The sequence below is a fragment of the Castor canadensis genome, chromosome X, assembly GCF_047511655.1.
Source record: "Castor canadensis chromosome X, mCasCan1.hap1v2, whole genome shotgun sequence".
NCBI lineage: Eukaryota > Metazoa > Chordata > Mammalia > Rodentia > Castoridae > Castor > Castor canadensis.
The window spans coordinates 48,029,669-48,101,757 of NC_133405.1; the positions used below are offsets into that span (position 1 = coordinate 48,029,669).

At 35.8% G+C, this 72,089-nt stretch overlaps 1 protein-coding gene across 5 annotated transcripts; it reads right to left on the reverse strand.

Moving 5' to 3' along the window:
- Positions 1 to 17,076: 17,076 nt before the first annotated feature.
- On the reverse strand, positions 17,077 to 52,062 carry Pwwp3b (PWWP domain containing 3B). 5 transcript variants are annotated; one of them, XM_074064378.1, is made up of 5 exons: positions 51,971 to 52,062; positions 49,185 to 49,361; positions 24,441 to 24,573; positions 22,018 to 22,137; positions 17,077 to 21,015 (listed from the first exon to the last, which is right to left on the reverse strand). In XM_074064378.1, the coding sequence occupies exon 5, from the start codon at positions 20,793 to 20,795 to the stop codon at positions 18,708 to 18,710; it is 2,088 nt and encodes a 695-aa protein (XP_073920479.1). In that variant the 5' UTR covers positions 20,796 to 21,015; positions 22,018 to 22,137; positions 24,441 to 24,573; positions 49,185 to 49,361; positions 51,971 to 52,062; the 3' UTR covers positions 17,077 to 18,707. The 5 variants fall into 5 exon arrangements, with proteins under 5 accessions (XP_073920479.1, XP_073920476.1, XP_073920477.1 ...); XM_074064375.1 differs by having other exon boundaries at positions 22,018 to 22,191; XM_074064376.1 differs by lacking the exon at positions 51,971 to 52,062 and adding an exon at positions 51,829 to 51,959 and having other exon boundaries at positions 22,018 to 22,191.
- Positions 52,063 to 72,089: the final 20,027 nt, after the last annotated feature.

Genomic DNA, 72,089 nt, shown 5'->3' on the forward strand with positions numbered 1-72,089 from the left:
GGTTTACCTTTGTGTGTTACTTGTTTTTTCTCTCTTACAGCCTTTGATATTCTTTCCTTAGTTTCTGAACTTGTTGTTTTAATGATGATATGTTGTGGGGTAGTCTATTTTGATCTGGTCTGTTTGGTGTCCTGGAGGACTCTTCCATCTGTATGGGTATATCTTTCTCTATATTATGCATTCCCTTCCCTTGAACCTCTTCTCCTTCTTCGATGCCCATGATTCTCAAGTTTAGTCTTTTGATGGAGTTGGTGAGTTCTTGCATTTTCTTTTCACAGGTCTTGAGTTGTTTATTTAATAGTTCTTCGGTTTTTCCTTTAATTACCATTTCATCTTCAAGTTCTGAGATTTTGTCTTCTGTTTGTTCTATTCTGCTTGATTGGCTTTCTGTTTTGTTTTGCAGTTCTGTTTCATTCTTTTTTTTTTTTTGAGGTTTTCCATATCCTGGCTGGTTTCCTCTTTAATGTTGTCTATTTTTGTCCTGAGTTCATTTATCTGTTTATTCATCATGTTCTCTCTTTCACTTTGGTGTTTATACAGTGCTGCTATGGTTTCCTTTATTTCTTCTTTTGCTTTTTCCAATTCTCTGTTTTTGTTGTCTTGGAATTTCTTGAATGTCTCCTATACATTTTGGTTGACCCTATCCAGTATCATCTCTATAAAATTCTCCTTGAGTACCTGTAGTATGTCTTCTTTTAAATTATTCTTGTGGGCTTCACTGGGTCCTTTGGCATAGTTTATCTTCATTTTGTTGGAGTCTGGATCTGAGTCCCTGTTTTCTTCATTCCCCTCTGGTTCCTGTACTAATTTTTTGCTGTGGGGAAACTGGTTTCCCTGTTTTTTCTGTCTTTCCGTCATTGTCTTTGGTGTTGTTACTTTCCCTGTACTGTGTGCAATTAAGTATTTTCTAGCTTGTAATAATAACAATGGTAATATTTAGAATGGAAGGGTGAGCTGAGATGGAAAGCAAGAAGTTAAAGAATTGGGAAAAACAAATACACAGACTGGAAGGAGAAAACAGAAGAAGGTATCAGACAAGAAAGTTTCAAAGGTATAAACACGGAGCTTTAGTGTACTAATCGACAGTCAGCTGAACAGACATTAGAGAGACAGAGAGAGGATTGAAAATCAAAAATAAAGAAAATAAAGGTAAGAATAAAAATAAAAAATAAGTAAATGAAAGAAAAACCTATATATAAAAATGCATTAAAATAAAATGAAAAAATAGAAAATTAAAAAAAACCCCAAAACCCAAAAAACCAAAAAATCTCCAAGTTCAAATGCAATGAAGTTTCAGTCTTAATAATTTGGGTGTCCCTCTCAGTCTCCATTCCTGGAAATGGTGCCTCAGATGTTGTTCTGTAGTTGTCTCATCAAAGGGGACACATAAAGTAGAACAAAACTACACACACATGCACAAAATAAAAACCCCACCAAGTTTCCCAAGTTCAAATGCATTACAGTTTCAGTACGTTTTTCAGCTTGCAGGTGTAGTTCAGTTGTTCTCTCATCAAAGGTAGGGACACAAAGAAAAAAAAAGCATCTGGAGACGTTTCTGAGAATGGTATCTGCAGCTGTGGCTTGCCTGCCTGCTGCTGTCAGCCTCCTGTTGCTGGAGGCTTTATTTATGCAGATCTCAGGGGTGAGCTTAGCACTCACCTGGCCCTGCAGACTCAGATTTCTCCTTTGCGTGAGCCTCTGCTACAAGCTTTCCCCTTTCCAAGCACACTGGGAAAAGTGACAGTGCACCCACGTTGTCAGGCCTGCGTGTTTATTTACAGTTCATGTGGGAGGTGGGTCTTCCCCCCTCTCCTGTGCAGTTTTCCTCCCACTGCCACTTTCACAAGCTTTCCCGCTCCTGGTTGCTGGGCATGCGCCCCCACTCTTGCCAGAGGCTGTCCGTCCAGGCCGGCTTCTTTATTTACAGTCCCTGGAAGGGTTCCTTTCACCCAATCTTCGGCACTCAGTGCGCCCCCACCCTCTTTCCCGTGTGTCTTTATTGCTCTTATTGCTTATTGCTTATTACTCAGTTTCTCTTTGTTTCCCTGGGTGGAGGTCAGTCTGTCCAGGGGGCTATGCTGCTCTGGCCCAGGCTTGTCTGTGGGAGTACTGCCTACCGCGAAGCTTACCTGGTCCACGTCTTCCCAAGCCCTTTGGGCGCCGGTGACTGGCGGCCCCGGGCTCTCCTGGTTTCTCCGTTTAACGTGAAGTGGAGATTCTCTGTGCCGGCTGGATGTATATATCATAATGTCTTTCTGAACCTGACTAACTTTCTTAATGTAATGATCTCCAGTTCCATCCATTTACCTTCAAACAGTATAATTTCATTCTGCTTTGTATCTCAGACTATAGACTTTTTGTAACTCAAACTACAGTTCTTATTCCTTACTACTCAACAAAGAACAGAAGTGACAAAAGGATACTGTTTTTGGCAGTAGAGTCACAAATTAACTTTGAAATTTGTTAGACCACCTGGCTTCCATGCTCTCATAAGCAAGATTTCTCACATTGGTGGCAGCCAATTATTCACTTACAAGCATAGCCTTGCAGTCTCTGTAGTCCCAGTCTTCTGCTGTAAATTTATTTTATTCTTATCCTGCAATGTCCATCTATGTTGCTCAATATAGTATCTCAGAGGTTTTAAACTATACCATTGCATTTAGATATGCCAATAATAAAATGGCAACAATACAGCAATGCTCCAGATTTGGGGAAGTAAACCTACTTTTCCTTTATGAATTTCAAATAAGTGAATAAATTCCAAAGAAATTAATAAAATTATTTTGCCCGTGTGTCAAATTAAGTGAAAATCCAAACAGCATGAAGCCCTGCATCATGTTTTTTTCTATGTTTAATTTTGGCCAAAAGTCTTCCCGTTGCCTGGATAATACTGCGCTTAATCCAGCAGCTACATTCTGGGAGGTGTTCTATTAGGTTGGTGTTAGTGCTTTCAAAGCTTCAGAAATTACAGGCATTGAATGTCAACTTTCTCATTAGCCTCACTTTATTATATATACAAGGAAAAAGCAGGACTTAAGAGATTTTATTTCCATGCTACTCCTTCATCCAATTCATTAAACAAATACTGGGCACTTCTTAGGTGCCAGGTATGTTCAAGGCATAGAGATGTACCAGAAATAAGAGAAGCAAAAATCCCTGGGATCTTAAGCTGGTATTATAGGAAGCTTTTCATGATTATGAGTGAAAAATGGGAACAAGTTTGAGACTTAAGACAATCATCCTATGTCAAATTATGTTCCTAGATCCCAGCACACATGATATTGCTAAAGTCCATATCAGTGAATGGACAGTGTTTGATGAAAGAAGGGCACATGGACAAAATCTTGGCTTCACTATTACCAGTGATTTAATACAACTTGTTGAGTTTTTGTTTGTTTTGGTGGGACTGGAGTTTGAACTCAGGGCTTTGAGCAATGTAAAGCAGGTATTCTACTGCTTGCACCACAGGTCCATGCCATTTTGTTCTGGCTATTTTGGAGATGGGGTCTCTTGAACTGTTTGTCCTAGCTGGTGTTTAATTGTGTTCATCCTTATCTCATTCTCCAATTAGCTAGGATTATAGGCATGAGCCATGGGCATCCGGCTATAATGCAACTTGTTTTGATGATAAAGCCTAATGATGAACTCTTGGGGAGAAACCTCCTTTCAAGAGGTCAGTTATGGAACTGTATATTCTGTAAACATCTATGGATTTATTGGGGAGACCCACTCATAAATCCACTAGTTTTTTTCTTTTCTTTTTTTTAATTTTAATTTTTTTTATTATTCATATGTACATACAATGCTTGGGTCATTTTAGTTTTTTTCTTGTCTAATTTCTCTGTCTAGAACTTCCAGTAAAGTATTTGACAGAATTGGCTAAAGCAGGTAATTTTGTCTGTTTGTTAATCTTATGGAAAAGATTTTGGTCTTTCACTAGTGTGCATGATGTTAGTTATGGATTTCCCTTAGATGCTCTTTATTAGAGTGAGGAAGTTCTTTGCTGTTCCAGTTTATTTTTTAAAAGAAACATGAAGCTGGGTGTGGTGACCATTACCTGTAATTTCCAGCTAGTTGGAGGTGAAGACAGGATGGGTATGGTTCATAGCTGGCCCTGGCAAAAGTTACTGAGACTCTATTTCTAAAACAAACCAGTGGTAGTGCACACTTGTGATTCCAGCTACTTTGGAGGTAGAGATAGGAAGATCATGGATGGAGGTTGGCTCTATACAAAATTAGCAAGAGACCCTATTTAAAAAACAAACTAAAAAAGCAAAAGGACTAGGAGCATGGCACCAGTGGTAGAGCACTGGCTTATCAAGCTCAAGGCCCTGAGTTCATTTCCTACTACTGCAAAAAAAAAAAAAAACAAAGCCCCCAGGAGTTTATTCTCTTACAGGTCTATAGTTCTGAAGTCTGATAAGTGTTTCACTGCACTAAATACGTGTTAGCAGGGTTTATTCTTTTCTTAGACTCTACAGAAAATCAGTTTCCCTTCCTTTACTAAGTTTCTTGTATTCTTTATCTTCCCTTTCTCCCATTTCCAAACAAGTAATAATGGTTGGAGTCTTTTTCCATTGCCTCACTTTGACCTCTTCTGCCTCACTCACTTATTCAGTTCCAATTTATTAATATACAGTGGATAAGTAGAAACTGTATAAATTTGCAATGTGCAATGTGATGTCTTTACATGTGTATACAATGTATATTCATTGTTCAAATTATTTCATCTGAACAATGAAATAATTCAAATTCACATATGACATATCGATCACCTCGAACAGTTATTTTTGTGCTAGAACATTTAAGATATAGCCTCTTAGCATTTTTAAAGTTTAAAATGCTAACTATAGCCAACATACTATATACAACAGATCTTCAGAACATACTCATTCTGTATAACTGAAACTTTGTGGCCTTTTACCAGCATCTTTCTTCTTCATGCCCCAACTTCAGCCATTGGCAACCACCATTCTACTCTCTACTTCTATGAATTCAACTTTTTTGAATTATACATATACATATAAATGAGATCATGCAGTATTTGTTTTTCTGTGCCTGTCCCATTACACCTAAAGTCATGGCCTCCAGGTTCATCCATGTTGTCACAAATGACAGGATTTTGTAGGATTTTTTAATTTTTACTTTTTAACTCAGGGCCTACAACTTGAGCCACTCTACCAGCCCTTTATGTGAAGGGTTTTTTTCGAGAGAGGGTCTCAAAGAACTATTTGCCCAGGCTGGCTTCGAACCACGATCCTGAGTAGCTACAATTAGAGGCTTGAGCCACCAGCTCCCGGCAATTCTTTGTTTTTGTTTTGGTCAAGTAGTATTTCATTGTGTATAAAACACACACACATGCATCACATTCACCGCATCTAATTTATGAATGCTTCCATCAAGGAACTCTGATTGTTTCCATTTCTTGCTCATAGAAAACAGTGCTTTAATGAAAATGGGAGTATAGATATCTATTGAAACAGTGGTTTTATTTCCTTTGAATGTATACCCTGAAGTAGGATCGCTAGATCACATGGTAGTTCTACATTTATTTTTCAGGGACTTCCATACTGTTTTCCACAATGGCTATACTAATTTACATTCCCACCAACAATGTGCAAGGCTCCTCCTTTTTTACATCTTCAGCAACTCTTGCTTTTTTTTTTTTTTTGCTCTTGGTAATGGCCATACTGACAGACGTGAGTTGATATTTCATTGTGTTTTCAATTTGCAGTTCCCTAGTTATTAGTGATGTTGAGCATTTTTCATATACCTGTTTGCCATTTGTATGTCCTTTTGAAAAATGTCCATTGAGGTCTTCAACCCATTTTTAATAAAATTCTTTGCTTTCTTGCTTTTGAGTTCTTATGTACTTTGGATATTAACTCTTATCAGATACATGGTTTGCAAATATTTTCTCTCATTCCATGGGTTGTCTCTTCACTTTATTGATTCTTTCTTTTGATGTATATTCCTAGATTACTGAGTATTTCTTTTTAGATCCTGAAATTATGTTGGAAATTGTCAAATGATTTTTCTGCATCCATGAAAATGATTATGCATTTCCCCTCATCTTCTATTAATGCACTTTATTACATTGATTGACTTTTGGCAACCCCCTTATTCAACCCTCTTGAATTCTTATGACAAATCCTTTTTGGTTATTGCATTAGTTAGTTTTCCATTACTAACTATAAAAAATACTTGAGACTATCAACTTATAAAGAGAAAAAGGTTGTTTTGGCTCATAGTTTCAGATGTTTCAGTCCATAACTAACTGGCTCCATTGTTTTGGGCCTCTTATGAAGCAAAACATTACCACAAGGAGGATGTGGTGGAGCAAACCTTAGCACTTCATGGCCAAGATATGAAAAAGGAAGAGGAAGGGTTTTGTCTCATCATGCCCCCAGTGCCCAGTTTTCTTCCAATTCCAATAGCACCAAGCTAGGGACTAAATCTTTACTACACAGGCCTTTTGGAAACATTCTAGATCCAACCTATAGCAGAAACCATGATGTATAATTTAAAAATTTTTCCATGTTATTCAGTTTCCTACTATCTTTTTTTGAGGATTTTCACATCTGTATTGATAAGGGATATTGATATAACTTTTTATCATCTTTAATTTTTTTTGTCCTTACTTAGGATCAGGTTCATCCTGGCCTCATTAAATGCATAAGGAAGAATTCCATCTTATGGAAGAGATGAGAACAATAGATTTTCATTACTTTTAAAAGTTTCTTAGAATTTACCAGGGAAGCCATCTGGTCTTAGGCTTTTCTTTCTTGGGAAGTTTCTGATTACTGATTCAGTCTTCTTACATAGAGTTATTAAGATTTTTTACCTATTCCTGAATTAGCATTGATAATTTGTGTATTTCTACAAAATTTTCTATTTCTTATAAGTGATATAATGTTTGACATGCAATTATTCATAATGTGATATTATTACCCTTTTTATTTCTGAAAGTTCAGTAATAATTGAACCTACTTTAATTGCAGATTTTAGTAATTTTCATCTCTTTTTTCTTAACCATCATAAAGTTTTGTCAATTATTGGTTATCTTTTCAAAGAATTGACTTGTTACTTCTTATTGTTTTTCTATTCTTTTTAAACTATCTGCTATAATCTTTACTTTTTTCTCTTCTGAGAGCTTTATGATTAGTTTGCTTTTTCTACTTCTTTAAGGCATGAATTTGAACATTTGGTTTGATATTCTTTTTGTATCATAGGCAAGTAAAACCTATTTTCCCTGAGCTCTTGCATTCCTTGGCATTCATGTTTTCTATGATTTTGTTTTTATTTATCTGAAGTGATTTTAATTTTTTCCTTATTTTTTATGTGACTGGTTGGTTATGAGTGTGTTGTATAATTTCCGTATATATGGGATTTTTAAAAGTTTTGTGTTTTTGTTTTTCAGTTATATTACATTATGATAAAAAAGCACTTTATACAATTTCAATATTTTATAATTATTTAAAACTTGTTTTACAACCTAAAAATGTTATTCTGAAGAATGTTCCCTGCACACTTGAGATGAATGTGTATTCTGCTGTTTTATGGTAGAGTTTTCTGTGTATATCTATGAGGTCTGGTAGGTTTATAATGTTCAAGGGCTGGTGGAGTGGCTCAAGTGGTGGAGTGCCTGCTTAGCAAGCATAAGGCTGGAGTTCAAGCCCCAGTACCACACAAAAATATAATGTTGTTCAAACCCTTTGTTACCTTGTTGATCTTCTCTACAGTTCTATCCATCATTGAAAGTGGGTAGTAGAAGTCTATAGCTATTATTGTAGAACTGTCTATTTTTCCCTTCAATTCTGTCCATTTTTGCTTCATGTATTTTGGAGCTTTGTTGTTACTTATGTATATGTTTTTAATTTATATAAATATATACATATATGTGTGCATGTATGCATATTTTTACCATAATCAAGTAAGATTTATTTCACATATGCAAAGTTGGTTCAACATTTGAAAATCAATTATACTCTAAATATTGATTGGCAAAGGAAGAAAATCACAAATGCAGAAAAACATTTGACAAAATCTAAACTTTATTCATCACAAAAACTCAGCAAAGTAGGATAGAAGGAAACCTTTTCAACTTCAACTTGATAAATAATACCATAAAACTGTGGCTAATGTCATACTTTTTTGGAAGACAAACTTTATTACTTATAGTTAAGTCATAATATACAAATGTTCCATGACTTAAGATTTTTCAACTTTATGGAAAACTTTCTGTATATAATGATACACATTTAGTATAAACCACACTTAAAATTTTGTATGTTGAGCTTCTCCTGGCCTAGTTATATATAAAGAGTATTCTTTTGCAATGCTGGATACTTGCAGTGAGCCACAGCTCTTATTTAGCTACATGATATGAAGGAAAACAGCTGATACTGTATAGTAGACTATGTTGCTAAGCTATGATGTTCAGTAAGTTAGGGACATTAAATGCTTATTTAATGAACAATATTCTTAACTTATCATGAATTTATCAGGATCATATCCATCATAAATTGAGGAGACTGTACAAATGCATAATAAAATGGTTATTATAGTGGAACAAAGTATCATATCCATCATCTCACATTTCCTTCCCTGTGGCAAGGACAGTTAATCTATTCATTTCACAAAAATGCCAAATATAATATATTATTAACTACAGTTCTCATGCTTTATATTTCATCTCTCCACTGTTCATCTTACATATCAATATTTTGTATTATTTGACCTACATCTGCCCATTTCCTCCTCCCACTGTGACACTTGTGACCAAGTTTATTCTCTATGTTCACATTTTTGACTTTTTGAAAATTGCTAAATATTCTTGATTGCCTGACACTTTTGTCAATATATACTGTCTTTTTGTTCTTGGTAACAATTTTTAAAATTTAATATCAGCACAGACACTACAGCTGTTTTTTTGCTCATCCTTCCCAGGTTTTTTTGTTGTTGATATTGTGTATTATAGTCATTTATTTAAGTGACTGTTGTATTTTTTAAAAAAGACTTTTGTAGAGAGTTATGAGTTACTTTCTTTGTCATGTGTGGTTACTGAAGTCTGTTCCATTATCCTTGTGAGCAACTTGTGATTTGGTAAAGATATCTTTAAATCTCTGAAGCCAGTACAAAGAGAGAAAAAGAGAAAGTAAAGAAAAGGAGGATGAAAAACCTCTCCTGGTCTTAATACATTGGCTTTAAGTTGGTGTGTTCTTGCTACACTTAGCCAAGCCATTAACAACTCAGTCTTATGTCTCACTTCTTGTTTACATGCAGCTTTAAGATCAGCCTGATATGAAGGCTTGGGTCTTTTCAGGTCTTTTATGCGTATGCATCTAAGCTCATGCATGTGGCTGTCTTTCTAGAGCTCCTGGTGCAAATGGGAATATTTTAATGTCTTTATTCCTCCAGTAGCTCCTTCTGCATCTTCTTTTTGCCAGACTTTTTGGTTTATCTGCTGCTTGTCCTGTCTGTTATCTCTTGCCCCAGGTGGTAGCTTGTATATGCTTTTTGACAAACAGCACCATGGTAACCATTGAAGTCTGGAGAAAGTTCTGAGGGTGGGAAAAGAAAGGCAAGTCCCTCAGGGAATCCTTAATGGATCTGCCACACAGGTTGAAATGCCCAACTACATTGAAAAAAACACAAAAAACAAAAAACAAGGTAGCCAGCAGTGCTGTGGCACACCTATAATATCAGCTCCTTGGGGGGCTGAGGTAGGAGGAGTGCAGTCATAAGTCTGCCCCTGCAAAGTTAGCATGAGACCTTACCTAAAAAGTAAACTAAAAAAGCTGGAGAAGGGCTTGAGCATGGCTCAAGTGGTAGAGAACTTGCCTAGCCAGTGTGATGCCCTGAATTTAATCTCCAGTACTGCCAAAACAACAACAAAAACAAGTCCCACACTGTCCTTTTAAGTACTAGCAAGCTCTACCAGGCCTGTGGACTGTCATCTTTTTGGCCAGCTCTGAACTGGAGAATAGTAGGCAGGTAAGTAATAAATGCCTCAACAATCTCTTATCAAAATTTAGCAGCTATTTTCTTCTTTTTCTCTTGGTTGTAATATACGCATATAGATATAGATAACATGCATAGAGAGATGTAGCTATCAGCTATCTGTATCTATAAATTATGGAGAAAAAGCACAAATAAAGTTTACTATTTTAACAACTTTCAATTGTACAGTTCGGTAGTGTTGAGTAACTTCATGTTGTGAAACTGATCTCACAAAATACGAGTCTGTTACCTATTAAAAAGCAACAGCCTCATCCACTCTTCTTTACTTGTAGGAGATCAACTTTTTTAGATTCCATATGTAAGTGAGATCATGCAATCTTTCTGTGCCTGGTTTTATTTCAACTAACATAATGTTCTCAAGTTTCAACCACGTTGTAGTATGTTACAGTATTTTCTTCCTTGCTTGCAATTTTTTTGGCTGTGCTGAGGTTTGAACTCAAGACCTCCAACTTGCTAGGCAAGTGCTGTACCACTTGAGCCACAGGTCTTTTTGCTTTTAGTTATCATTATCTTAGAATTTATTCCTTCTACTTATATAAAAAAATAAGTTAACTGTCAAACAGCTTAAGGGGGGGGGTATCTTTTAGGAGGTAGGCAATGACAGCTTCATGTGTATTATTATCCTTGAGGGTGATCCTGATTCTGTGTAGGCCTAGGCTAATATGTGTTTGGGTCTTACTTTTTATTTAAAAAGTAAAAAATAAAGTAAAACAGGTCGTTGCCCATGGTTCACTCCTGTAATTTTAGCTACTTGGGAGGCTAGAGAACCGTGGTTCCAAAGCCAGAGCAAAGTGGACTGCAGGCGTGGCTCAAGAAGTAGAGTCTGCTTTGCAAAATTGAACAAAAAAAAATTTAAAATAGAAAACAAGTTTATAGAATAAAGGCACAAATAAAGAAAAAAAAATATATAGGTGGTACATATATATTGAACTCAGAGCTCCGTGTTTGTTAGGCAGGTGCTCTACCACTTGAGCCACTCCGCCATCAGTTTTCTGTGTTGGGTAGTTTGGAGATGAGGTCTCGCCGCGAACTATTTGCCCAGGCTGACTTCAAACCGCAATCCCCCGGGATTACAGCTGTGAGCCACTGATGCCCAGCTAAGAAAATATTTCTTTGTATAACTGTGTAATGTGCTTGTGTTTTGACACACAGTTTGGGTATTGGCCACTATATACTGAGACACATTAAAGTCACTTTTGTAATTTATTTTTAATAATCTTGTAGCTTTTTACGACTTAAAATTTTATTTTTTGATCCTTAAATATGCTTTATACCAGGTTTTATTAGTTTAGCTTAATCATAAAGATCGTGGTGGCTGGCATAAAATGTACTAATCCTAATCATGATATTACATAGGCGAACTTTTGTTTGCTGCTTAATTATCATTGCTATTTCCCATGAGGATTTGGTTGAACAAAAGCATTGTGAGTTAGTTGGGTAACGTGCTTGATGCTTGCTCCTTTTGATCTCTGTGATCTGGAGAGTATTCTCACAGTGATGTGGATATTTCCATGTCCAACTCCACTAGGAATAAAAAAGCCAGGAACAAACCTGTACGCTTATGGAGTCATAAAAACTCATGTAGGCATTTTCAGTGCCTTGATTTTATTTATTTAGGTACATTAATTGTGCAGGAAAGTTAAAACACTTTATAAGAATTGCACTTGTTTCTAGTTGAAGTTACAATTAAATTGATATAGAATTATCCTCAATTAATGACACTATAATGCTTCATGTTTGAGTTCAGCAAGAATAAAAGCTTATATAATAGTTCAATACATGAGTTTATTAATGCATAAATTTAGAGATTTAAGGAAATAGGGGTTGTAAGATTAATCATACGTGTAATAATTTTGCGTATGTGAGATGTGTACATGCATGTACATGCATGCAAGTATACTGTGTAATATATATATATATACACATATACTTGTATGTGTACAAGGCATTCATGTAGAGGTGTGTACTGTAAAATTGTATTTTCCATCAAGCATAAATTAATTAGCACCTTATAATTTATATGGGAATAAAGAGTACTGAATTAATGCTCAGCTACAAGGGAACTGGTGGTTATTATAGATCACAGCACCCTCTCCCCAAATTAAAAAAAAATGTGAATGACACCACAGTTATGTGTGATCATGAGCTGATTAGTTATTATTACATTGAGATGTCTTATTTAAGGGAGTTAAATGGCCCTGACATAAGATCTAGATGCCACAAATAGTTTCAATACAGAAATCCCCAAGTGTTATGGGTTCAGAGCAAGAAGAAGCACATCTTCCTAAGTGAGTTGTTAGTTTCATGGATGTTGGTAGATTAAGACAGCCCCATTGGAGGTGATAAGCATGTTGGCAAGAATTGATTTTACTTAATGTTCCATGTGTGATCCATACTATATCCTATGTAAGATTAACAATTAAAGGACTAAATAATATTCATAAGGAAAGTAAGTATATGGGATACAATAACTTAATGAGTTATGTACTTTATATAGATTTATGTATATGTTTATAGGCAAGGGGAGTAAATCAATGTCTGGTTAAACATTAATGTACAATGTACAATTAAAGCATATATAATACTAGCACATTCATGAGGTAAGGCACATAATGAATAATATACATAGGATATTGGAGTTTACATTATAATTTTTTTTTTGTAGATAGTGACATTTCCTCACAAACCAATTTATTCATATAGTTAATGTACACCAGGCAGTGTTGAAGGCATTTGTGATGTCAATGAACAAAACAAATTCTACCCTCGGTGGCATTTAACTCTAATGATAGAACATAGAAGACAAACAAAAGTAAGAAGTATTTCCATATGCAGAAGAATGTTAGTGGACCCCTACATCTCACCAGGTGTGGCTCAAGCAGTAAAGTGCCTGCCTTGCAAGCATAAAGCCCTGAGTTCAAGCCCCAGTACTGCTAAAAACAAAGAAGAAAGAAAGACATTCTGGAATGCTATTTACAGTAGAATGGCTATAGATAAAAATACTGTGTATTTCAAAAAGCTGGGACAAAGGAGTTTGAATGTTTTTGCCATAAATATATGATAAATTTTTGAGAATACAGATATGTTTAACCTAGTCTTAATATTATGCCACATATACATGTATCAAAATATTAAAATTTTTGGTCAGGCGCTGGTGGCTCATCCCTGTAATCCTATCTATTCAGGAGGCAGAGATCAGGAGTATCGAGGTTTGAAGCCTGCCTGGGCAAATAGTTCATGAGAACTATCTCAAAAATACTTAACACAAAAAGGGCTGGTAGAGTGACTCAAGGTGTAGGACTTGAGTTCAAGTCCCGGTACCACAAAAAAATTAAAATTTTCAATAAGTATGTGCAATCTATTTTTAGTTATTTGCAGTACCAGGGATTGAATTTATGGCTTCATACTTGCTAAGGCAGCCACTCTACCACTTGAACCACATCCATTCTTTTTTCTAAATTTATTTTTTATTATCATAGGGATGCATTGTGACATTTACAAAAGTTCTTACAATACAACATAGTTGAATTCACCCCCTCCATCATTCTCCTTTATCCTTCCTCTCCCCATTCCTGGAACAGTTTCAACAGGTCTCATTTTCCATTTTCAGATGTGTACTTATTTCCACCACATTCATCCTCCTACACCCTTTTATTTCCCCACACACTGGTACCAACCCCAGACAGGAACTGTTTTGCCTTCCTTTCCGGTTTTGAAAAAAAAAAAAGATTTTTTTTTTGTTTTGTTTAAGATCACCATCCAGTGTATGTGTATGTATGTATTATAACAAGAACTTATTCATCCCCTCTAATTTTTCCTTTCTATCTCAGTCCTTTTCTTATTTCAAAAGGTTTTAAAATGCTATATTTATTCTTGTATAGAAAGTACATCAATTATATTCACCTTAATTTTTTAATACATCATACTTGGTAACAATTTATGTGCTTCAAGTAGAAGAATCAGGGAATAGTTAAAATAGAATTTGAAATTTGGTTACTGGTGATGAAACTGTAGACTTCTGCTTTGATTATCCTAGGGAGATTTCTCCATTTTTGGTTAATAAGACCAAAGTACAAATGACTGCTAGGATAAGGATTGAGAATATAAGGGCTACCTTATTAGGGATAGACTGTACATTTGCATGAGCAAACAGGAAATATCACCCTGGTTTAATATGGGGAGTGTATTGAGGGGATTTGCAAGTATATAGTTGTGTGAATCCCCCAGAAGATCAGGAGAAAATAAGACTAGCACTAGTAGTGTTAGGAATAGGATTGGGAAGTCAAAATATCTTTAATCGTATGTAGGGGTAAAGTGGAACTTTATCTGCATCTGAAGTTATTTATGATTGTTTGATCCTATTTCAGGAAGGAATAGAAGGTGGAGTAGTCTAGATAATAAATGATAAAATGAAGAAAGGAAAGAATCATGGCTTTATCAACTGAAAATCCTCCTCAGGGTCATTCTACTAGATTGGTACCAATACAATAGTTAAGAGATTAGTAATGACAGTTGCTCCTCAGAAAGATATTCATCCTCATTTGTAGGATATAACCTACAAATGCTGGAATTATAACTGCAAATAATAAAATGATCTTAATATTTCAGGTTCTCAGAAAAGTATAGGAGCCATGAGGCCTCAACTCACGTGTAAAAGTAAGTGGATTAAGAATATGGAGTTTCCAATTATATGAAGATATGGAATGATTCAACCATAATCTTGACAAATATATGACAATGCAGCAATTTTGTCTGACATATAATGTATAGCTACCATGGTAATGATTTGTGGAACTAGGCATACTCCTAATACAATTGTATCATGCTGAGAAATTTGATAGGGCTGGCCATTTGATAAATGAGTTAATAATTTTAATTAGGGTATGGGTTATTTTGATGTTAGCCTTTAAAATGTTTTCTTCTATGGTGGCACTGGGGTTTCAACTCAGGTTCTCACACTTGCTAGGTAAGTTCTATCACTTGAGCCATGTCTCCAGCCCTTTTTTGTTTTAGCAATTTTTTGGATAGGGTTTGGTGATTTTGCCCAGGGCCAGCCTGACTCAGACCATGGCCCTCCTATCTATGCTTCACATGTAGGTGGGATTACAGGCACACATAACTTGCCTTATTTGTTGAGATGGTACCTCATGTTTTCCCTGGGCTGGCCTTGAACCATGATTGACCTTGCCAGTATTTGCCTCTCCCAGTGGCTGGGATTACAAGTGTGCATCACAACACCTGCCTGTCATTAAAGTTTTTTATAGTTGAAAGACAATGACTTCTAATATCCTTAGTTTAATTCCATATAGTAATGATGAGATGTACTGTACTGCTATAAATATTGCTTTAGGTTTTTTCAAAATCTTCATGTGTTTATGGTAGACTGGGATTATTGAGGAATTGGTTGTAGTATTGTACTAAACTTTAGTAGTTCTTTTTGAGTTCTGATGGTGTTTTAAATTTATTTAGGGGTGATATTAGTGGTGTTTGGATATACTATGGCAATAGCTCCTGAGGAGTACACTGAGACTTGGGGATCTACTGTAGTGATTTGGGGTACATTATTTTTTATTCTTTTAATGGAATTGATTATATAATTTTGAGATAGAAAATGTTATGTACGGGGTGGGGGCAGTGGGGAGAAATGAACCAATCCTTGTATGCACATATGAATAATAAAAGAAAAAAGAAAAAAAAATGTTATGTATATATTATCCCAGTCCAGACAAATATGTATTAGCCAGTTCATATAGCTCCTTCTGAATATAAAGTTATTCTCCATTTATTTAGAGACTGTATCTTGCTTCTTGTATTGTGATGATATCCTTGTTGTGAGTTGGAGGCAATGAGAAATACCAATGTTGGATGTTGAGTAAGACAAGCAACATCTTTTGAGGTAGCTGCCTTAGAGGACATTACTATCTCCAGGAAGACAGAGGCTGCTCTACAACAGTACAGGTTTAGGTGCCTGCTAATGCCAGGATGGGGGTTTCAGGTGATTTAAGATATTCAAGATCCTTACATTCATTACTATTCCAGGTCTCAGGGTTCTACTCTTTCCTTGCCAGAATATAGGTATGTAGATATAGAAACCTCTAAATATTATTCATGCAGTCTCCATGCACCTCTGCATACTATAAAAATAGAATCTGTGTCTCACATTAAGCAGTCTGCTTTGTAACTGTAGGAGATGATGGCTTCCTTAACTAAATGGGTTAGGGTGGGTGACAGGTCAGGCTTTCTGCTCAGACACACAAACCTGTGCTAAAGATTCAGCTTGGGAAAATCTTAGAACCTGCCTTAACAAATACTTGGGCCAGCAGGGATATGAGTCCACATTGAGTTGGAAGCCAAGCTCATCCTCTTCCACAACCCAAATGCTATTCAGTGACCAATTCAAGGAGAACAGATACATACCTGAGGCACACTTCTTTCGGTTCAACATATGTCACAAGGTACATGGTATTTTGAGGAACCAGGCAGGTACCCATTCATTATCACACACCAGACACCCAGGAATATATGAGGAAACTTGGGACTTCCATTTTTAAATAAAGTTAGCTAGTCCACAATGGTAATAAACTATTTCTCACTGTGATGAAGTAGTCCATCAGACATTTTACAAATTACCTATCACCTGGGTCACAGGAGTAACATTTCCTTTCTGTGGAACCTGCAATCTATCCTTAGGACAGAACTTTAAACCATATATATTTGATCTCCTGACTCACAATGCTATGAATCAATGAATGAGGTAATAAAATATATTAGACCCAGGAGACAGAGAGAGATCACTGAGAATACTGAGGGGGATAATATATTGGAATAGTACTGTATTATAGCATAAACATGGTGTTTTCCAAGGTATAAAGTCCACTTATTGTGTGGTGATGGTCTGTTGTCAAATACTTCTCAGGGCCATAATAGGAGGTATGTAGACTGATAGAGGTTTTACACTTGAGGAGCACTGTTACTTTTCAGACAGGATCCTGAGAAGGTTTTGTGGGATTTGTAGCTTATAAAATTGGGAAAGCTTTCTTTGAGAATACAAAATCAACCATGAAAGTAAATATTTATTTAAAATCATAACTTATAACAAGCATTAAAATGATGGCAACTACAACAAGCAAAAGTTCTAAGCAAATTGTGTTGTGTATATATACACACACGTATGTATACATACATTTTAATTTACACAAACATCACTAGTGTAGCTTCACAATCTGAAATATGAAGTGAACATCTAAGGTGAAGGATATAATGGTTTTATGTTAAACCAAATACCAAACTTTTGCAAAGTTTACATAAACATGTAGCCACGTTTACATATAACAAGAGCCCAAGAGTGACAGTTGTCTCACTCTTAGAGGTAAATATGCAGAAAGGTTCATGTTCAGCTTTTGGCACTTCTGCTTAACATCAAGTTTTTAAAATAAACTACCTTATCTAAGATTTAGTTTCACAAAAAAATCTTTTCAGTTAGAATAAACAATTTCTTGGCTTCAAAATTCTGTGTGTATTTAACCATATGAGAATAACTGTCCCATTTAGCCAATGGAAGCTTTTTCTGTGACCCATTTCTAAATTAACAGATGCTGGTCCATGTAGTCCTTTTTGTCATTCGGAATAACTTACCAGTTTTCATTTATATTATTGGGACCAACTGGAATCATTAAACAAATAAGCAAGACTGCTAAAGCTTACTCTGTTTGAGGCAATGCTTACATACTTAGAAAAAGATTCATAATGTAGTGCTTGCTTATTCTATAGTTTTTCTCAAACTAGATTACTCTTAAGCAGTAAACCTAGAGTGTAGAGTGGCCAGACTGTGACTATAATGACTCTAGCTGCCTTCTATATGTTGTCAAACATTTATCTGAAGAATATCCACTTCATTAGTTATGAAGTCAGCCAGAAACCTGTCTGTTTTAAGAAACTACTCAGCCATTGAAAAATAGACACTCCCCTAAATGGAATTTCAAGGAAGTATAGAATGAACAATTCTGTTCAAGGCTGCCAAAATTATTTTCTGCATGCTGGTTTATAATTCACACACATACAGACTACATGCAGAAAATCCACTTACTTTACTTTTGAAAAGGGCATTTTGCAAAAGCAATTGTGGTTAGTTATAATATATAGCAAAGCTTATATATCTTTGGTTCTATGTCTCAGAGATATATATTTCTTCCAAAAATAAATAGGCATGGCAGAAAAAATAATTCAATTATCTTAAGAGAAAAATCAGTATTTTATAAAAATTGAGCAAAAAATATATAACCGATGTTTCTTTTAACTTCTTAGCTAATTACGTTGCTTAATAATCTAACACCAGTGCAATTTTAATATTAAAACGATTGTACACACTGTATTTAACTGTATATCAAAGACACAAAATGCTACTAAACAAAATAGTGCTATCCCTTAAAGTCATTTAGGAATTATGCATTCTGAAAACATATGGGAAAATAAAACTGCTGAAATATGTTGACAAAATTGACTCTGAAAGAAGTGCAAGAGGAGAAAATAAACATGTAGTGCTATCTGCAGAACCTAAAGATCTTTTAAAAAAAAGTAAACACATTACCCAGTCTCCCGTTTTCAGAAAACACTTGCATTTTAGGGAGAACTGTTAAAGAGATTTGTTTTTAAACTCCTATCTATGATAACTCCCTGTCACGGTTTCAACTCTTGGGATAATTAGCTTCATTAGTTAATGACCTCCGTCTCTTTTCAAATATGATTTTTGAATCAAATAATTCTCTTTCCCTACAGCCTAGAGAAGGTCCTTTTAGATACTTTGCTTCAGCTGCCTTATAATCTAACCCATCGACAGCAGAAATTGAACAAATAATTGCTTCTGGCAGAAGAACTTCCAGGATAAATTTAATTTTGTCACCTCTTATCCGAGTCAGCATTTTTTCGTCTATTTGCTTGTAGATTTCTTGTAAGTATTTCACCACCTCATCCAACTGATCTTCATCTTCAAGGTATGTTTCAATACAGGGCGTGAACCTCTTTGCATGCAAAAAGGAGTTCAGCCATCTGGATTTTTTTGTGCCTTTTAAAATGGCCAGAAGATGGTCCTCGGCTCCCTTTGCATTCACAATGAAGTCCACGAGGTTCTTGTTGGCTCGGTCCCGAGCAGCCTTCATGCGATCAGGGAGAGTTTTCTGGAAGGCCATTTGCTTGGCCTGGGAACTCACTGTCATTTGGTCTGCAGTATCTTTATTATACAACTTTGGAAATAAATTTCTGAAGGTATCCCGTTTGATTTCTTTCCTGACTGGATAACTAATGTCAGCAGCATAATACTCAAGGAAAGAGCCTGCAAAAGAACCACAACCTATTCTAACTCTGTAGTCACAAATTAGCGAGATGCACCAATCAATACTCTCTCTATACTCCTCCCTGGCTTTATCCACTAGTGCTTGTTTCTCTTTACAGTCGAATTTTTTTAATTTTCTTAAAGGTACTCTAACTCCTTTATTTTCAGGACTCATGTCTGCTTCAACAAAAATCACACTTGCTTTTCGCTCCTTTCGCCTGATGCTTTTTACCACTGCTGGCCAAAATGGGTATTTTTGATATTTAAACCAGACTATTGCTCCTGTTTCAAATGGACGTGGCTCATAATGAAGAATGAAGCGTGGAAGTTCTTCTTCTTCCTCACTTTCTTCTAATGCAAAATCACTAAGATAATTTGGATGCAATGACTTGTTAGTAACTAGAGCTTCTTCCCTAAGTTCATAGTCCAGTATCTCAAGACTTCTTTCATCATTCTCAGGAAGTGAATTATCGGCAGGGTCAGAGGCACTAAGTGAAACTGGACATTCTCCTGAACAATTCTCAGGGGATGTCTCAGCACCCATCTCTAATTCTAAAGAAGGTTGATTCTGGTTGGCAACTATGCATGGATTTAGATTTGAGGGACCCTCTCCAGGATCATCAATATTCTCTGAGGAGGTAGAGCAAGTAGAGGAAACAGCCAGGTGCTCTGGGAAGATGTCCTTTTCCTCCTCTTTCAAAGCTTTGGGCACAATGAGAGCATCTAATGGATCAACCTTTTCATCTTTAATATCTGAACTTTCCTCTTTGACTATGGAACTTACAGACACAACTGCTGAGAAGTCAATCTTTTTCTTGTCATCTTTTTCATCATCATCATCATCTGAAAGTGAAGGGCAAGTTTGACTCCAGCTGAAGCTTTGTGATGACTTTACTTCCATTTCACTTTCAATAGTATCAATGGCTGTGTCCACCTGTAATTTCTCATTGGATAGGGAATCATCATTCTCTGAAGATATTACCAGGGATGTTGGATCTTCACGTTTCTCAAGACACTTCGGTAAGTCCCCTTCATGCTTCCGATACTTTTTAAGAGGGGGTGAATCAGACGGCTTTTGTGGTACATTCTCAGATAGTATAGTGATCTCATCTTCATCTGAAATACTTTCTTGACTCAAATTTCTTTTCTCATTCAGGATATCCAACGCCACTTTTAGTGATCTTTCATAAGCTGTTTCCTCTCTAGGTAGAGCACTGACCACTGACTGTACTGCTAGGGAGGGGGTAATGGCTTCAATTTGAGATTTATTTAGGATTTTTGTTTCTGTGCTATTCACTGTAATTTTTTCATCTAGTGAGAGTATTTGAACTTCTAGGGAAAATGCCTTTTTTCTTTTACTATTTGAGGAAATCTCAGATCTAGACAAAACTTTTGCTGGCCATAACTGGTCTTTCCAATTGCACAGGACATACTCGGCATCCATTATGCTTTAGATTTGTATGCCAAGTAGTTAATGTCAGAGGATGAGGTGGCTGGCTGCCCCTGTCACTACAAACAGAAGTCCTACCACAGACAAAAGTCTCAGAAAAGTCTCTTGATTTATGACTACAAGGAGTTTATGGCCTGAGTGCCCTAGTTTTCTTCAATCAAAATTTTCCCAGGATATTGAACATGCTGTTTGAATAGGAAATATCTGGAAGATACTAAAATAGGGAAAAAGAAAAGTATTAGTAAATAAAATCATTTGGCCAAAGCAGAACATAAGCAATTGCAAACAGACAAAAGATAGACTAGAAAGAACAATTCTCAATCAGGAATCAGACAGACAAAAATGCAACATAATGTAAGGAGATGTAAGAAGTGGAAAATTTGTTTCATAATACCTCAAATTCAAGAATTCACGTTTATTAAAAAGTGAAAGCATATACATATTAGCAGAGGTGGGAGAGCTTGTGGTGGTGTGCAAGGAATCTAGTTGTCATTAGATACTTTGATATATTTGTGTTATACAGAAATACATTAATGTTACTGTACTCTAAACATTATACCTGTGAGTCTCCGAACTTAGTAGGTATCAGAGTCATCTGGAGGACTTCTTTGATTTCTAGGCCCCATCTTTAAAGTCTAACTGAGAAGGTCTGGATTGAGCTCAAAATTTGGTGTTTATAGTAAGTTAACAATTCTAATGCTACATGTCCAAAAAGAACTCACTGAACAGGTAGATGTGCTAGCTAAATGCAGTTTTATAATTTTTAAGCTGCATGTGCTTTGCTCTTCTACCAAAACATCAGACAAAGACAATGGGTTATGTATCTGCTAGACCCAGTAAATAATAAGTGACCTTGTAAAAAGTATACAGAGACTCAGAATATTGCTATAGCCACTTATTGGATAGGGTGCCTGTCAAGGATTTTATCATTAGTCCAATGGCTGGAAGCTCAGGTAGATGTCTGAATAACCTCTTTTATGATATCTTCAAAGTGTTTTAAAGCATGAGATTCTTTCAAAGCTAGATGTTATGACTTTTAAGTACAAATGTTGTGACTGCCAGATGGGAACCAAATGAATTGCACCTCAAATTCTGAGCTGAACATAAATTTAAAATGTGGTTTTAAATTTAAAATACTACAGCTGCAAAGCAGGAAGAAAAATTATCCTTCAAGATCTCAATTGTGGAATGTTTTATGAAATGGGAAGAGTCTTACCTTCTGTCACGTGGATCCTGGTGACCCTATAGTTCAGCTGTCCTCACTCCAACTGCTTGTCCAGCAGAGTCTTCACTCTCCTGGGCACTTCTCTGGCCGCACTGCTTTTCTAGGGTTAAACTGACATCACACACAGATTTCTCAAGTCACGTACACCTCTGATATTAACCTTAGCTGTTTAAAAGAAGACAGGGAATCAACCCAATAAAATGGAAAATATATAAAGAAATTTCCCTACCAAAATTCTACCAGGCACATCATTCTGGAACACAGGGATGAGGTAAAATTTTATCCTTGATGTAGATGTCATGTATTTTCCCACATGTTCTTAAAATGTGAAATGCTCTTTGGGACATGTTATGTTATTTAGCTCAAGCTGAACTCTTCCTCCAGAAAAGAGGGAGGTCACAATAGGAGAGAAAGAAGCAACAATTATCTTGTGTCTACAAGTCAGAATTACAGATTTTTCTGTTTGAAAATCTTCACATCAGTCATTATGTGAATTTCCTTTACACTTGCAAAATTTTTAGTGGACTCAGTTATACAGTACATGCTGCCTCATAGTGTTCAAATACAAAATAGTTCCACTGCTTTGCCTACTTCTTAAAAATGGTTGCCTGGAAAAAATTTAGGCTATTTGGCAAGTGCCATCTTGTGACCACAACTGGAACTTCATTCAGCCTGCCCATGATGAGTAGGCAGGACCTTAATCACTACTAGATCCTTCTTATGGGAGAAGGATGGGAACTACACTAGCCAGACAGGAGTCTTCTCGAGCTTCTGGAATTCAGTATTTTTAATTTAAGGGTTTTGTTGTATGGGATTGTAACAGGATCATAACAGCTTTATAACCACAATGTTTGTGATTATAAAAACATCCAGAAGCTTATTAAAATTGAAAAGATGCAAAAAGACATATATAAAAGAAAGTACAATTCTATACAAATAGCAATCACACACACACACACACACACACACATATTATATCATTTGAAATCAGCTTCAGGGACCCCATTTAAGAGCATGGCTTGAACACTGTTCTACATAAGGTGTTTCCCACATAATTTTAATAAGTCATTTTAAATTAGGCATTCCCCTAGTTTAAAATATTTATCTCAAGATTTTCATGAAGATGTAAAAAAAACAAGTATAAAGTAATTTTTTATTATTTTTTCTTTTATTCATATGTGCATAATATTTTTAAAATAGAGAACAGTAAAGTTATCCCTATTTCTTCAATTATTCAAATAACCCCAGTTTTGGTAGATATGTTTTCCAGATTTGGTTGCACAGATTATAGTAAAAAAAGAAAAAAATATATATATACACACTTTAAACTAAAACACATATTTAGTCTTAAGGGAGAGCATGTAATATGTACTATTCTATAATCTCCTTTATCTTATAGTATTTCTTAGACATTTTCAAATCACTAAATGAGGTTTGTGTTTCTATATATCATATACATAATATTTCATAGTAAAGATGTACCATGCTATTGGTACATATAATACTAAATTTGGCTGCAGAAACAAACCAAATACTCTACTTAGATGATACAGAGAAATGGTTCTTGCTGACCATGAGTGTAGCCTGAAGTAATGAATTGCAAGGAGGACATACACAGGGCTATGGTTGAAACAGCAACAGGCTACAAATTTGCTCATATTAAGGGAATATTCCACTATTGGAAAAAGGTAAGGGGTCATGGGAGCATGTTTGTGTGCGTGTATGCTTATGAATGTTTATGCATCTGAGACAAAAATGGGTATGTTGTTTCAGCTTCCTTTTTCCTTCATGATTATGAAAATACTGAGGAAATCTACTCTAAAGCTAATGAAACACGTTACAAATAATATTCAAGCAACCTGACTACCCAGAAATGCTGGGATGTTAAAATGAGAGTTTATTTTCTTTCAGACTTTTTCTAATTACATATATATATATATAAAATATGCATATACCACATGCAAATGTCTTCAGTCAACTACATCTTTAATGACTTTTCCATGCTCACACACATGTCACATACACATACTTTTTTATGTATCAATTTATAGAAGTAATTCCTCTATGCTATCAATACTTCTATCAATTATATTTGTGTATGAATTAATGCTTACAACTTCAAAAAATAATAGAATATCTAACAATATAAACATAGTATGCCAAGTCAATGAATTAGTATGAAGAGCCATGCTGCACTGAAGCCTTAATTTAGAGGCAGTAATCTGATCACCCCCTTTCCCACTATGGCCTTGGGAGATAAAAAAAAATTCCAGAGGATTAATTCCTTCGAAATGGCAACAATTCTCTCAAAACAACACACCATTTCTGCCACTCCAAAACTATTGTCCCTATGTTTCTCATCTTTACTCCAGGGCTGAGAAGTTACTAGAAAATAAAATTAAGACAGACATTACCTTGAAGCTTCTTGTCAGCTGCAGCCTGGTGAAATGCAGCTCCCCCTCCAAGACTGGCTGAGCAGAGCTCACTGCCAAGCTGCTCAGAAAAGGCTCTGCCCCCTGTCTGTGATGAGGAGCAAAAGGCCCCTCCCTGAATTACAGGAGAGAGAATTGCCAAGAGAAATCTTTGAAGAGGTGAAGTTTGGAAATACTCCTTTTTAAAGATCTTTACAGTGTAACGACAACAAGTGCATGTTTAATTTCTATTCAGACCATTAAGGTAGGTAATTTCTTGATGAAAAAAGGTAGCAAATTACTTTATCATACAAAAAAATCCAGTTAAAATGTTACTTGCAGATATCTTCCCTTGCCTTCTCTGACTTCTTACCTCTACAGGTGAATTAAATCCTCTTCTGGTAAAATCTCCATTAAAACAGACTGTTAAGGATACTGATTAGGATTATATCAAAACTGTACATTATTTGAGAGAGAACTGACTTCTTTATAATTATTTTTTCTGTTTCCAAGACATGGTTGTATCTTTCCTTTTACTCCATTCTTCTCTTTAAACCCTTCAGGAGAGTTCTAGAGATTTCTTCACATATATGTTTACTTCTGAGTAAAGGTAGGAAATTACTGGTTTGGCAGTAAAGTATCCATTTTATATGTGGTTATCAATAAGTGTCAATTCCCTTTTCATGCATTTCATTGTTTTTCAGTTGGGCAATTCAATGTGGGGAGAATTAATTTTTAAATTGATATGCCTTTATTTATTTCTATGCTTGTGACGTATTTTATGCATTCTATTTATCAAAATTTTCCTATTTAAATTTAAATTTCTGATTTAAATAGAAAGCCAATTTTGAATAGTATTATTGATATTTGGGGAATGAAGTATTTTATTTGCCTTGGTAATATATCTAACATATGTGGTGTTACTCATATATAATTGCATTTTAAAAATTAGTTATATAAGCATTAATATCAGAATGATAAATACCAGTAAATTAATGAAGGCTACTTCTCAACTCATATATTGTTGGGGCTATAAACAATTCTTAAATCTCAGAGGCTTAATACTCAAAAAGTTTATTTTGCTGATGTTTATTTTCTAAGTCATCAAGTAGCCAGAAAGGAAGTTTCTTTGTTTCAAGCTGTCACTAAGGGACCCAACTTTCTTACATCCTATGGAACAAATACAACATTTTCAACATGATGGAAGTATAGCAATGGTGAAAAAATGAGTGCTGCCAGGTGTTACAGGTGGGGGAATGTGTAGCTATAAAGGGATAGCATGAGGAAATGGTCAGGATGATGGAACTCTTCTCACTGGTGGTTGTGGTTATGAGTCTAGACATACTTGAAAATCCAGAGAACTGTATACAAAATGTATGATACACATAATATACACATAATGTATAATACTTTAAAATATGACTTTAATGGTTAAAGAAATTTGAAGAAAAACATAATAATCATATAAAAAGCAACTCTTTATAAGTATGCTTTACAAGCCATTTGTTTCTTCCTTAGGCATATTTAATTAAAACAACAAAAAATAACAGTCATATATAATCACAAAGCACTAGTTTCACGTAGGATATAAAAAGACATAAGACCCTATCATCCATAACAAGAATGACAAATATTTACATAACCTACAAAGTCAACTTTTCTTCAGCTCATCAGAGAACTACATTAAATTAAATATAAAAGGGTGATCAGTCCCTTCAAAGAGAGACAGTATATGCACACCAGTTCATGTTTGCTAGAGCATGGAGATAAAGTGGTTGTCACTCAAACTGATAAGAAGAAATCACCTCAGATTTTTTGTTTTTTTCTTAAAGTATGGGCTAGTTTGTCAGCTGTGTTACCTGAATCCTCCCTCACTTTTATATTTACTGTCAAGTTCTTTTTCCTGGTCCTTAACCACAGCTCACAAAAATGAGCAGGGACCTAAAGAGCCCACATCACTGGTTCAAAATGCAAAAGGCAGATACATAGCTCCACACCCTTAAATCCATACCATTCTATCAAGAAAAGCAAAAGCAGTAAGCTATTAGGGGAGAGGGAACAAATCATTTCCTGGATCCAGGCAATCACCTAGTGCTTCTAGGGGAGGAAAAGAAGGAAAACTCATCTGCCTGGGGAGAGACAAATAGAAAACTCCCCCATCCTCAGGACAGTGGCAGACACCCACTGCTGTTGGGGGAGAAGTAGAACTAAGAAACCCTTAAGGAGTGGCAGGAAACCCTCTTGGGCCCAAGATCTTACATGAGTAAAAAGTCATCGTCAGCTATTTCTGAGGAAGGAGCATGAAAATATCTCCCACCAAAGAACAAGCAAATCTGAGTTCAGCTGCCATGAGAAGAGGAAAGAATGCTAAAAAACAAAGGCCCAGACTGAAGATGCAGGTGCATAGGTGCCTCCCAAAGATTGAGTCTCTACACAGGACCACAGACAACATTTCCTGCCTCACCATGAGCCTAGCTACTAATACTAACAGTAGCTCCAAAATCAGCAATACCATGAAGACAGATCCTCCTCTGGTGGCATAGGTGTGAAGGGACTCCTGAAAATTAAGGGTGGAGAATCATGGAGAAAAACCCTCTGACACCCCAGACTCAATAAATAAGTTATGCAGGCCAAGGCAATGAAGTGAGAAAAGGCAGAACAATCTTCCAACATATTTTATAGCACCAACATTAACCTGATGCCAAAAACCCTCACATTAACAAGTATGGAAAACAACAGATTAGTATTTGTGATAAATATAGAAAAAAATCCTCAATAAAATGCTATCAATCAAAGCCCAAATTATTATGAGTATTTTAATTATTAATCAAAGCCAATTTGGGCTTTGATCAAAGCCTGATGTGGGCTCTTTAGGTCTCCTGCTTTGTCCCTACTCATTTTTGTGAAAGAAGAATGATATATCATGACCAAATGGAGCTTACCCTAGGAATGTAAGTATGGTTCAACATTTGCAAATCAATCAATGTAACATCATATAGCAGATTAAAAAGAAAATTCTCAACTGATGCAAAAAAATCCATCTAATAACATTCTACAAACACACAGGATAAAAACCCTGAACACACTGTAAAATAAATGGATCTTCTTCAACCTGATCAAGGGCATCTACAAAAGAGCCTACAGTTATCATCATACTTAATAGTGAAACATGGAATGCTTTTCTACTAAAATTCACAAACATGGCAAGAATGTCTGCTTTCAACATCTCTAGATAAAATTATAGTGGAGATCCCAGCTAATAAAACAAGACTTAAAATAAGTCACAAATAATGTATACATACATAATCATATATATACATGTGTGTATTTATGTATGTAGTGAGAGAGAGCAAGACTGTATTAATGAGTCTGAGAGGACAGGAGGCAGGAGAGGAAAAGAGAATATTAAAGAATAAAAATATTGAAACATCCCATCTATATATAAATACAATATAACAATGCACTGTAAGCTGTTAAATAATAGGGAAGCAGGGTGATGCAGTAAATACTGGGGGTTAATCTAATTAAAGCATGATATATACATATATCAAATGCCAAGGCAAAATCCCCTTGGACTATCACTATATATTTTTTAAAAAGTGAAGGACGGGTTAAAACAAGTCCTTTTCTGGGGACGGGTACCAGTAGAAGGGGGAGAGCATAAGGAAAGGGTGAATAAGGGTGAATATTGTGGATGTATTTTGTATTTACAAATGAAAACAGAATAATGAAACCTACTGAAATTGTTCTAAGATGGAGAGGAGGGTGGATGAGAGAGAACGGTAGAGGGGGTGAATCTAAGATATGGTGTAAGCACATATGTAAATATCACAATGCATCCCCCTGTACAACTATTATATGCTAATAATAAAACATTTAAGAAATAAATTAATGGCATGTGGATTGGAAAGGAAGAAGTAAAACTGTATTTGTAAACAACATGATGATCTATACAGAAAATCTTAATGAATATACAAAAAAATTTACCAGACCTAACAAATAACTTTAATAATATCAGATTAAAAGTCAATACAAATGATGTGAGGCAGGATGGCAACTGAGTGATACCATCTGGCATTCTTTCTCATGGGCACACCTTATAGAACAACAATGCTCACACCTAACTCCCTGAAGAACTGCAAAGAATCAATTCTCTAAGAGCCAAAAGGAATTCTAACAGCAAGGACCCACATATCGTGGTTGCAGAAGCCCCAGTCCAGTACCTAGAGCACAGGGAACAAACCCTCACTGTACCCAGAAGTTCCTTCCTACACACTGAATCCCATGGCTAGCAAACTCAGCTCATGGATCCACCAAGGCCTGGCACACCTGGCTCATGTCCCCTGTGCCCTGAAGCCCTCACCTGGTACCCAGAAGCCCACACACAGGGCACAAGAGGCCACGTCTGGCATTCTTTGCCCATGGACCCACAGAGGCACTGTCTGCCAAGCACAGGATCCCCTACATCCACAAACTCCGGCACTGCATGCTCTGCACTGGGACCCCAGAAGTTCCCACGTGGTGCTCTTACCTGGTGCATCTGGTATATGAATTGCAAAGTGGCAGACAGTAAGAAACAGCAGGCAACAAAACCATCCTCACTGTGACAAAAAAAAAAACATAGAGTCCACAAGGCCAGTAGGGCACTGCTGCCAGCCACAGCCCCATCAGAGAAAGTGCAGTGCCATGCATCTTTGTTGGGAACTACCTGACTACACACATTCCATTCCATTGCAGAGCATGCCACTGGAGCATGTACCTAACAAAAGACTGTGCCCAAATTACAGTAACAGCCAGTAAATAGTGGAGGGCCTGAGAAAGGAAAACCTGTAAGTGAAGGAAGAATGGTGTGAGACTGGCATATTGACAGTCCAAACTTCAGAGTCCTTCATCAAAGATAATATTCAGATATCCAAATTCTGACACCTCCCCCCTTCCACCCTGCACTGGAAAAGGTGCAGTCTGCTATCTAGCTAGACTGCCACCTAATGGACTGAAAGACTCAGGACACAGGGAGGGAAAACACCTGCTAAGAAAAGCATAGCAAATTCTCAAATTTTCTTATATACTAATTTGTTTTTGTCACTGTTAAATTTTGGATGTTTTGATTTTTAATGTGTAGTCTTGTATTGTTTTGTTTCTTGCATATCTGAGTTGTATAATTCTGCAATCTCTCCCATTCTCTCTAGTTCTGCTTTTCTTACTCTACTTTTCTCTGCAGACATAAGAGAGCTACAAAACCTGCCTTTCATTATTCAATCTTAATACATTTTTCTTCCAGTTCCTTTCCTATTGCTCTTCCCCATTTATACTTTCCCCATCTACAACTAGGACTGCTCTCCATCTCATATGTTCTTCTATCTCTGTTATACCTATACTTTCAGCTGGTAAACAGAATGCCAGATCATCTTTTTTTTGTTTCTGTTTTGTTTGTTTACGCAACTTTCTCCATTTATTTTCATCCTCTCTCCCTTAACACAATATTATCTAGATCTCTTCTATCTATTTCACTTCACTTTCTCATTAACCCCTTCTATTAAAACTAAGCCACCATTCTTTCTGCCTTATAAAACCATATAGTTAGCTGGGCGCCTAGCTACTCAGGATGCAGAGATCAGGAGGACTGTGGTTCAAAGCCAGCCCAGGCAAATAGTTTGCAAGATCACATCTTGAACAAACCATTCACAAAAAAGGGCTGGTGGAGTGGCTCAAGGTGCATGCTCTGAGTTCAAACCCCAGAATTGAAAGAAAAAATGCCCAAACAATCCATATACTTGTATTACCCATGAGAGTTAAGCCCTGTCTCTTCCAAATTCCTAGATCATGAAGATTCATCTTTCCTCCAACATAACTCTAGAGATACTAGAGCAGCAGCAGTGCTGGCTGGATCTTTTTAAAGAATTGCCATAATCTCAAGGCTGTGGCTTATCAACTGTGATAGCTTTAGCAGCTAAGCTTCCTCTCTCCCTGTATGGAGTAGGTGGTGGCACCGAGCATCTTGAGAACTGAAGCTAAGCCAAACACCCCAGTCTAGAGACAAGAAAACACACCATGATCCAGCCACTACCCAGTCCTAAGTAATGTTTGAGAAAGCCACAACTAAAGTGACACAGGAGATTGGAACCTCCAACCAAAAACAACCCCAGTATATAAATCCAAATGCAGAAACATGAAAATATGAAGTAACAAACCAACAGCTCTCCCTCAAATGCCAAAACTCCACAATAAAAGCCTTAAACAAAAGTGAAGAAGAAATATCAACCAACGAATTTAAAAAAAGCAATGACAAAAATGATCAATGAAGTTAAAGAGAAGCTGTATGAACAACTGAATGAATTCAAAGAGGATACAAACCACCAAATGAACTTAAAGATAATTCAAACAAAAAGTTGCATGAAATAAATAAGACAATTCAGGATATGAAAGAGGAATGCAATAAAGATATAGAAATTCTGAAAAAATCAAATTGAAATATTGGAAATGAAAAGCTCAATAACCCAAATAAAAACCTCAATTGAAAGCCTGGCTAACAGAGTGGAGCATGCTGATAATAGAGTATCAGGGATGGAAGATAAAATAGAGGAACTGGATCAATAAGTTCAAGGCAATGAAAAAACACTAAGAAAAAAAATGAACGAATACACAAGACCTCTGGGACACCATCAAAAGACCAAACTTACAGATCATGGTATAGGAGAAGAGATTACACTAAAAGCATAGATAACGCATTCAGTAACATAATAGCAGAAAACTTCCCTAATCTTGAGAAAGGGAGGTATATCTAGGTACAGAAGGCTTTCAGAACACCAAACAGGCAGGTTCAGAAAAGAAAAACCTCCAGGTGTATTATAAGTAAAACACCAAATATACAGAACAAAGAAAGAATATTGAAAACTGCAAAAGAAAAACAACCCCATCAGAATAACAAGATTTATCAATATGAACTCTAAATACAAGGAGGACATGGAATGATATATTTCAAGTCCTGAAAGAAAGCAATTGTCAACCTAGACTACTTTATCCAGCAAAACTATCCTTCATAATTGTAGGAGAAATAGAAACTTTCTACAATAAGCAAAAACTAAAGGAATTCATGGCCACCAAATCAGCACTATAGAAAATACTTACAGGACTCCTAAACACAAAAGAAAACAGATGCAATCAGGAAATGCAAGAAATAAAGCCCACTAACCAAGTAGATGAGCAAACAAGGAATAGGGGAAAATAAACATCAGAAAAACAACAAAATGACTGTAAATATTACATACCTCTCAATAGTAACGCTGAATGTAAATGGCTTCAATTCCCCAATCAAAAGAATTATAATAGTGAATCTCGTTAAAAAGCAAGACCCAACCATTTGTTGCTAATGAGAAATGCATCTCACTGAAAAAAATAAACACTGGTTTAGAGTGAAAGGGTAGAAAGAGATCTTTCAAGCAAATGGACCTAAAAAGCAGGAAGGAGTAGTGATACTCATATCTGATAAAGCAGACTTCAGACCAAAATTAGAAGAGACAATGAAGACCATCACATATTAATAAAGAGAGCAATCCATCAAGAGGAAATGACAATTCTTAACATATATGCACCAAACATCAGCGCACACAACTCTGTTAAAAAAATCATTACTGGATTCAAAAGCAGAGATAAGACTAACACAATAATAGTGTGGGATTGCAATATACTCCACTCTCCATACAGAGCTCTCACAAGCCTGAAAGAAAACTTTAGGTTCATGGTAGCAAGGGTAGGGAAACCTGGCTACTCCATCAAGTAAGATATCACCAATATATCATAGGTAGGCCAAATGTACAATGATCAACCTTTAAACCATCTTTCTATAGAGCAAAACGACCCAAGACACCCAGGCACTGTTGATGCCAGCTGTCGCACTGCTGAGCCCCAGCAGTTTCCCTTTTTTTTTCCCTTTCTCTTTCTCTCTCTCTCTCTCTCTCTCTCTCTCTCTCTCTCTCTCTCTCTCTCTCTCTCTCTCTCTCCCCTAAGAACAACAAAAAAAAATCAACGCAGAGGACCACAAAACAAATTCTGAAAGTGCTTGAGTTGTGAACCTACCAAGAATCATGGACACGGAACCTCTGACTGCTGCTTGTGACCCAGACTCGCTGACCTTAGACACCAGTGAGCGACAACTACAACCTGTTCAAGTGAGCTTGCTGCATTTTCCTTCCTTGAGGAAATCATATAGTCCAGCTCAGCTTCTGGGCACTGATCGCACCCCTCTTGCACTAATAAACATAGTGAAACTTCCCACTCTGCCTGGTAGGATAGGAGCAGTTCAGCTGGCACAGCCTAGGGAAAGGGTGTTCAAAACCCTTCAAGAAGCTAGTTAGTGACACCATCCCTGGCCATAAAGGAAATGCAAATCAAAACCACGTTAAGATTCCACCTTACTCTTGTTAGAATGGCTATCATCAAGAACACAAACAACAAATGTTGACAAGGATGTGGGGAAAAAGGAACTCTTATGCAGCATTATTCACAATAGCTAAGCTACGGAAACAGCGAAGATGACCCACTACTGATGAATGGATTAAGAAGATGTGTATGTATATACAATGGAATTCTATTCAGTCACAAAGAATGAAATTTTGTCATTTGCAGGTAAATGGATGAACTGGAGGACATGGTCTTAAGTGAAGTTAGGTTCAGAAGATCAAATGCCACATGTTTTCTCTCATATGTGGAATATAGACCTAACACAAATACAGAAATGTTATGAAAAACAGGTCACACTAAGGGGAGGTCACATATGAGAGGGGTAGGGTAAAAGAAGGAAACTAAGAAGGTGAATATGGTTGATGTACTCTCTATACGAGAATGAATACAGAATTTTTAAACTGGTTGAAACCATCGTAAGAAAGGGAATGAAGAAAAATAGAGGAGATGAACCAATTGGGGTTATAATATATATATACATGGAAATGCTACAAGGAAACTCCCTGTGTTAGCTTTATCTTAAATAAGCAAAAATGTCATTTCTTTCTTTTTTCTTCTACAAAATTGGATAACAGGAGGGTGGAACAGGTTATGCCCAGAGGGTGGGGGTTGATACCAGTGGGAGGGAGGAGGTGGCAGGGATAGTGGGTAGAAGGGTGAATATGGTGCAAATACTGTGTATACATGTATGTTAATGCAAAAATGATTACTGCTGAAACTGTTCCAGAAAGGGGGGATAAAGAAGAGAGGAGGAGGGGATGAATTCAAGTATGATGTATGTGATACATTGTAAGAACTTTTGTAAATGTCACAATATACCCCTACCTAGTATGACAATTAAAAAAAAGAAGAAACTAGTAGCAAACTGAAACTAACTACCTCCCAGAGAAGAGTTTTTGAACCAAACAGCTCAACTCTAGCTCCCAGACTTGCCTGTGGGCAGGAAGGGGTGGCCACTGCTCACACATCAGCTCCTCATGAGACCACCTCATAGAAACTGGCTACTCTAATAAGCTGAACCTGACTGCTCCCCTACCAAGAAAAGCTTAAACGTCCTGAGTTTAAGCCCCAAATCTGTATGGTAGAGAGAAGCACCAATAATTGCCACTCAGCCAACCATATCTATCCAAAGGAAGGGGAAGAACCCCAGAGAAAGCTTCTGTCTAAAGGGGCAGCATCCAGAAAAAGAGTGACAGTCTAAAACCTGATGATTAGAAATCAGAGGGGAGTGCGGAACTCAGAGAAAAAACACAATTCTGCACAAGAAGTAAGAAATTTGGACAATATGTGTGTGCAATTATTTTTTACTGATCTTTTTTACATTCTGTTGAAATTTTAATTTGCTTAGCTTTCTTTTATTCTATTTTCTTTTCTCTATCCCCGCTTTTTTCTTCCTTCCCTTTCCTTATCTTCCTCTCCTTTCCTTCCCTTCCCCCCACTGTCCCTATCTCCTCCGCACTAACCACTCACCAAGGAGTCTATTATACCAATTACATACATTACTCCCATCCTTTCTATCCTTCTGCAATTTCTAACAATAGCACCCTCCTCCACAATGACTGAACTATATCTTTACACACATTAGAACCTTATTACACCATTGCCCTCACACCTTATACCTATTCTTTCCCATTCTCCATTCCCCTCATCTCCTCTTCTATCCCCATCGTTATTACCTAACTTTCAATCTCTATGCAAGCAACTTATATTTCCCCAAAACCCCCATTTATAGATAACACTGCTAAGGGTTATATGCTATGTAAATAACTGGTTTGTCATTGAGTCTGTGAAATTTGTTATTGCTAAGTTATAACTCCAGGTCAGTGAACAGAAACAATACAACCTAGCTAACAACTAAGCTAGCCAGAGCACAGAAATTAAGTCAAGGGAAAGATAATAGGTGATTAAAATCCACAACCAGCTAATCAAAAACATATGAGCAAATCTCAAAACAGAAATATGGGGAATGAGAGAAGGCAGGAGAATATGACTCCTTAAAAAGTTAACAATCACACAATAGAGGATTTGGCAGACAGTGAAGGGCATGAATTCTCAGTTTCTGAGTTTGAAAGAATGTTGAAGGAGATTAAAGAAGACATACAAAAACAACTCAAAGCATACCAAAAGAATATGGTTAAAAACTGAGAAGACACAAAAATAATTACATGAACTCAAAGAGGATTTAAACAAACATGGGAACAAAACCAAGGAAATTATTTTAAAAAGATAAATGAAATAAAGGAGGCAATACAAGATGTGAAAAGATGTGAAAGAGGAGCTTAACAAAGATGTGGAAAGTCTCAAATTCATAAACATAAAAATTCTTAGACATCATAAACACTTCCAGCAAAGTTGCAGGATATAAAAATCAATGTACAAAAATAAGTAGCTTTTCTATACACCAACAATGAACAGACTGAGAAAGAAATCAGGAAAACAACTCCATTCACAACAGCCTCAAGAAAACAAAAACCTAAGAATAAATTTAACAAAGGATATGAAAGACCTCTACAATGAAAATGGTAACTCACCAAAGAAAGAAATCAAATACATCAGAAGAATAGTTCTAAGAAGCAGGGGTAAATGACAGAGAATGATGGAGGGGGTTAAGATATATTGTAAGCACATATGTAAATGTCACAATGTATCTCCCCTGTACAACTATTATATGCCAATAAATGCAAAAACGAAAGATCCCTCCTGCTCATACACCAGCAGAATCAATATTGTGAAAATGGCTATATTACGAAAAAGCACTCTATATGTTACAATCCTTCACAGAGATTAAAAAAGTCAATCCTAAAATTCATATGGAAGCACAAAAGACCTGTAATAGCCAAAACAATCCTAAGCAAAAAGAGTAATGATGTGGAGGTATCACAGTACCTGACTCCTAACTATACTACAGAGCCATAGCAATAAAAATAGCATGGTACTTACATAAAGACAGACAAGAAAACCAATGAAAATAGCATGGAAGACCCAGAGATAAATCCTTGCAGCTACATCTATTTAACTTTCAACAAAGGAACCGAAAATACAGGTTGGAGAAAAGAAAGCCTCTTCAACAAATGGCGCTGGGGAAACTGATGAACATGTATTAGACTTTAATTAGGTCCTTGTATCTCTCCCTGTACTAACATCAGTTCAACGTGCATCCAATTTCTCAACGTAAGATCTAAACCTTTGAAACTACTCCAAGAAATAATATGGAAAACACTGGAACATATAGGCATAGGCAATAACTACTTGAATAGAACTCCAATAACTCAGCAAATAAGAGATAGGATAGATAAATAAGACTGCATCAAACTAAAAAGCTTCTCTACAGCAAAGGAAACAGTAACTAGACTGAATAAACAATCTATACAGTGGGAGAAAAATCTTTGCCAGTTATACATCTGGCAAGGGATTAATAACCAGAATATTACAGGGAGCTCAAAAAACTAAATTCCCAAAGAATCAGCAACTCAATGGATAAATGGGCAAGTGAACTGAACAATTTTCAAAGGAAGAAGTACAAATGGCCAATACATGAAGAAATGCTCAACATCTCTGACCATAAAGGAAATGGGAATCAAAATGACATCAAGGTTTTACCTCACTCTAGTCAAAATGGCTATTATCAAGAATACAAACAACAGTCAGTGAGGTTGTGGAGGAAAAGGAACCGTTATACACTGCTAATGGGAATGTAAATTAGTACAATCATTATGGAAAAAAGCACAGAGGTTTCTTAAAAAACTGAAAAATAGAAGTATCATATAATTCAGCAATAACACTTCTGGGCATATATACAAAGGAATGTTAAGATATGGATACCATAGAGGCACTGGCACAACCATGTTTATTGCAGCACTATTGAGAACAACCACACTATGGAAACAGCCCAGATGTCCTACAACTGATGAATGGACTAAGAAAATGTGATATATATGTGTATATATATATGTGTGTGTGTATGTGCATGTATGTAGTGTGTGTATGAACACAAACACAATGGAGTATTATTCAGCCATAAAGAAGAACTTTGTTTGCAGGTAAATGGATAGAACTGGAAATCATCATGTTAAGTAAAGTAAGCCAGGTTTAGAAAGACAAAGGTCATATGTTTTCTCTCATATGTGGAAGACAGACCCAAAACATAAACATATATACAAATACAAAGATGATCTTACATACACATATATAACATGTCTATAATAGTAGGACTGTTTGAGGGGACTAGGGAGAAGAAGGAGACGAAGAGAGAATTAATGGAGAGTGAATAATATTGAAATACATTTCATCTGTACAGGAAATGCACTGAAAACTGTTGATTACTAGGGCATACCTGGGAGGGTCAGGGAGAAAAACAGAGGGGATTAATCTGATTAAATTATAATGTATTCATGGATGAAATACCATGGAAAAAGCCCTTTGAACAATGAATATACACTTAAAAATGAAGGACAGGAATGTAAAACAGCTCTTGTTAGCAAGTGGTACTAGTGGTAGGGGAAGGGTGAATGGAGATGGCAAAGGGGGGTGAATAGGGTTGATGCACTCTTTATACTTGTATGAAAACAGTACAATGAAACTTGCTGATATTGTTTTAAGTAGGTGGGAGGGAATATAATGGAAGGGATGAACCTAACCCAGATATATTGTAACTATATATGGCAATGTGACAATGAAACTCCCTGTACAACTAACATATGGTAATAAATTTTTTTTAAAAAAAATCAATATCAAACAATTGACTTTATTTCTATACAATAAAATTTTCAAGTTAAAGTTTTTAAAAACATACCATTTACAATTTCAACAAAACCAGGAGACTGTATGGGGGAATAAATTCAACAAATATATGCAAGATTTCAATGCTGAAGACTTTAATACACTGAAAGAAATTAAAGATGATCTAAATAAACAGGCAAACATATCATGTTAATTAACTCACTAATTTTAGGATACAACTCCTTTCCAAACCTATCTATAGAATCATTATGTTTTAATTGAACTCCCAGCAGGTTTTTTTAAATAGAAATTGAGAAGGTAACTCTAAAATGCATATGGAAAAGCAAAGGGACTAGAGGAACCAGACCAATATTGAGAAGGAAATACAAAAGTTGGAAAATTTACACCATGTGATTTCAAAATTACAGTATATTACTGGCCTAAGATTGACATACAGATCAATAAAGCACAACTAGACCAGAAAATATGATCAATCAATATTTGGCAAAGGTAATTAAATGGAGAAATGGTGGTCTTTTCAATGAATGGTGCTGGAACAATTGGATATCGTAAGCAGAAATATTCATCTTGAACTCTTAGCTAAAACTATGAAACAAAATTACCTCAAATGGATTATTGATCTAATAAAGCTAAAATTTATAAAACTTGTTAAAAGAAAAAGTAGAAAGTCTTTAAGACCTTGGGTGGGGCAAAGGTTTATTAAGAAATGAAAATATATGCCAAATATTGATCATAAGAAAAAATCTGATGAATTTGACTTAAAAATTCTGCTCTTCAAAACATAAAATAAGTCGAGTGCTGGTGGGTCACACCTATAATCTTAGCTATTTAGGTGGCAGAGATTAGGAGGATGGAATTTTGAGGCCAACCCAGGCACATAGTTAGTGGAACCCTGTCTCAAAAATACCCAACATAAAAAGGGCTGGTGGAGTGGCTCAGATTGTAGAGTGACTGCCTAGTAAGTGTGAAGCCCTGAGTTCAAATCCCAGTACCACAAAAAAAACCTCATAAAATTTTTAAAAATCCAAAGAGTGGAATATGTGCAAAACACATGTCTGCAAAGGACTTGTATCTACATTATAAAACTCTTAAAATTCAGTAAGAGTAATGACCCAATAAAAAATGGACAATTTCAATTGATAGTCCATCAAAGACATATGAACACATGAAAAGATAGTCAACACCATTAGTAATTAAGGATATGCAAGTAAAACCATAATGTGACAATGTCAGTACCCTTACAAGAATGGCTCGTCTTAAAGAGAAAAAATCCTGACGATATCACCTTCTGAAAATTATGCATGACAACTGTCATACATTGTTAGTGGGAATGCAAAAATGTCACAGCCACTTTAGAGAATAGATTGGCAGTTCTTGCTGTAGTTAATTAAACACATACTCACTATTCAACATAAAAAATTCCACTCCTAGGTATTTGCTCAAGAGAGATGAAAACTTACATATGTGCAAAAATCTATTTTGGAATTTTAAACAATTTTAATCATAATCTACAAAATTATAAATCTACTGATGACTGGTTATACAAATTGTAGAATACCCATTTAATGTAATACCTCTCAGTTACATTAAGGAATAAACTAAATACACATAAGAATGAGTGAATATTCAGTATATGTATCTATATACACACATATGTGTGTATGTACATAAATACATGCTAAGTGAAAGAAGCTAGATGCAAAAAGCTATATACTTGAGCCCATATGTATGGTATCCTAGAAAATGAAAACCATAGACATAAATCAGATCATCGGTTGTCAGGAATTGGGTGAGAGAAAGGGTGCTGACTACAGTGGGGTATGAGGGAACATTTGGGGGTTAAGGACATATTCTGTATTAGTAATTATATGACTGCCAAAGTTCATCAAGCTGTACAACAAAAATGGGAATTTAACTCTATATAAATTATACCTTTATATACCTGAGTCTTAAAAAAGGTATCAATCAGGGTATGATGTATGTCAGGCATTTGTATTTCACTCTGAGAGTAATAGGGATACATACAGGGATTTTGATTTGTACTTTGGATCAATGATTGCCAAAGAAGGTATTGCACCACAAGGTAAATGTAAAATATCCTCTGACATATAGAAATAATCTATTAGAAATTTAAATTATTTTAATCCTTCACTTAATTTGTATTAACTCTACCTGTGAATTTGCCTTAAAGTGTTGGGGAGGCATCTAAGACACCTGATGATTGATGTCGTTATGTAATTCTTTCTATAAATTCGTATCTTCACTAAATATTTTTCACTGAGAGTTAATGCACGACAAATATCATGAAACCTCAGGACTTTAGCATCCTGTAGCTTATGAAATTTATCCCCATTGGCAGACTTTTAACCACACTCAAGTTCTCACCATTCAATTATATTAGACAGAGGAAAGAAAGGAATGAAGGAAGGAGAAAAAGAGAAGCCAAATTCTACAATCTGGAAATAGATAACTAGTTAAAGCTATCTTCTCAGTGAAAAGGCAGAAGCTGAATAACACACGAGAGATAGATTGGTTAGAGAATAAATATCAATGCCTTTGTGCATTAGATCTATGTAAAGACCAGGAATGGTCCAGTTAGAATACTTCCAAAGACCATGAGTGGGCCATGGACATAGTTAAAGGAAGGGAATTAGACATTTAATAGACATCCAAAATATTCAATGACCTTTAAGGGTAAAGCACAAACAACAATGGAAATTTTACACAAAGAATTCAGTTGTATTATTAATGTCCACAGGCTGAATATCAGCTCAGTGTACTTGAAGAGGCAGAACACCAGAAATAAACATACTAAGGATGAGCATTCAGAGTGTAGGAAAAGGCAAGCAAGAGTGAATCATTACCAGGGCCAAAAAGACTCCTTAATCTCTGGCCAAATGTATGTGAAAAGATAAAGAAGGTAAAAAAAAAAAATAGCAACCAGGGACCTAGACATCACAAGGGGATAAAGCTGCCAAGTCTGGAGATTCTGTATTCCCCAGGCAATAGTAAAACTTACAGAATGCCAACAGATAAAACTACTATGGGTCAATATTCAGCATGATGGAATGAGAAGCACTTTTAAAGGAATAAAATGAATGAAAGGTTTATGGGGACTTCATAACACCATTATCACAGCGCATAGACAAACAAAGCTCTATTACATACATACTCTATGTACGTAAGAAGAGCAATTAAGTTGTAGTGTTCTTCCTAATATTAACAAACAGAGAAAGACCTATCTGGAGCTGCGCTTAGAAATTTAAAGAAAAAGGGAGTACTTCCCCCAGCCCTGCCATTCTCTAAGACATCCGTGAGAAACGATTCAGATAGGACCAAAATTATTCCTATCACCCCCTCTGATTAATGGTATTTGTCCTGTTCTTTATTGGGGAGATAAGAGAGCCTGCTAAAAATCAAATGTCTAAACTTCAGAGTTTCTCAGACAAGCATTATGGGAAGATTGTTCTCTGTTCCAAATTCTCAAACAGACTGGGTTTTGGGACCCAGTTCTAACTTTACCAGAGGACTAGAGGGACAACTAGCATTATCAGATATCAAAATGTATTACAAGGTTAAAATAATTTTTAAAGATTAGGGACCACCTAATATTGGGCATGGTGGCACACATCTGCAGTACCAGCACTTGGAAGACTGGGGCAGGAGAACTGTGAGGCCAGCTTGGGCTATACAGGGAGATTAAGGCCAGCCTACACTATACAGTGAGACTCTTGTTTCAAAAAAAACACCCAAAAACAGTTAATGACAACCTACATGAATATCAACAGGTGATATGAACACTAGAAAGGAGGAGAAAAGATGATCTTCCAAATAAAACTGCAGAAGATCTAAAAACATATTCACAATTCATTGGTACATCTGGACATACAAATGTTACCTAGAAATGAATCAGTGAACTCTCAAACATGTAGAAGAGTCCTTAGGCCACTGGTCTGTGTTTAACTTTCTGGTTTAACCAGAAAAGCAGTGACCTTAGAGGCCTCTACTGCTTTAGGGCTCCTTAACAGTTTCTCCTGCGGCTTATTCATGTGTTTCTGAAAACTCACAAATAAGCTTGAATAAATGATTTTGAATGGGTAACACGAGGATATTCTTTAAGGAAAAAACAAAGAAAGAGAGAATAACAAATTTTTTCTATCAGCAGAAAAGAAAAATGGACAATGAAAATGAAGAAGGCATAGAAAGAAGATGAATAAATACTTGGAAGCAGACCAACAAATATATTGTTGTTTGGGAAGTTATTTAAAAATTTAAAAAGAGAAGTTTTATAATGTCCTTGTATGTAGCCCTCATTACAGTTTTTATATAAAAGGAATAAGAGAGAGAGAGTGTTTGTGTGTGTGTGTGTGTGTGTGTTTGGGGTGAGTGGGGGATGCATAAGGAGAGATGGGGAAACATCAGGGACACCATTTCTGTACTCTGGGATACTCCGGGACCACTGGAGGTTTATTCTAGAAGACTCATTTTTTAAATTTCCCAAACTTCCAGTGCTGCTCTGCCTACCCAAGACAGCCAGACACAAATAGTGATGTCTGTATCTCCCAGACTGGCCCAGATAACAACATAATAACCTCATTGAAAGGATGAGTTCAGGAGTCAGATATTCAGAATGGCTGTCATGGCTACCTGTTGTCAGGATTTTTTTCAAGAATTTCTTGAGAGTCATGTAGTTGGTTGGGATATGCTAGTCTTCCATAAGCAGTCAACATCATGTTCATTTGCATAATTTCTATTTTTAAGCATTATAATTTATTTTTTGTGGTACTGGAGTTTGAACTCAGGGCCTCACAGCAAATGTTCTACCACTTGAGCCACATCCCCAGTCCTGCCTAGCTTAATTCCATTTTATGAGAAATATACACATATGTATGTATGTATATATACATATATACCTTGACTTAGAATGGGGTTATAGCCCAGTAAACTCATCAAAAGTTAAAAAATTGCACTTGAAAATGCATTTAATATGTTCTACAGACATGATGGGATTTGAAGACACAAAACAATATTCAAAAATACTGGCTACACAGTCTACTGTAGTGCACTGGCTAACTGGGAACTATGGTGTACTGCCTCTACCCAGCATCGAGGGAGTGCTACAGTGCATACTGCAAATCTGGGAAAAGACCTAAGTTCAAAATTAAAAAAGAATGGTTCTGAATTTCAATGCTTTTTGCATCAGAATAAAGTTGAAAAATTCATAAATTGAACCATCACAAGTTGAAGGACCATCTGTATTTAATTTTTTCCCAACATAAAAATGTGTGGCATTAATTTAAAATGTTGTAGCTACCAAGCCAAAATGAAATAAACTGTACTCTATTTTCTCAACTTAACATGTTTTTAACAAAGTATTTTGTGAAAAGGGAAGAGTCTTACCTGCTGTCACGTCGATGGTGGTGGTGGGTTGGGTTTAGTCCTGTGATCTAGTTGTCTTGATTCTAACCCTTAACTGCTACTCCACTAGAGCCTTTGCCCTGCTGGGCACTTCTGTGGTTGTACTGCCTTTCTGGGGCTCAACTGGCATCACATGGAGATTGCTGAATTCATGTTCACCCTCTACTAACTTAGGTTGTCCAAAAGGAAGACAGATAATAAAATCAATAAAATGGTAAAAGCATAAAGAAATTTCCCCTACCAAAATTCTTGCAGGCATGTCATTCTGAAACAGTGGAATGAAGTGAAATTTCATCTCTGATGTAGATGTTAAGGTCATTTTCCCTCATATTCTTATAATGTGAAATAGTCTTTGGGACACAATTATGTTATTTGGTTCTACTGAAACCAGCTCCCTCAGGAAAATTATAAGGTGGAGACAGAAGAGAAATGAAATAACAATTGCCTTGTGCCTGGTATGGGCAAGACTGGACAAAACAGCATTTTTTTGTTTAAGTTCTCACATCAGTCCTTAGGTAAGTCTCTGTCTTCTAGATATACAAAATTTTTTCAATGAAATTTCAATCACACTATGCATGCTGTCTCATAGTCTTTCCAATACAAAATACTATGTTCCACTGCTTTGTTTGCTCACTTCATAAAAATAGTTGCCTGGAGAAAATTTGGGCTATCTGGCAAGCGCCACCTTGTGACCAGAATCAGCACTGTTAGTACCATGTACTTGTGGGAGAAGGGTGGGAGCTACATTCTGCCAGCCAGTAGTTTTCTCAGGCTTCTAGAATATACCATGCTTAAATTTAGAGCTTTGTTATGCATTACACAAAAAAATGGAATCCAAATGTCTTCACCTGCAATAGTCTTATTGTAAAATAAATAACATGCTACCTGAATATTGAAAATATGAGAAAGATATACAACATACAGCTTTAGAAAGACAAATCTCATTTCCTAGATATCTTTCTATATTTTTCTTTACATAGATACATGAATACGTATCATTGCAAACCAGATTTTTATTCTGCTCAAGTTGATAGTTTGAGTCTTTATATTAATAAATATTTTCAATGTGATTCTTCAATGAATCACTTCAAATGTAATTTTCCCCCAACTTTGCTGCATTTCACTTCAATCTTATTACTGATATTGTCCGAAAAGTAACTACATATTAAAGACTATTTTAAAATAAAGTAAAGCCTGTTCTGTCTCCCTGTTCTCACAAAAATTTCTACGACAGTAGGTTGCCTTTTTTTTTAATTTGGTTACACATATTGTGTCAGCAATCTTTTCTCCTTAAATTAATATGCTGCTTGTCATTCTGAAATTTCCTTTTTTTTTTTTAGCCAACTACTGCTAGTTTGCAGACATTTTCAAATCACTACAGGTTCACACTTTTGTCAGCTACATCACATCGCACTGTGCGGCACATAATACTTTTCAAACTGCCTTTAGAAATAAACCAAATCCTCTTTCTAACTCACTTTTAAACTTAGACAATACAGAAAAAATGGTTCTTTCTAGCTGACCACGGCTATACCTGTGCACTCACAGAACGAGTTGCAGGGACACACGCAGGGCGCTAGTCTACACAGCAGCTACTGGCTTGACTAGGTCCAGGAAAAATTCCACTAAGGGCAAGAGACGGGCGCGGGGAGGGGGGTCTGAAAAGAATGGCTTATGCTGTTTCAGCCTCATTTTGCTCTTCTAATTATGAAAAGGATTATAGAATAAAGCAATTCTAAACATGCTGACACCAGTTAAAAATATTTTAGAAAACCCGGTAATTCCAGCACTGAGAGATGCCGACCAGTTTAGACGCGTCTAGTTCCCCCCCACCCCGCAAACGCATTTTTTTTTTCAATTTAACAAGTGTTAGCACTCAAACAGCGAATCTGAATCCCTTTCTAGGTTCACGAAGATATATTTCTGTTTTTATGGGTCATTCACTTTATACGTTTCCATTTTTCGGTTATTTTCGGTAGAAAATAAATGGTTAAAACAAAATCTAAGAAAATTCGTCACGAACACAGAAACACGGAATGCCGCGTGCAAAATGCACACAAACGCCGAAAATGAACACGAGAGGCTTGCCTAACCAAAATCTTAATTTAGAAGTCGTAATCTAATCACCTATTCCCACTTAAAATGTATCGGAAGAAACAAAAATTCCACAGGATTAATTCCGTCCCAGTCCCAGTAATTCCACCAGAACCACATTTCACTCCCGCCTCTCTGAGGCAATAAGATTTTATTTTTCTTACACTTTAATACCGAAGCCCGAAGAAATGCCCAGAAAATAACTAGCGGTAAGACAGCCATTACCTAGAAGCTTCTCCTCAGCTGCCGCCTCCTCGCGAAATGCCGCCCCTCCCCCAGGAACAATGGTCGCGCGCGCGGCGCGGCGCTACCAGCAGCTGGTCCGCAGGCTCCGCCCCCTCGCGTGGTGGGTGATGTGGGGGCGGGGGGCCTTCCCTCAATTAGGGGCAGAGTTAAATGAAATTCACTTAAAGGGATAAGTGTTCATTTTTAAAGCCCTTGAAAGTGGCACGGCAACACGTGTCTTTTGAATTTACATTCGAACCACAAGGGTGGGCAATTTCCTTTTTAAAAGATGGAGAAATGCCTTTATTATATATTAAAGACCCGCTGAAGAATATCTTTTGCAAAATTTTCTTGCCTATTCTAGCGTCTTAGCTAGCGAATGACTATGTGATTTGGTACAGAATTCATTCTCTAGGTTAATTCTCGCCCTGGGACAAGCAATGTCCTTTTATTCAGGTTCAGGTTATTCTTATTTATCCTTCAGAAAGTTTAATAGTTCTTTTAACTAAAATCTTTTTTTTTTTGTAATATGGGTGCCTCCTCCTTGCCAGTCAAGAACTCTACCTCTTGAGCTATGATCCCACAACCTAACCCCTTTTGTTTGTATTTTTTATTTTTGACAAAGAGGCTCCCTAACTTTGCCCAGGCGGACATCAAACTCCAGATCCTCCAGCCTCCAGTTCTGGAGTAACTGGGATTATAAATGTGTACTACCGCACTAGGCTAAAAACAGTCATGTCTAAATACAGAACATCAACTAAAATTCCTTAAGAAATGCATAGCTGAATATACCAAAATTGCAGAGAAAACCCTATGGTTAAAAACACAACGAACCAACGTTTAAAACAAAAGGACAAACTTAGCAGAACTGATTTTAATGCAAAAATATTGCTATTCTAAAGTAGCTCTTACATAGTACTTAGAGATAAATGGCAAAGTAAAAAGAGGTACAACTATAGGTACCTCTGCCATTCTTGTACAATTGCAAGCCTCCAATCTGTTTGGGTATGTTTGCTGAAATTTAGGGTTCTATTATAAAGCCCATTTGGTTTTAACAAAAATCAGTACTCTGCATTTTCCCTTTCTCTTGTAAAGCTGACATTTTGGCTTGCTTTCATCTACAAATTCATTTGTTTTATATCAATCTGTTCAGTGGAAAAGACAATGTGTTTTTTATTGGGGTTCCTTAAAACCCAAACATTTAAAACTGATCAATACATAAAAGATATCTACCATCTCTAATAATCAAAGAGATGTGCATAGCACTGAAACTTGATTTTTCACCTAATTTCCGTGAGAAGCAGCAAAGAAATGACACAATGATCGGTTAGCAAAATAACAAAGAAATAGACACTTTCACTCAAGCCCAAGACCACAGAGCTGGGAAAAAGGCAAGACAAAATAAGAGCCAAAGTGTCTTTGACTCTAAAACATGAGGATATGCTCTCCACCAGTACTCACTGCCTCCTGGGCTTGGAATCCCATGTCTTCTTTTGAATCAAGGATGATGTCATTTACTTTCAGACTCTGAGGAAATTGGTGAATGTAACCCCAGAGTAAATGTGGCTTAATTGCAGGTCCCTGCTGGTGAACATATTGGTGAACTATAGTAACTACCATATGTTTCCATGAGTTTTCTCCATCTCTAATATTTCCACACAAATTTTTAAAAGTTTGGATGAGATATGCTTTTGTACTGACTGTATGTGCATGACAGCATTCACTTGGCCTTAGAACAATTATGAGAAGCATTTTTTGTGTTGCTGGGACTTGGCAGTAGGTTCCTTTTCACATGTCTGTTCCTGGACAGGCGCTGAAAATCATTTTTCATGCAGTGATATGCCCATTTCACTCCACCTATATTAACAATGGACAATTTGTTGTTCCTGTACTTCACTGTTGGAAATTGTCAATTCTATATGGCAATTACTAAGCTTTCACTCACAAAATTCTCAAGAACTTAACACTGAAATTTAAATTTTTTTTATTGCCTTTAACTCTGAGATGTTACTTCCCAGGAAGTGCTAAAACTTACACATGGCTGATGTGTAATGATTCTGAAGTTTAGGTCTTTTAAGATAATGTTAAGTTTAAAAACAAAAATTCTAAAAATTTTTCACAACTTCATTATCACAATGAACAGGTAAATGCATCTCCTGCCACTTTCTAACCTTCAGACTGGAAAAACAAAGTTGCACTGTTACACTAGTCAACCTGTAATGAACATACAGAGACGAAGAAAACTACCTGCACTGGAGACTAAGAAAAGAAGAATTCTTTCAGAGAACAAAAACAGAAGGGTCAGGCAGGGTCAAAATTATTCTATAACCACCATGAAATGGACATCCAGGGCTCTTCAGTGAAATGTGGACTCCTGTTGGTAGGACCCAATGACTAATATTTAAGAGTTTGTCACAGAGACATTACAACAGGTCATGGTTTTAAATGTGCAGGCAAGAAGTCAGGCAGTTGTGGGTTTGAAACCTTTATTAGCTCTGTGCAAACATAAAACTTTCAAATCCTTGACAATTATTTAGGTTGTCATCTCCACATCCCAGATTGCATACTTAACAAAGATGCATGGGTCATGTGCATCTCTGATGTTAATCTACATTGTCCAAGTACCAATTATTTATCTACATTTAATGATATGATAATAAAAGCTTGTAGATACTTGATTTTCTATGAAAGCAGTATTTTTGCAGAAGCCTTACTCTATCCAGTTATCACTCAAGCTACTTGCTATAGCCTCTTTCATCCCCCTGAGACTTCACAAAGTAGCTTGAATAAAGTATTTTCAGTAAGTGATAACTGGATTAGATTAAAACAGCAAAATAAAAGGCATCAGATAAAAAGATTACTTTGCTAAATAGAAAGAAAGTGGACAATGAGAATGGAGACAAGATACAAGACAGAGGAAAAAATACTATGGGAAAGAAAGGTTCAGAGACATGGAACATACTTCAAGGGAGGAAAAACAACAGAGAAGATCATGATAACTCAAACAAGGTATCTTATCTTTATTTTTTCTGTTGTCAAAGAAGAAAGGAATGTGTGTGGGAGGATCCTTGGCAGTGTCACGGATGTTATGTGTGTTCTTGGATAACTGAAGCCTTTTGGACCTCTCTGGGTTATCACAAGGAATGCTGGGTTTTAATGTTTTCTAAGCTGCTACTGTTGCCCTGTTTGTTCAAGGTAACCAAAGGAGATCACATGGTCACAGACAGTGGAGCTCAGATCAACAACCTTAGGATTCAGAGATCTGCAATGGTTGCTGGGAAAGAACTGAATGTGTTGAATTGTTACAAACAATATTCAATAGAGCATACAGAAGTCAATTTAAGGAAGATCATAAAACCTTAAGCAGGTCTTAAGAAACCTTTGTAATGACACTATTTAGTATGCAGTGGTAACAATCTGGCACCGCTGTTAAGGATTTGAGAGTCAGGCTGTGGGCCAACCTACGTGATCTCTTCATGGTGGTTATTTAAAACATGAGATTCTTTCTCAAAACTAGACACTATGACTTTTTTTGGTGGTAGTGGGGTTTGAACTCAGGGCCTCACACTTGTCAGGCAGATGCTCTGCCACTTAAGCCAAACCCCCAGCCCAGACATTATGATTTTAGTTAGTAATGTTATGGTTGCAGAGTAGGGAGCCAAATGAATTGCACCCTAAATTCTCAACTGAACATATTAGAAAATGTGGTTTAAAATTTAAAATGGTATGGACATAAAGCATATAAATTACTCTTCAAGATGGCAATGTGTTTTTAACAAGGAATGTTTCACAAAATGGGAAGAGTCTTACCTTCTGTCACGTGGATTGTGGTAGGTCTGACTCTACAATCCAGCTACCTTGATTCTCACTCCAACTGCTCATTCAGCATAGCCTTTGCCTTGTTGGGCCTTTGTGATTGCACTGCTTTTCTGGGACTCAACTGGCATCACACACACATTGCCCAAGTCATGTGCACCTCTGATATTCCTAAATTGTCCAAAAGGAAGATAGGAAGTAAGCCTATAAAATGGAAAACATGTAAAGAAATTTCCCTACAAAAATTCTATGAAGTGTGTCATTCTGAAACACATGGATGAGATGAAATCTCATCCCTGTTTTCATTTATGTTCCCTAAATGTGAAGTGCTCTTGGGGATGCAGTTATATTATTTGGTTCATGCTGAAATTGTCTCCCTCTGGAAAATTGTGAGGTGGAGACATGAGATTAAGGAAAATAACAACTGCCTTGGGTCTTTTATAAGCCAAATTTTGCATAGTTGCTTTTGAAAAAGTAACTTTGCAAATCCTCACAATGGTTCTCAGGTGGACTTTTTCCTGTTACACACATGAAAATTTTAACATATTTTCAATCACATTCTGCGTATTATCTTATAGTCTGCTTACACAAAATATTTTTTATAGCTTTGTTTGTCCACTTCATAAAAATGGTTGCTTGGAGAGTTTTGGAAACCGAGCAAGCTCCATCTTGTGACCAGAACCAGAACTGCAGACACTCAGATCCTTGGTGGGGAGAGGTGTGAACTAGTGTCATCTAGCCAGTAACTTGCAGAATTTTGCATCTTCATCTTAAGATACGTGTGTGTATGTTATACAAAAATAGGATCATCAACTCCTCATTTTAATGTTTTTATCACAATATTTCTCATGCATATTATATACCTTCATCTTTTGACATTCGTAAGACAAAAGCAAACCCCCACAATAATGATCAAAAGGTTTGCTGTCTACATTTCTGTATTTTCGCATTCTTATAAATATGCATATTTTTGAAATGAGAATTTATTGCACTGATGATATATTTGATCATATTTCCATGTCAATAAATGTTTCCATCAGTTTTTGTGAAATACTTTAGAAGATTTTTCCTTATTTCTAAAATTTTCTCACTCCTAATGAAAATAATTCAAACTTGCTTTTTTATAAATAGAGAAATGTCTCCAATTCCACTTATATGCTCACTTTTAAAAGAACCATGTGTATTTCCAGTTTCTGTTGCATATATTGTATTAATGCATATACATTTGGCTTTTGTAAAATATTTGGTACTGTATGACGCAGGCCATTCTGCAATTTGCTTATTTTTAGAGTACACCTTGTATGTCATTTTTATCATTGAATTTAGAATTAGTTCATTCTTTTTACAAATACAGAGCATTCCATGCAATAAACTTACTATCCGGCATATTATTTCCTACATACTATTTCACAATGTTTTAAACATTTTTAATTCTTTTTCAAGAGTATGTAGACAAAAAAAAGTTTATAAATATTTCTGCTTAGTTTTTAACATTTTCGAATTCTTTCTCACAAGTATATAGATTAAGAGTATGTAAGTATTTGCTGCTTGAATCAGTCTGGACTATAGTCTAACTGTCTGTATTTTAAGAAAAGTATAAGCAACCAGGCAACCAGCTTTGTCATATCCACAGAAAAATCCAACTTCAGCTAAAGAAAATGCAATGTGTGTGGGTACCTGTTCAAGTGCATGTAACAAAATGGATTATTATCTTTCAGCACCATTATTATTTTTGAGAGTCTAAAAATATATAAAATCTAAATAAGAAAGTACACATCTTTGGTACTCCAATCCAAGTTGTTCATTACTTTGATTTTTTGCCTTTATCACATATATTTGCTTACACTATTTGAAATATATTTATTCACCCACAGATTTGAACATCTTTTCACATTTATATATGTTCACACCATTTTCAGGGAAGGTGGCTTCTCCCCCGCCACCATTTAAAATTCTCATCTAATTTTTATGCTGACATGGGTATTTTATGCTAGATGAAACATGACAGAAAGAAGTAGAAATTTTTTTCCTCCTTGACAGAATTTGCTACTAGATATCCTTTATTGCTAGCTGTATTCTGTTGTGTTTTTATATTAAGATGTGTATTATTTTTATGATTTCTCAGATTTTTAAATATTTTAGTACAAATAAGTACATGCGATTCTCTTGATACATAGGTAGAGATGTAGACAAAGATAACCTTTGGCACATCATTTAAAAAATGATTCTTCTAAGACACTGGGTATCCCTGGCAAATAAACAAGCTCCGAATTCTCAGAGGTGCCTGAGTCTGCACAATTATACTTTAGATCAGTGCACTGCATCCAAACGGTACGATTTGTTAGAAACACAATCAACATCCCCTGAGTCATATAAAAAGCCAGCGTCCCTAACTAACAATTTAATTTTTCATTTACAATTGCCATAACTGTTTTTTTTAATAAGGCAGATTACATTCCCAAGTTTTGTTTCATCGTTTACCCCAACCACGACTGCTTTTTCACTGAACCATAAAATGCCCTCTTCAAATGTTACCCTTTGCAACCTCATGAATGAGTTTCCGCAGGTGTAATCCGATCACCACCTCCCCACTTTGGACTTTTAAAATAGCTCCAGGAATATAAAATTCAGATATTACTTCCCTCACGGAAACAACGCCTTGCACCAAACGACTCTCCTTTTTCATTTCTTTCAAGTCGGCAGTCCCTTTTCTTTTCTCATCTTTACACCAAATCTTCTAGAAGATTCGGAAAATAAGTAGCTTTTACGACAGCCATTACCTCTATGCGTCTTGTCGTGGGCGGAAGCCTGGAAGTCAGTATAGAAGGCGGTTCCTCCCCCAGCCTGGCCGCTCCGCGGACTTCCAAGCTTCTGGAAAATGCTCCGCCTCCTCCCGGTGATGGGGAGAGCAGGAGGTTGTTCCTTCTTTCAGAGGGAGGAGAGTCACCAAGTTAAACCAAAACATAGTGAAAGGGAAGAAATGATCCTTTGAAAGAACTTTAAAGCCTGATGGCAAGGTATATCTACCCAATTTCCATTCACATCCCTAGGGTGACTGATACCCTGGAAAAGAAAAAGAAAAGGAGATAGTGGATAACTTTTTCATGTAATAAACATGCACGTAAAATATTGGCCACAGCTGTTTTAGGGGCCCCATCACGTGCTTTATTTCTGGTGAATTTAACATGTACACGTCAAAGTCCACCAAAAAACCATGCTAAGTATCTTGATTCCAATTGCAGTGAATCAATACTTTATTTTAGGTAGAATTGATTTTTGATTACAATTTTGAATGTGGGCCTGACACATAATATCTCTATCATTTTGTTCAGGTTTCTTACATTTTTTCTTTTTCTGAACGCAGGCCACTTATGTTATCCAGTCTGACCTCGAACTCATGGTTCTTCTGCTTCAGCCTTTCAAGTGATATTACAGGTGGCACCATGGTACCAGGCTAATTACATCATTTCTAAAGAAAACCCCTCAAAGTCTGATAAACTGAAATTGAAAAATATGCAAATATTCATATGACCTTAACAACCCAAATTTAATAATCACCCATAAATGTAGAAATGCTTTTCAGTGCAAATAGCAGAATAAACAAAAATATCCTTACGCAACTACTATTTCAACAGGAAAAAGCTGGCATTGGTAGCTCATGCCTGTAATCCTAGCTACTTGGGGGACCCAGGTTCAAGGTCAGCCTGGGAAAAAGTAGAGACCCTATCCCAAAATATCCAACACAAAATCGGGCTGATGGAGTGGCTTAAGCGGTGAGAGCAACTGCCTGGCAAGTACAACGTCCTGAGTTCAAATCCCAGTACTGCCAAAGTGGAAAAAAAAAAGAAAGAAGGTAATGGGACAGGAGCAGACAATTCACAGGGCTCAATTTGTGGGCTCTCTATGTTGCTTCTACAGTAGTGGGACCCATCTCTTTGCTGATGGATAATTTTGCTTAAATTTGGAATTCTTTTACTCCCCTTTCACTCTCTCACAACAAGCAATGTCCTGCGGTAGTCCTTCCCTTCTTAATAAAGCCTGCATTTTGGTTCCATCTGCTATACCATTTCTTTTTTCACCATTTGTTAATTATTTTCAAGATAAGACCATTGTAAACTCTTATGTATCCGCTAACTTATCTCAAAATATATAATAATGAAAATGAATAGAAGTACCTTATTGGGCAAGTAGGAAAATTTTAATTGCATCTAACAGCAGTGGGGGGAAATACTAATCAGCTTTTCTTAACGCTCTTTTAACATACAAAACATATTCATTTCTCCTACATTAAAGTCTATTTGCTTTAGTCCTATAGTGTCTTTTGTAATTTCTTTCTTTTTTCAGTCTTATTGAAATATAGCTGACAAATGAAAATTGTATATATTGAAGATGTGCAATGTGATGATCTGGTATATGTATACATTGAGAAACGATTAACATAATCAAGCTAATTAAAATATCTATCACCTTACATAGTTCCTTTTTTGCTTGGTGAGAATACTTAAGATCTATTCTCTCTGGCAAATTTCAAGTATACATTACACCATTATTACCTAGTGTCACCATGCTGTACATTAAGTCTCCAGAATTTATTCAGCATATAACTGAAGTTTGACCAACATCTCCCCATCTCCCTCAACCCTCAATGCTTGGTAACCATCCTTCCATTCCTTGCTTTAATGAGTTTGACTTTTTAAAATTCCACATGCACATGAGATCATGTGGTATTTGTCTTTTTGTGTCTGGCTTATTTTAGTCTATCTTTCAGATTCATCTATGTTGATGCAAATGGAAGGAATTCCTTTTTTAAAGACTAAATAGAATTCCATTGTATATATACCATGGTTTTTAAACTCCTTCATCCCATTCACTTTAGGTTGTTTCTATAACCTGGTTACTGTGAATAGTGCTGCACTGAATATGAGCATACAGAAATCTCTTTCACGTGGTGACATTATAATTTCCTTTCCATATGTATTGAGAAATGTGATTGCTGGTTCATGTAGTAGTTTTATTTTTAAGTTTTTAAGGACCTCCTTTTTTTTCTAAAATCGGTAGAGCAATTACCTTCCCAACAACCCTTTCTCCATATTTTCATCAATATCTGTTATCTCTTGACTTTTACATAATGGCTGTCCTAACAGATACAAGTTATATAATAGTGTGATTTTGATTTACATTTCTCTGATGATTAAAGCTGCCCAGAATGTTCTTGTGTACCTGTTTGTCATTTACATTTTTCGGAAAAATATTTATTTAGGCCCTTTGCCCTTTTTAAGTAGAATTACTTGTATTGTTTTCCTTTCTTTTTTTCTATTGAGTTACCATTCCTTACTAGATATATGGTTTGTAAATATTTTCTCCTGACAGTGTCTTTTCCTTTTGTTGTTTTTTATTTCCTGTGCAGAAACTCTACTTTGATGGAGTCCCACATCTTCATTCAGATAACTACTTATAGAGAGTTCCCTCAAGAGCTCACATATAATTTCATAAATAAAAGTTTCTCAATACTTCATTTCTATACAAACACTTTCTGTTCATGAGAATCTGGGAAATTGTCAAACCAGTTCTGCTAAGGACAGTCAAGAAACTATTAAACTAAGAAACATTGTTCACTGAAACATAGCAACATCAAGAACAGAGAACTGATAAACTTTGTTTTTTAAAATCACAAGACCTTGAGGAACATTTCTGTTTAGAACAAAAAGGTTCTTCTCTAAGGAGTTATTTCTTGCAATTATTTTTACCTTCTGTGGCCTTAAAAGGTTTCTAAAAAATTCATTAAACATAAACATGACAAAATATAAAATGTTGAAAATACAAGTGTTGTTAAGGATGAGGAACAAATGTAAGAATCACATAATGGTTTCAGGAGTGTAAATTGGAAGTAACATTTGGGAAATATTTGGGCATTATTGCCTAAAGCTGAACATTATGGAGGTTAACAGAAAACCATTTAGGGCTTAAAGTAGAAGAAAGACATGCCCAAATGGATAGTAGAGAAATGGTCTCCACAGAAAGCTATGGGTGCAGGTGGAACATAGGAAGTAAATGCTCAAAATTCAATTTTTTTCATTTTCATTGGTTTTATAAACCAATTCATAAATATGCTTTTTAATGCACATAATGTTATAAGTGCTGTACTGTGTTACATATGCTATAAAAATCAAATTGTTGGGGGTGAATGTCAATTTTTTAGAGTGATGATAAATAAATGTGTAGAGATTAAAATACATAGCCCTCCCACTTGTCTTTTCCCTGATTGGCATGGTTTGGATTATATTCTCACAAAAACATTATTCTATACTTTCTAAATCCTCTATATACTGCTTTCAAGGCTCAGAGAAGTTAACATCACCCATTGAATATGGAAGATAAAAATAAGAAATTGAATTATCACAAGTCATATCTTATAAAAGGGTTTATTCTTGCAAACTTCAGAGAATGCTACAAAATATGTGGGCATACAGTTTTTCCAGTTGGACAGTAATATTACAAAGCCAAAATTTTAATACCAATAAGATACTGTTTTCTTTAATGGCAACCTAAATTTAAATTTCTAAATTTCTAATATATTTTTGGGGTATCTGAAAAATTCCAAAGAAACTCAGAATGCATAAATACAAAACATCAGGCATATCAGGATGCAGTGAAACAATCTTCCTCTAGATTCTTATTTACATATAAAATTATTTATTTTTATAAATCTTAGATTGAAATGATAAAAATCAATATTGTACATGATTCATCTTCTAGTATGTTAAGAGGTTAATTGTATTTTAAAGCTCAACTTTAAACCTTTCTCTAAGTTTGGTCTACTTTCCTCCAACCACTCCCACACAGGAGTCACTGCTCTTTCTCCTGCTTTCCTTTCCTTTCCTAATAAAACTCTGTCAAACAAAACCAAAACCTTTCTCTAACATGTATTTACATGTGCCCATATATTTATGTGGGTTCATAATGTTTTCATACATAGACATAATGGTACATTAATTTATATGGCAGTTTAGGAACAATAGAAAGGGGAAGGCTAAAAAAACTAGTATTAAAAATGATCTTAGAATATACAATCTGTTCTCATGAGGTAATGTAAAATATATTATTTATTTTTCATATATTACATCAAGGTAACAAAAGACTTAATGTGTCTTACCTGTATTAACATTTTTAATGCACAAAAGTTAACATGTATCTTTTTATGCTGCCTCATCAGGCTTATAGATTATTCAATTCAGAAAAAGCTATAATTTTTATTTGTTAATTGTGCTTCATTCTGCTGTTTGTCTTAAGAATTGTATTTTCACTATAGTTAATTAGGTATCCATGGATAAAACTGGTGCTTGTTCTAAGGACCTATGTTCTAATTTTATTTGAGCAGCCACTTTTACCTAATAGCCCCTTTTATTTTCTTCCCCAAAATCTGATCCTAAATGTAGAATAGTAAATCTGTCAAGGTGTCTCTTACACCCAAATCATCTTTGGCAGCTTCCAGATGGCAAGAAAGTAATACAAAAGGCTTACTCCTTGTTATAAAAGGATCAAAAATATACTTAAGCACATTTCATAGGCTCCATATTTTATTATTTGATCCATGGCATTAGAAAAACTATGACCTTTCTCAGACATGTGGAAAAATTGTAGAATCAAAAAGAGAAAACCAACTTCTATTAATTTTATATACCGGAAGGGTTATTGATGTAAATGTTTTGGTGGTTGTATCTTTTTAAGATAGGTAAAAGCATGTTCTCATTCATGTGCACAGAAAAGTAAAATAACATTTTACAAGGTTGTGCATAAGATTTAATTCCCAGGTTAATATTTTTTTGCTTCTTAATTATAATTATGGTCCATACTTTATGGGAAGGTTTTTAAAGCCCTAGCACTTTCTCAATTTTATCCCTAACATGGTCTGGTACTAAAGTTCTGATATTTTATTATCACAATTATTGCCTAGGTCTTTAAAATAAGGTGATGGCAAGACCCATATGTTTATATACTATATCTGCAGGGAGTCTATATGCCTCCATTCTCATATATTTAATCCCTATGATAAATCAGTCTGTGCCTGTCAGTCTTACATTCCCCACTCCCATGTGAGCTCAAATACTTTGTCTTAAGCTACAACTCAAGGACTGGACATTATGGAAGTAGGCTCTAGGAAAGTTAGTTTTATAGGTACAATGCAATAGATTTAGCAAAGGACCCGAGATTCAAAATTTTGTAGACTATTTCATTCAAGTCAACTACTAATCTCAAGACAAAATGAACAAAAATTAGTAACTTGGAGACAAATGAAGGACTGAATGAAAGAAATGATAAAAATCTAATTATGATTGCTTCTGTCGGGATATTTTTAGGTATTATGTTTGGTATTCTCTATTCTGACAGTCTCATATCAGTTTTTATTTTTATACTTCTCTTCTCCCTTCATTTTCTCTTTCTTTTTAAATTCTAACTCTGAAAACCACAGAGTAACAAAAATGGCTCGCTCTTTAAGAGGTTTAAAAAATTCAAGTAATCCTCCCAAAAATCTACAGAAAGAATATTGTGGTGTAGCTCATGTCATCAACTTTTAAAATGGAACAGAAAAGTTCTCTGAATATTACAGAATGGGTTACAGCCATCAGAAACCAGAAAAATTTCCTATGCATACATTAATAAACTTTAATGTAAGAAAATTTTTAGGGGAATAAAATCTTCAAAGTTAATTAATAGAGATATAGGAGACTGTTCATTTGTCCCACAGTTTAGCTTTTATATGTTGCCAGAGAACCATAAGACAGGGGGATTACATGTTTGATATTTTTAATATGACAGATAGTCTGACTGATAAGAATTTGTTTCCCAGCTCTGCCACTTATTAATTGTGGTGTAGTCTTAAGTAAGTTCCTAAACTGCCGTGTGCCTCAGTTTCTTTCTCTATAAAATGTGTATGATTGGAATACTTACCTCTAGAGTTAAAAAGCAATGAAAATTGTAACTGTAACCACATCAGAAATGTCCCATCTGAAGGAAAAATCACCTATTCTAAATTGACAAGCTCACCACCAATGAAAAATAACTGTACTTGATAACAATGTCCAGAAAGGATTTCCAGGATCCTGTTTAATACTTGCTCTATTGTCCAAAGAGTCCTTGTTTTACAGGTACTAATATATGTCTCTTTTCTGGCAGGTCAGAAAACTTGGAAATTTGGGGGACCTCTGGAAATGTAGGATTTCACACAGTAATAGGTATAGAAAACAGAGGTGAATTTCTTGGTCTTCATTTTCTAGCTTTGGATAGGGAAGCTTGTTTTAAAAAGTGGTGTAGAGCATGTCTGGAGTAAGAAGGACCATTTAAACAGAGCCTTGGATTCTTTTCAAAATCTTTCTATAAAAGTTATTGGAGTTTGATAATTTCTAAATTTGAAAAGCTTGGTAATGATCTAATAAAGAGGTATGTGTATATTTAGTTACACTCGATACACTTATGCAAGTAGATCAGGATATATAAGAAAAGAATATACTTTAAAGGCCTAGTTCCTAGACAAAATTGTGTCATTAGCAATGATTTAATTTGGAATTTTGCTTGGAAATTTGTCCTAGGTGTTGGAAACTGAGGGATAATAGAAATGAATAAGTGCAAACCTTGCTGGCAATCATAGTTCTAATAACATTGCATGAAGTAAGTCTTTGTCTAAGTATCCTTATATTTAAGTGATTTTAAATGCTCAAACAGTAAGTTAAAATGCAAATGATTATTGCTTTCTGGAGGGAGGATAGAAAAAAAGCATGGCCAAAAAATGTTGGCAAAATAACAAATGGGCAAACTATATATTCTGTATTTTTGTTTTCAGCTTGAAAACAATCACTGACAACACACTGTTTTTTTGGTTCTGCTTCCAGTTTCTATCAATGTTATTTCATGCTTTCTCCTTAGATGTTCCTATTACACAGTATTCTTTGGAAGATAAAACTTTTTATCTCAACAAGATATATTCTTAATATTTGCCACTTGAATGTATCCTTTTTTAATCTTCTGATTATCAGCATGCACTTTACTGTCCTGATCATCTTTTGTAACAACTGGAAAGAACATTATGTGTGTAAGACTCTGTGAAAGGAAAATTTCTTAATTACTACCAAAACCTACTTGCTTTTGTTAGCATTTCTAGTCTCCAAATTTCTAAACCTCCCATTTCAACACCTTTTCCACCCAGTCATTTTTATTCTTTTAAATGTTTTTGTTGTCTTGCTGGTTCCATGCTGATGAGTTAATAAAATTCAACATTGCTAGAGATAAATTTGTCTAAAGCAAATTTTCTCAGGTAATATACAGAGTGTGTAGCAACCCCTAAGACATAGGCCTTAACCAATATCCAGCAATGGTTATAAACAAACAGTATGACTATAAGAATGCACACTGATTGAATGTCAGCCCACTTTAAGTGCAAGAGCAAGGAAAGAATTCAACTGGTAATGTTAATGTTAATCTCTTTCTACATTTATCCCTTTAGTGTTTATTTTTTCTTTAAATAAGCTAAGATGTTGGGTGCAAGGGTGATTTGACACCCTAATTGACTCCTGCTGTATCCATGCATGGTATCTTGAATGCTTCCTTGGTACCCTGGATGCCTTGAGTGATGGATTATCAACCAAGCAGTTGGTCATACATCCATCCCTCATGCCTGCACTGGCTTCTTTTAACACTGTGTATACCTTGAGGAATCTACAGGGAAATCACAGCTTGCTACCAAAACACAACTCCTGCTCCAGAAGGTACTGTGTCAATCACAATTGTTTCAAACAGCTTATACTGTATTTTCTGCTATAATAAGCCTCAGTGAATTCTAAATGACCTTGTAGTCATTTTCAAGTCAGAGTGGGAGTACTTCCCCTGGTGACCCCACATAAGGCCTGTGACTGGTATAAACAGTCTTTCATTTACATGAGGGGCAGTGCCATGACTGGTGTAAACACTTTTATCGCATCCCTTTCTGGTTCTATAAACAAACTTTTCAACATATTTTTGTGAGTCAGTTGGGAGATACCCTTGTGACTAGTCCCCTGATGTTACAACATTAGACCCAATAAAAAGCTTCTTTCAAGTGGTCTTTTCTTTCCTAATTTTTATCTTTATCATTAGTAGAGCAGACTGAGCTGGTAACATGAAAAGAGCATGGCAGAAGTGAGAGTAGAGAGGCAGCAGTGGTGAAGTGACAGCAGATACAAAGGTGGTAGCAGCAGAAGCATTTCAGAGAGTGGCCAGAGCAGAAACAATGGGGTGCAGAGGCAAGGGAAATAATGAGGGCTGTGAAGAGCTCAAGATGAAAAACTGAAGGTGCTGGTCACTAGAAGAATTTCAGAGAGCTGCCAAGCTTTAAGGCCTAAGGATATCAGACACCTTGGGCCTGAGAGCCAGATAATGTCAAGGGCTGGGGATCCTGACCCTCTAGGACCAAGAGCTGTTACTATCACTGTACGGCTGAGGGTCTCAGGATTTGAGGCCTGTAGAAGAGCTATAACCCTAGAAGGTATTACTTGCTACTATCTGTTGCTTCCACTCACTGCTGCTGGAAGTTAAGAATTACAATAACTGCCAAGTGTGCAGGCCATTAGTTGATAATTCCCAGAGCACAAAGCCTCCAATCTGATTGTCAAGCGCCATAATGCTCTGGCTTCTAAAGCTTGGAGCAATAGACCTCCTAGCTCTCAGAATTTGGAGCTGTAAGCCCCTGGGTCTGCCAATCAAGCCTCTAGGACTTGGATACTCAAAGGCTCAAAATTTCTGACACTAGAAGAGCTTTTCTTTGCCTACCAATGATTTTTATCCAGGTAGAACAAAAGGAGAAGAGTTGACTAGGAGGGGTCTAAGTGAAGAAAGATGAGAATCCACTAGCCCATGATGCACAGGCACACAAGTTCGAGTTTGCCATGCGTGGAGATTTTGTGCTTCTGAGTCAATACTAGAGCCTACACACTGCCAATGTATAGTAATACTATGAGTTAGACCACTTATGGTGATATTATACTAAGATTAACTATAATTAAAGTTGCTGAAAACTTAACGGCATCAACACAGTACATGGATAATTAACAAGTAAGGTAACAAAACACTTAGCTCTTGCCACACTATGAAACTGCAGGTAGTGCAAAATAGTTTGTCTTGAGATTAACAAGCAAAGAGCAGAACCTTATGTGGCCAATCTTGGGGATTCTAAAACAAGAAGGAGCCATCATATTCCCTGGAAGACCCTTAAGAGAAGGGCCAGACTGGATCAGAAGTTTTCCTGCGTCTACTCTGAATAGATGAAATTTTTTTTTTACTGAGGACATATAGTAGGAGACTGCCCGCAAGGCCTGATGTTTAGCTTTTATAAACTGTCAGGGAATCATATGCCAAGATGGTTATATATTTGATGTTATTGGTATTATAGAAACTATTTCCCAGCTCTACCACTAGTCATGTTATCTTAAGTAAGTTCTGTATCTTGGGCATACTTCAGTTTCCTCATTTTTAACATGTGGCTAATCTTAATACCTACTTCTAGAGGTGACAGAGGTAATCAGAACAAACTTGTAGTTCACTTGAAATGAAAGCATATAGGAATTTCCAAGAAACTTTTGAAAAAGAAACATAAGTAAGGAAGACTAACACTAGCATATATGAAGCCATGCAAAGAAAATGACAATGTCTAAGGCATTTAGTACTAACCTACTTAGGCATGTAGTGAGTAGCTAATGAAAACATAAAAAGATGGAGAGGAAAGGAAAACAAAGCCTAAGCACATCATAATAGAGCATCTGAATGTATATATGGAGCATTGATGTGCATGAATATAGGTCAGAAATTTAGCATGGATTCTTTGCACTCTGGAAACCTCCTTAGAACCTTAGTCTGCTTTTCATTCCTGATTCTCTACTACAGAAGTGCTTTTTAATAAGGCTCTTTTGGTTTTGGATTACTAATTACTCAGTGGTCCCCCTCTGACCTGGATAAAAATGGATGGTAGAATTCACTGAAATTTGTGATGGCAAAAAGGTCTAGCATACACTGTTTGGAACAGTTGTGGCTAGGACAGTGGCTTCTGGAGCTGGAGTTGTGCTTTGGTAGCAAGCAGCTGTGGTTGCTGTGTAGCTTCCTCAAGCATCTGTGGTGTGTTCAAAGCAGCCAGGCTGTCATAAGGGCAGTCCTCTGGCTGCTTGGCTGATAATCCTTCTCTCAAGGCAGTTAGGGTATCAGGGAAGTGTCTAAGAGCTGTCAATTATGATGCCAAATTTCTCCAGACCCAAACATGTTAGCTTATATAAAGAAAAAGTGAACATTAAACCTGGTGCTTAAAATAAAGGCTTATCATTAACATTAACAATTACTTAACAATATTCAACATTGCCTTAACAGTATTTTATAGTACTTTACTCTTAACCAAATGTTTTTTACCTTGAATTGGGTTATTTTATCTGTCTCATTAGGGGTACAATATTTTATTGTCAGGTTTTTTTGTCAAATATTATATATGACACAGGAAATGCAAAAATATAAGAAGATATATAGACTGTCTGCAATTTATGATACTTCAACTTATAATGCTTTCCAAGTAGTATGCATTCAATATAGATATTATTTCAGACTTTTCCCAGGATAGTAATAGGTAGTACAGTATTCTCTTGTAATCAAGGGCAGTAGCAGCAAGCCTCAGCAATTAGTCAGCCACAGAAACACAAGGGTACACCACCGATCCTCTACAGTGTACTGTGATGCCAGTGGGTTTTTGGGATATGGTTTTTGATGTTTACATGCCATCCTATCTACAAAAATGCACCTCTGTGTCTCTTGCTTCTGGTGAGAAAAAGAGAAAGGCTATACTCTTGGGATACAATTCAAGGTAATTTCCCAGCATGAAGGCAGCAAGCCATCCATGTCCATCACAAGGGAGGACCCTCAGAATTGATCATCTCCATGTCTTAATTGATAAGAAGTAATGCAGTGAAATCATCAGCATTGGTGAAATTAATAGTCATCAGAAAGAAAAGAGATGAATCAATTGAAAGTATGGAAAAATTACTTGTCATATAGATGAAAAACTAGATACAGAAGTGCATATCGCTCAGCCTATTTGATGATCCAGGCTAAATGACTTCCAATATGCTAAAAGAGCATGGCAATGATCATAAACACAATTGTTTATAGAAAGCCATGGGTAGTTCCAACACTTCAAAACTAATCATAATTTTTTAAATGTGAAGGTTGGCAGTAAAGAAACAAGTGCCAATACTGAAAATGCTGAAGCCTTAAAGGAAGATCTACGTAGGATAGTTGTGAGAGATACTTGCCAGAACAAATATTTAATTTTGGTGAGATGAACTTGTTGTGGAAGTGTGTGCTGGAGTGTACTTATATTCATCAAGAAAAGATGTAAGAGAGTGAATATGTTGCAAACATTATGTATTCATGTATGTAAATGGAAAAATGAGACCTGTTGAAACTATTTCAGGAATGGGGGAAGAGGGAGATAAAGGAGAATGATGGAAAGGGTGAATTCAACTATGGTATATTGTAAAAACTTTTGTAAATATTACAATGTATCCCCAGTATAACAATAATAAAAAAGAATCTAAGATAATGCCAGGATTCAAGACATTCAAAGACCATGTTTTGCTTTTTTAGGTGGCAATGTTATGGGGATTAATTAAAATTTTTCCTAATCTACCACTCAGAGAACCCTAGAATATTCAAGAATGTGAGCTAGCATATACTTTTCATTTAATTGCACCATAATAAGAAAGCTTGGATCACATCAGCATTGTTTGGAGATTGATTTTTGAACTGTTTTATTGAGCAAGCAAGATGATATTTTAAGAAAAACAAAATCCCATTCAAGATTCTTCTGCTCTTAGATGGTGCTTCAGGACATCCATAGCATTATCAACAATTTGTCATCAAACACAACTGCACTCATTCAACCAATGAATTAAGGTCCAATAGCTGCATTCAAAGCATACTATCACAACAAATATTTGTGTAGGCTGTTGAAGTGACTGAATGTGGCCAAATGCTCCTAGCATTTTGGAAAGGGTTTTACATTATAATTGCTGTTTGGAGCACTGCTGAAGCATGGGAAGAAGTTACACAACATCACAAATAGCATTTGGGAGAAAGTTTTGAAGACCTGTGTGAACAGGTGGAATGGCTTTAACAAAGAACTAATGAGTAACAAGATATTAATGTTTGGGAAACAGCTACAAGTGGACATTGATGAAGAAGATAGTCATGAGTTTATTGGCATCGAAGTTAAACAGCAGCTTTCCAATCAGCTGATTAAACTAGAGGAAGAAAGAAGTAATAACCGGAGACAGAGGAAGTACAATTTATGCCAAGAAAATACACAGCAAGGATTCTGGAGGTGTTTGCTACTATCAGCAGTGGCATACAGATTTTAGAAGAAATGAACATCAAAAGGGATTCATAAAAGCTGACTGGCAGATATAGGATGCTCCAGCTTAGCTAGAGAGAAATAAATAATGAAAAGAAGAAACAAACTGTATAGTCAAAACACTATCTTCCTGAAACACATTATGCTTGCTAAACCACCACCAAGAATTTATGATTGTTACGTCCTACCAGCTTTTCTTGCACTTCATCAGAAGAGAGAGAAATTGATGACACTGTCGTGTAGCATCCACATCAAACTGCAATTAATTTTAGTTCAACACACCAAACATTTCTCTGGCCCAGTGTGCTTTCAGCTGTGTATGTTAATGGTGAATACCCATATAAGCTTTCTGTTTTCATTTTCCATAAAGTGTTCAATAAATTACATGAGCTATTGAACATGTTATTATAAAATAAGCTTTGTGTTAAGTGACTTTTGCCCAACTGTAGGCTAACATAAGTGTGCTGAGCACATTTAAGGCAGGCAAGGCTAAGCTATGATGCTCAGTAAGCCAGGTGTGTTAAATGCATTTGTGACATGATATTTTCAGTTTATGATGGTTTTATCAGGACATAAGACCACAGTAAATTTAATTGCATCCAAATAAGGAAGATAGTATAAGACATCAGAGATGCTCACTGCTAATGTTTATGGATTTTGTCTTCATAAAATTTTATGCATTTATAAAAACTAGAGTTTTTAATTCAGCGATGTATTTGGACATTTTAATGTCAAACTATTTTTCATCATTTAAAAGATGATTTTGAACAAAATATTTACTATGTTTCTGAAATGTCTTTTTCAGGTAGCAAAAATAATGTATTATTTGACAAACATTTGAAATGAAGAGTTACATAATTCAGAAGATGGTACAGGGCTGGTGGAATGGCTCAAGCAGGAAGAGCACTTCCTTAGCAAGTGTGAGGCCCTGAGTTTAAACCCCAGTGCTGCCAAAATAAAAAGTTGGTACAGTCTTATATCTCTACCATCTCCAATCTCTGCCTGCCTACACAGATATACTCTCTCTTCCGTTTTCTTTTTTCTTTGGTGGAACTGGGGTTTAAACTTGGGGCTTAGTGCTTGCAAAGCAGGCACTCTACCACCATAACTCCAGTCCTACACAGATATTCTCTTAATTAGTGGTATACATTTTCCAGATTGTTAACATATTGATCAGACACTTGTATTCTGCTTTAAAAATAGGGCAGTAAGATACATGCCATTCTGTATTTTGCCTTTAAAAAAACCAATATGACATTTTCATATAATTTCAAATATAGCAACTTCATTCTTTTTAGCAATTACATATTGTAATATATCATGGATGGATCATCTGCAATGGTTTGAGTGGATATGTCCCTCCAAAATTACTATGTTGGAACTTAAACTCAAATGTGATGATATTAGTAGGTAAGGATTTGTTTGGAACTGATTAAGTTAGAAATTCTCCACTTTGTGATGGTTATTAATACCCCTATAAAAGAGACTTCACGGAGCAGCCTGGCCCCTCCATCTCTTGCATGTGAGGACACAGTGTTCATTCCTTTTTACCTATGAGGATACAGCAAGAATCTGCTGGTGTTGCTATCAGAACTCTGAAAAATAAGTTTCTATTATTTATAAATTACCCAGCCTATAGTATTTATGGAATAGCAGCAGAAAAGGACTAAGAAACAATTTTAGTGTTGCGTAATTTGCTTTTAAAAACAGCTTTATTGAGGTATCATTGATATACGATAAACTGCATGTATTTAGATATTATAACTTAATCAATTTGACACATATAAATTGTTGACATTATCATCACAATCAAAACAATGAAGTTTCCCCACATCCCTCCATTATACTGCTCTTCCAATCATCCTTATCTCTAACCTCTGATCTGCTTTCTGTCACTATAAATTTGTTTATTCTTTCTAGTTTTATATGCATGCACATGTACAGTAAACAATCTTTTATCAGTCTTATTCACTCAATAAAATTATTTTTATATTCATTCTTATTGTATATATGAATAATATATTCCTTTTTATTGCTGATTAAGTATTCTACTCAATGGACATGCCACATTTTTCACTAACTTGACTGTTTATTGGCATTTTGATTGATTTTAGTTTGAGGTGGTTATAAATAAAGCTGTTACAAGTATTCATGTTCAAGTTTTTGTATGGATGTACTTTGTTGGGGGATAAATACCTAGGAGTAAAATGACTGGATCATATTGTAGGTGTTTAACACTTTAGGAAATTGCCAAACAGTTTTCCACAGTGGTTGTACCATTTTATATTCCCATTAGAAGTGTATGAGAGCTCAGTTCTCCACATCCTTACCGACACTGGTGTACAGTATTTTTTAGATGCTCTATTAGTGTGCAGTGGTTTTGTTTGCACTTCCTTAATTACTAAAGATGTTGAACATCTTTTGTAGGCTTATTTGGCATTTGTAGATCTTCCTTGGTGAAGAGCTGATTCAAATATTCTGCATCTTTAAATTTTAATTAACTTTACTTTTAAATGGGTACATGAAATCATAAACATTGTATATGTTTATGGGTATCATGATATTTCAATATATGTGCAGATTGTGTAATGTTTAAATCAAGGTAAACATGTCTTTCTCATCAAATATTTATTTCTTATGGTGAAAATACGCAAAACTCTTCTAGATCTTTGAAATACATAGTATATTATCATTATCTGTAGTCATTCCACTGTGCAATAGAACAGCAGAACTTCATGCTCTTAGCTTACTATACTTAGTACCCATTGATAAGTTCTTTTCACCCTTCCTCTTCACTCTCTCCAGCCTCTTGTAACCACCATTCTATTCTCAACTTCTATGAAGTCAACTTTTTTAGTTTCCACATGTGAGTCTCTCTCTTTTCTTGGCTTATTTCACTTAGTCTTTTGTTCATTTTAGATGTTAGTCCCTTATCAGCTGTCATGCTCATTTATTTTTCATCCTTGTAACAGTGTCTTTGTTTTGGTAAGTTCCAGGATTTCATTTTTTGTTTTCATGGATAATGCTATTGGTTTCAAATTTAACAACTTTGTCTAGATCTAGATCCTAAAGACATTTTTCCTATTTTAATAATGTTTGTTTTTTATTTATTAAAATCAAACTTATAGATTTTATAGGTTTACACTTTCCATGTTAGTCCATAACACATTTTGAGGTAAATTTTGTGCAGGAGCTTGAGCCACACCTCTAGCCCATTTTGCTATGGATATTTTGGAAATGGGGTGTTTCAAACTACTTGCTCAGACTGACATCAGATAGCAATTCTCTCGATCTCAGCCTCCCAAGTAGCTAGGATTTCATGTGTGAGCCTCTGGAACATGGCTGACATTTCTTCTTTTTTAAATGAAAGCACTTTAGTCTATAAATTCTACCCCCATCTCTGCCTCACCTGTGGCTCACATACTTTTTTACATTGCCTTTTATTTTTGATTTTAATTTTCTTCTCTTTGTAGTTCCTTTGAGATTATTTAGTTGATTCAATGAAGTTTTCATATATTTTTGGCTTAATATCCAAAGGTCCTGAGATTTTTCTATTGTCCTTCTGCTTGTGATTTCTAGTTTGATTTCATTATGCACAGAGAACATACTACGTATAGTTATTATTATTTTAAATTTGTCAAGATTTGTTTTATGGTCCAGGATATGGTCTACCTTGGTGAGTGATCCATAGACACTTGAAAAAATATGTATTCTACTACTACTGGGTGGAGTGTTCTACAAATATCAATTAGATTCTATCAGTGCTCTACTATGCTGTTCTTCTGTATCCTTTGCTATTTTCTGTCAATTAAGAGTAGGGTATTGATGTACCAAAGTTTAATTATGTATTTCTTTTTTTTGCATACTTTCAGTATCACTAGTTTTTCTTCATTACGGGGCTCTGTTATTTAATTTATATTCATTTTGTTTTTATGTACTGAACTTTTTTGTCACTAGTAGTTGTGCTACTTCTTTCTGGTCTCCTTGATTTCAAAGAAAAATTTAGTATCAGTCTAATTGTATTCTTCCTGGTTACTTTCCAAATTTAGGCTTCTTTCTTTAAATGTTTCTTCTACTGCTTTTTAAAATTTTTAATTAAATGTGTCTTGGTATGGCTTCTTAGATTTGATCTTGTCTGTTATACTTCTAGGTTCTTGAATCTGTATACTTATGCATTTCACCAGATTTGGGAAATTTCAGCTCTTATTTCTTTGTAAATCTTTTCAGTCCTTATTTCCTCCTTTGGACTCCAGTGCTGTGAAAGTTGAATCTTTTGTTATTATCTCATAGGTTGCTAACACTTTGTCTATTTTCTCTGTGGTATGAATTCTATTGAATTACTTTATTATCTTACTTCTATTGAGCTCAACTAGTGAAAGTTTTATTTCACTAGTTGAGCTTTTATTTCCATTAAACTTTACTGGTATTCTGTTCATTCTCATTTGTTTCAAAAGAATTCCTGGTTGTTCAATGAATAATTTTAACACTTGCTTTAAAATCCTTCTCAGATTATTCCAACATTTCATTTATCTCAGTGTTGGCATTAATTTATCTGAGTGTTGTCTGTTATAAATAATTTCCTGTTTCTTTTTTCTGGTTCATCATATGATTTGTGTGTAATTTCAGCTGTATTATGGACATTTTACATATTATAATGAGACCTTGTATCCTATTTAATCTTATTTTTATTTGGTTGTCCCCTTTGAGTGTAGTTCAATGCCCAGGTGAGTATATGTGTTCAGCTTCTGTCTTGACTTCATCAACACCATTTAGGCAAAAGCAGGGCACTGCCTTACATTGTCTCATTGCAGATGAAAACATGGAGGCTTAGCTCTACACTGGGTCCCAATGATACCAGGAAGGAGGACATGATTGCCAAGTAGCTCTTCTCTGAATCTTTACATTCACAATTTGTTGCTGCTAAGTGGAAGAGAAGGTTCACTCCCCTACTGACAGCAGGTATGGGGAGAAAGAGAACTGCTTACTGTACCCAACTTGCACCAGCGTGTTCAGTGTTGTTGTTATATGAGGGCAGAGTCTCAGTTCCTTACTTGTACTTTTAGGCCATGTACATGGGACTGGAAGATCATCATCTGCTCATTTCTTTGCCACCTAGCTGGGGTATCACACTATAGTCTCATTCTGCCAAACTGAATGTAGATTAGTTTACTGACCAGACTTACTGATGCCCCCAGGTAGGGAGGTTAATTGGAATGTGCAGCTGCTTCACTGTGGCAGGTGCAGGAGGTACATGATTTGCTTCTTGCTGAACCTCACTGAAATTTCAGGAGAGGAGTGCAGCTTTTTCCATTTGTGTCACTGGAATAGAGCAATTATTGCCCACAAGATTTTCTGTTGTTAAACTACCTTTTCTGCAGTACTTAACAAGGGAAAATACTTTCCCTGGATCTTGTATTTTACTTTATGTCTGTGTCTGTTAGGTTTTCTGAGTTGGAGGCTTCTGCAAGTGCATTCTCTGGAACATAGGGAAGGTAATAATGAAGCCAAGAGAACTTATTGCTGTGTCCATCAAGTCCCAAGGTCTCTAGCCAATCTGTCTTTTTTCCAACTATTTCAAAGTTGTCTTTGGATGTTATATACAAGATGTTATAGTTGTAAGCATACGGAAGGATGATCATAAACATTAAGTCTCTAAATATGCATATGCAAAAATAATGTCAGACCATTGTTTGCCTATTGGCTGATTTTTGTTTGTTTGTTTTAGCAGTACTGTAGTTTGAACTCAGGCAGGAGTTCAAACCTCCTCACACCTTGCCAGGCAGGCACTCTACCACTTGAGCCACTCCACCAGCCTTTTTTTGTGCTGCATATTTTTGAGAAAGGATCTCTTGAACAGTTTGCCCAGACTGGCTTCAAGCTGTGATCCTCCTGATCTCTGCCTCCTGAGTAACTAGGATTATAGGAGTGAGCCACTGGTGCCCAACTGCCTATCAGTTTTGCTAACATTAAAAGCAAACTTAAAATACTTTGAGATATCTATGTAGAAAAAGGCACACTGTTAGTGGTATTATGCATTGCTACAATGATTTGGGATTAAATATATTTCAACGTTTAGGATTATCTCTCATGTCTATCACTATTACAGCGATTTTATCTCAGTAATAATTTCATTACTTTAGATGCATTTATATTTATATGTTACTTTTTGTTCTATTCATTTAAGCTTTTTAAAAGGAAAGAAAAATTGTCGGGCATGGTGGTACATGCCTATAACTCTAGATACCAGGGAGATGAAGGTAGGAAGATCAAAGTCTAAGGCCAGCCCAGGGAAAAGCATGAGACCTTATCTGAGAAACAATTTAAAAGCAAAAGTACTTGAAGTGTGACTCAAGTTCTGGGAATGGAACAATGCCAGGCCCTAAGTTCATTCCTCAGTACCTCAGGGAAAAAGACCCAGAAAAATCGAGGTATTTGTATCTAATGATTGACTAATATACATACATGAAGTGTGTTGATTTCAAAACCAGCAGTTTTGTTTTTTCAACTTCTCATTTGTTCATTGCATTTTACTTTTTAGAGTAAGGTATATTTTTCACAAATCAACCTTTATAAATACTAGTTGTACATCTCAATGCCATCATGCACATTTATATATTCATAACCACCAGATAGCTCAAGATCTAAAACAATTTTCCCATTGCAGAAAAGGTTTTCTTGCACCTTTCCAATCAGTAGCTACGTCTCCTGAGACAATTTTTTTAACCTATATAAACACAGATCATTTTTTCTGATCTTAATCTTCATATTAATGGAATCATACAGTATGTATACTTTTGTGTATAGCTTTTTCATTAAATAGTATCTCTGAGATTTATCCAGTATTTATCAGTAGTTCCTTCTTCTTTATCCCTATATAATATTCCATTATATGAATTAAGAAAAACTTCAAGAGGATTGCAATTGTTTTTGGTGGATTTTATGATGGTTTCATGAAAATTATTAGTTAAAAGTTTTTATTTTCATATAATAGTTTTACAGGGGATACACTGGGATATTTACATATGTGTTTAGAATACGTCTTAGTTAGATTTGCCTCCTCCATCATTCTCCTTCTTCTCCCTCCTCCCTTCTTAGAACAATTTAAACAGGTTTCATTCTTCTATTTATATATATGAATACAAAATACATCCACCCTTATTCACCTTTTCCTTAGGCTCACTCCTCTCCCACTGGTACCCACCCCCAGAAAAGACCTATTTCTACCTCTTGTCCTTCATTTTTTTAAAAATTTTTAAGGAATATTGATAGTCTCAGGGGGATTTGCCTTGGTACTTCAAGTTTGTTTATATTGTGCTTTAATCAAATTAATCCCCCTTTGCTTTCTCTTTCTCTGTCACCATGTTCCCCTAATATTCAATAACCTACTATGTAGTACAGTATATTATATTCATATATAGATGGGCTGTTTCAATATTTTTCATTCACTAACATTTTCTCTCCCTCCCACCTTCTAAAGCCCCCTC

Coding starts and splice junctions, on each gene's coding strand:
- Pwwp3b (XM_074064378.1), bottom strand. CDS start 20,795: ATGGATGCCGAGTATGTCCTGTGCAATTGGAAAGACCAGTTATGGCCA.